This window comes from Taudactylus pleione, unplaced genomic scaffold (assembly GCF_031769625.1).
Source record: "Taudactylus pleione unplaced genomic scaffold, aTauple2 ptg000015l, whole genome shotgun sequence".
NCBI classification, from domain to species: domain Eukaryota; kingdom Metazoa; phylum Chordata; class Amphibia; order Anura; family Myobatrachidae; genus Taudactylus; species Taudactylus pleione.
In genome coordinates, this window is record NW_028284417.1 from 28,659,573 (window position 1) to 28,731,661 (window position 72,089).

Below are 72,089 nucleotides of genomic sequence, written 5' to 3' on the forward strand. Positions count from 1 at the left end.
CTAAAATCTGATGCCAAAAAGTCATGAATTTAAAAATGTATTTTACAATTTTACACCTAAGTAAACTCTGGAGCAATCAGTGTTTTTCAGAGATGACATAAATAATTAAATCCACCAGAGGAAGCTATGCACTGTTGAAGAAACATGCTTGAGACTGAGAGTCAGGGACAGTGACAGGCGACTCAATAGGACAGAATAATGCAGTCAGGGTAAAGGATAGGAGGGGGTGAAGACCTCTCAGACAGGAAGGAGAGAGTGATCCCTGGGGCATCAACACTGAGCAGCACAGGCAGCCGTACAGAGGACTCCCGATCAGCAAGGGGGTGGGACTCCGACAGACTGTGTGAAGAGCCGCTCAGGCTTGGCAGCTCTTCTTCTCTGCTTCTCTGTAATAGGCTGCCGCTGCCTATACAGTGTGCCAGGCACAGCGGCAGCCGGCAGCAGCAAGAACTTACTCAGCAGCAGCTGCAGGGAGAGCGCCTCTCCAGCCTGGCGCCTTCCTACAGTGCAGGATCTGCTGAGCAGGTTGCGCCGGCCCTGTTCCTACCCATCCATTCATGGAAATAGAAGTGTTGGATGGGAATCTATAGACTTAACCAAGGCAACACAAAAATAGCTTTTTTAAAAACAACCCTCTGTTTGTGCTCAAGCCCATATGGCCATAAACCTGGAAATCGCATAAGAATGCATTGTTTTAATTTTTTAGGGGAATTTTTATTTAGCATCTCAAAGTGGGATAATGGAACAAAGTCAAGGTGAGACACATGGTGCAAGTGTTGCAGGGGAGCACTAACCAACTCTTGTTGCAGGTGCTATGAATGCTCAATGGATATAGAGTCCTTGTCTTTTCTACCTCAAGTGCCATGCTTTTCCCCCTGGGGTGCCCAATAACACTGTACAACAAATTGATACTTTTAATTTGTTTCCTTTCTAAAAATAGTCATACATTACCAGTGGCGTAACTAGGGGGGGTCGGGCAGGGTGCGTGCCCTGGGCCCGTTCCCTCCCCCTGAGCGCTTGCCCAATAGCACTAGGAGGCGGGCTCAGGCTGTGCATAACACACGCATCGCCGCCAGCACTGGCGGCGATGCATGTGTTAAACAGCAGCCAATGAGAGTCAGATAGACTCTCATTGACTGCTGCAGCACCCACTGCAAGAGCCGGGCTTCTGTCTGGCTCCTGCAGTGGGTAATGGGACAGATGTCATGACATCATGATGTCTCTCCCATAATGCTGAGTGTGCCAGCCCGGAGGGACTGGTGGGCGGCGGCAGCGGCGGGAGCGGTGTCGCGGTCCAGAGCAGCAGCATGGATTCAGGTAAGTATATTTTTATATATATATTTTTTAAACATGTCTGCACTACTGGGGGCACAATGGGGGAGGGGGGTGGCTACTACTGGGGGTACTTCTACTGGGAGTGGGGGCACAACGGGGGAGGGGAGGCTACTACTGGGGGCTCCATTATTGGGAGGACCTCTACTGGGGGGGACTGCTACTGGGGGCACTGCACAAGGGAGAACACTACATGGGGCACTGCATTTGGGGGGCCACTACTGGGGGTACTGAGTAAGGGAAACTAATTGGGGGCTGTATAAGAGGGACCACTACTGGGGATATTGTATAAGGGGCACTACTATGGGCCTGCATAAGAGGGACCACAACTGCATACTGGGGGTACTGTATAAGGGGTACTACTGGGGTTAAGGTGCATATGGATAGGAATGTTCAGTGTGAAAATAAAAGGGTGTGTCATGTTGACACACCCCATTTTTAAGTGACCACGCCCATTTCTTTTGCACACTTCAGGGGGGGGGCTCCCTTTTCAAATTTGCCCTGGGCTCCAAATACCTTAGTTACGCCACTGTACATTACTAATTTGAGGTCAAGAAAAACTAAAATGATTTCGGAATGTTTTTACTAGCTCTATTTTTTGAGCTACACTACTTGCACTATACTGTATGTACATTGGTAGTATAGTCATAGTGAAAAGCTATTTTAAAATAATCTCATTTTCTTGATAGAAAATAAATAACAGTTGTTTTAATCCAATCAATCACAAATAAGAACACAAAATGAAACAAACATGCAGCATACGAAACAAACATACAGCATACAAAAGTACTATGTAATATAGCGGCCTACTCATGGGGGTGCTTTCTCTTTGCTTCTCGCTTGTACTCCTCTTCTGGGGCATCTCTTGTCACTGTCCAACAGTAGTGATTCACCTACCCTGATATCTCTGTTCCATTGCTGAAATGTCTTGGTGGATTATGGGCCTGATTCAGACCCACTCGCGAGCGGCTGTCCGCTCGCAAGTGGGTCGATGTTCTGGACTGAGCATGCGCACGACGGAGGGAGCTCCGTCGTGCGCATGCGCCAGACGCGACGAGCGAAGGAAAGTCCTTCGCTCGTTGTGTCTGATCAAAGGGGGCGTGCTGTCGATGTTGATTGACAGCACGCCCCCTTTGGTAGGCGTGCCAGGGGCGTGCCTCCCTGACGGGGGCGTTCCCACGGGAACGCCTCCCGTCAGAAGCCGGCCCACTGACATCACTAGTGATGTCAGTGGGAGTGATTTTGGCTCTGATAGAGCCAAAATCACTCCGGAGCTTGCGGTTGAAAACCTCAACCGCAGGCTCCGGCTCGCAGGTTCGATGGTCGCGATGGTCAAGACCATCGCGGCCATCAAACTGCACCCTCGTATAGCCTGTGGGTGGTGACCCACAGCTATACGAGCGTCCAGGAGGACGCTCCATTTTCATGGAGGCCGGCCCTCATTCAGAGCGTGCGCTCTGCTCAGAGCGTACGGCTCTGAATGAGGGCCTATGCTTGTTTCTCAGTGCACCACAGTTATCTTGTGTGGGTAATCCCGTGACTTGTATATATTTGAATAGGGGAGGGGACAAATGACTGATTCATTTAATTGGGTCATTAGGCCCTGCCCCCTCTGCGCTTAACGCAGATTACTGGTAAGATTCTCTCCATTCTGCCCACTTCACTAGGAATACCCCTACATTGTCATAAATGGGCTATATCTCGGAACTCGGAGCTAACTGAGAGTTTTAAATGTCATATTCATTCATTGCATGCTGAAATCAATTAGAAGTAACTATTTTCACATCAGAAACATTTTCATTATTGTGCAGTGTAATCTAACAATGTTAAAAAATCATCTAAATTTTACTAAGAATACAAAAATAGCTGTAACAGGTTGCTGCTCCCCTCACTGTGTGCATGGTTGCTGCTCTCCCACCAGACTGTTGCATGGCTTCTGCTCTCTTCCCCTCCCCCACCCCCAGATTGTTGCATGGCTGCTGCTCTCTCCCCCCCCAACTGTGTACATAGCTGGTGTACCCTCCTGACTGTGTGAATGCTCCCCACCCAGACTGTTGTTTTTTCCTCCCAGACTGTTGCATGGCTACTGCTCCCCCCCCTTACTCCCCCATCAGTCACAGGAGTCTGGACTGATGGAGGGCAGAACAGCCCATCACCCATCCGGTCAGCACTTAAAGCATCATGGGAACTGCCTGGGTGGAGCTGCAAACTAGAAGGCTGCAGCTGCAATATACAGGGGTTCTCTTACCGGCCATTGGCCATGGCTACAGTGCAAGCTATGGGAGACCATGGGTAAGGGGCGGTGCTGCTGAATGTATGGTTTGAAGTAGAGGGAAGAGTCCACAATAACTCCAAGACAGTGCACTTTGGGGCTAGAGGAGATAGTTGTGCCATCAATTGATAATGAAATTGATAATAAGTGAGCCAGGAGCGTCTTAAGAGAGGAGGGGCACCGTGTGCACTCCCCGTGTGGGATCCCCGCCTCTCTTCCCGGTGGCCAGCAGCCGACTGACGTGGCTGGCCAACCACCGGAGCATTAGTAGACTCCGGGCACTAGAGTGTGCCCAGAGTCTACTGCGCATGCTCAGAACACCGGAAAACTGGCCGTGGCCATCTTCCGGTGTTCTGAGCAGCTCTGACATCCGCCGCGGGACCACGGGCAGGTAAGTTTAAAATAATATGAGTGCAGGGTGTACACACTGCACCCATTATAGATATGCCACTGAAGTGAGGTGATGTGGGTAGTAGGAATCAAAACTAACAGTAAAGTATCATTATAAGGGAAAATAATGTTTTGTTTGTAAAGGCTTTTGCATTATTGGGATTGCAACTTATTTCCTCCTGTGAACCCTGAAGTTCACAGATTCAAAGCAAATTGTGCTTATCACATACAGGCATGCTCTGACTTCTCCATAGAACATACCCTGATATCTGCATATTAGAAATAAATTCTGTGATGTATTAATTTTTTCTGGTTCAGTTTCTATCAGAATGCTGGGAAAATCATCACAGCTGCAGATCTCACAAGCTGCTCATTCATCCTGCATTAACATTCCTGTACAGGCCACTTACATTAAAGGCTTGTGGTACAAATTAAGATAGTGATAGCAAAATAGCAATGACAAATGTAACACAACTTCTTCCATTCTCCAATTTCATAGTGTGGATGTGACTGCTTAAGACTTACAAATTGTAGTAGGAAAGAAAGATACTAGGGGTCTATTCATCATCACTTAATTTATACAAAGCATGTGAAAATTAACACTTTCACCTACTTTGTATAAATTATCAGGGCCATTCATCAAGTTCCAAAAAAGCATTTTTTTCTGAACTTGTTGGTATTACTGTACACCATCCTGAGATGGCGTACAATCCCCAATAATACACAGCAACCTGTGAAGATTTACACGGCAGCCACTAAAGCCAGCAAAGGGATATATTCAGATCCCCCCTGCTGTAACTGAAATGCAGTGCTCCAGGGCACAACAGCCCTGTGTACATCCCACACTGCCTCATGCTCCAACTCACCTGTCACATTCTTCCTCCCATCTAGGCTCCACGGTGCTGCTATGTTTAGGAAGAGGAGACAGTTGAGAGGAAGCGGGGGGAGTGGGGGACCAGGGGGAAGGGAGGGTGGACAGAGTGCACCCCAGTGAAAGGATGTGGGGGATGGGACACAGGAGCAGGGGAGTGATGGGAAGGACATAGCGCACACCATGGACAATGGGGAAATGATGCAGAGTGAGGAAAGATTACACAGAGGATGCCATGGGGGGCCCCGGGGTGCACACTGGTGTAAGGATTCTGGGACATGATCCAGCAACAGGGGGAGCAGTGATGGGGAGGACAGAGCAGACACCAGGGAAAGGATGCAGTGGGAGGAGAGATTACAGAGAGGACACCGGGGGACACAGAACAGACACTGGAGAAATAAGTCAGGGGGAGGAATAGTAATACAGAGGGCAGCAGGTTAGCAGAGGGCACAAATGTCAGCAGCTGCAGGGTGGGGGCTGTAATTGTGGGCAGGGGGGTGGCACAGATACCTGTGGTGGCGGGGAAAGACATAGGGACATGGCAGGTGTAGGTGGAAAAGTATCACTTTTCTGAAAAGCTGACCACAAGAAAATGCAGCTTTTCAGAAGTGATACTTTAGTTAATGTGGCATGATGAACGCTTCTGAACAGTTTTTTAAACTCACAGCGAGTTTAAAACATAATTATCACAAGTGATACTAATGTAATGATGAATAGACTCCTAGAGGTCAACAATCTAACTGATTCAGTAATTCCATCATCATTATCTTCATCATTAATTATAATTCATAGTAATGCTAGGAAAACAAATTAAATAAGCTGATTTTTTTTAAATTTCAAACAGAGGGTCCATATACAAGTTGGGTATGAAATACTGACAAGTGGAATGCCAGCTGTCGTCAATACACTGACAGCGGCATCCTGATGCTGACATTTCTGACAGGGGATTGGTAAGTAGTGTTCCCCTGTCCTATTTACCTCCTAACCCTAACGGGGTTTGTCTTGTCGGTCTTCTCATGCTGATCGGGATTCCGGCACCGGGATTTCAGCAGTCGGCATCCCAGCCGTCGGTAAACCACATCCCGCCATATACATAGTCATCCAATATCTTCTTGGGAATACATATAGCAGTTTGACAATTATTATATCGACACTACATTTGTCAGAGTCAGGTGAGAGTGAAATGAGTTTTAGGCTGTATTCAGACTCCTCTATTGAGAGAAGAAAGAAGCACTCATCCTCTTAACAGGCATATGGGTGGTCTTATAGTCTACTGAACTGCTTACACCATACGGATGAGCTGTTATTAATCTTGGAGTTGAAAAAATACATTCTAAAGTTTGAAAAAAAAATCTAAAATACATTCTAAAATCTGATGCCAAAAAGTCATGAATATAAAAATGTATTTTACAATTTTACACCTAAGTAAACTCTGGAGCAATCAGTGTTTTTCAGAGATGACATAAATAATTAAATCCAACAGAGGAAGCTACATACTGTTGAAGAAACATGCTTGAGACTGAGAGTGCTCCAGCTTTTCTAACAGTTTTCTTTTACTTTTATACTTTTTTCACACTATTTTATACCTGTACATTATTCCAAGTACTTTTTATCACTTATGCATTTTAAGTCAATAAACCTTAACATTCCTTTTTAATATATATTTCTCTCATGTTATTCTCTTAATCTGTGTATCATTCCACCACCTGCTGATACCAGTGTTGTACTGTATTAACAATAAGTGCTGGTTGTGCAGTGCACATGGGTCCTCGAACCACAGACACGGCGCCGAGAGGGTGGGGAAGCAGGTACAGTCTACCCGGGCCCAGGCTTGCTAGAGAGGCCCGGCAGGGCCCGGGTCCAGTGTCGCCCCCCTCCCTCACAGCAGCTCAGGACACAGCTTGTGCTGGGCTGCAGTGCGAGACTGCAGTCTCCTATGGCTGTGGGGGGGAGCGATCACACTGATCGTGCCCCCCCTGCTTAGCGCTGGGCTGGGGGGGCATACAGCCGCTATGCGGAGCTGCTAAAGTGATTTGTTTATTTATTTTTTAGCAAGGGGGCGTGGCCACGCCACCCGTGATTAGGCCACGCCCCCTCCTTTACCGGGGCCCGGCCGGGGTCTCTACAGCCCTGACCATAGGGACCCTGTGCCACTTACCCTGTACATACCATTCTCCACTGCTGCTGCTGGTCTGAAGAAACATGCAGCAGAGTAGACACATAATTATGTCATACAGCTATAGAAATGCTGTGGCTTTCCATGCTGCAACTCTCCTCCTAGATGATCAGGGCTTGCTTGATCTGTTTACTTTGTTAACATTTTATGCTTTTATGATGTAAGATGCTATTTATTTTGTTGTATCTGCAATTGTATTCTCATGGTAGAGTGCTAGTAACTAAGTGGTGTAATAACTGGTCTAATGTTAGGATGACTTAGCATGATGTTGGAAATGCTTAGTAGTGTGTGTGCTATGTTGTGAATGGGGTTGTCCCAAAAGTGAAGTGTGCTGCTATTGTGAATTAGACCCAAGGACTCTTATGCTGGGTACACACTTGTTGGTATATTGTTTGTTCAATCAAGGAACGATATATATATCGCAAGTGCATTGACATGTGTATAACTATATACCCGATATGTCTGTGAACAACATCATTCATAGACATATCAGGTCTGCCCTGCAGCACATCTGATGTAATATATATGAAAGATACAGTATATCGGTGCATCTACATGTGTGTATGGGTGACCCGCCGACCGTCTGTACACTTGCTGCAGGGACCGCTGACACTGACATCTCAATTAGGCTAGCAAATTTAAATGCCCGTCCAGTTTTGATGTCAGCCCAGACATATCAAGTGGTTGATTGGGAAGTGTGTATGTATAGCTTACCAATCGTACGCTCTGACGGTGGATTGTTCTGCTGACCGTTCGTCATCTCAGTATGTACCCAGCACATACTTGCCTACTTTTGAAATATAATTTCAGGTAGATTGTGAAACCAACACCTATAAGCGCGCATTAAAGTTTGCGTATAGTACTACATCTGAGAAGCGTTTCATAAAACTGATTTACATACAAATGTAAATGAGCCCAAAAGCAGTTAGTAAGATCAAATTGGAAATGAAAGCACACTGATACTGATCAGCAAATAAATGTAGCCATAGGGATCATTGGGGGCGATTCAGACCTTGACGCAATGCTGCGTTCGCACGCAGCCGCCAGGGGGCCGGGTATGCAAATCCCGCGATCGCACAGCAGCAAGACATAAGGACACTCTCTATGTCTTAGCGTGCGGTGGCAATGTCCTCGCAAGCCAGTGTAATGATGCCTACTTGCCCTTCGTTACTCACGTCATCTGCAGGAAGTGTATATTACAATCGGTAACATCGGGAACCATCGGAGGCATACGCAGTGCTTTTGGTAGACCTACCCTACCGCAAGCACTGTGAGTGCTTCAGTCAAAAAAAAAAGTCAGGTGACGTGTATAATGACGCAGCCTTGTAATTAAGGATGCCCATAAAACGCAGTTTTGCCGCTCAGACATGCCTGCATTTGCACCACCACTCCACCGTTTTCCAGGACCTTCTCTTGTCACCGCCCACAAACGGCGCATTCTATCAGTCAAACTAGCGGGCCTTCTGTGTTATCCGAGCGATCGCTTCCCAATTGCTATGACTGGCTCACACATGCCCATTTTGCCGCATATGCATGTGCAGTCGGGCGACAATCGCCCATAGCGTGTGAGCGCAGCATTGCGTCTGGGTCTGAATCGGACCCATTGTGCCTTAGAACCAATGCAGCTAAATTATACTAATGATCCCATTTGAATGTATATATCTCTGTTTTTTTGCATATAACAGCTTCATAATGGAGGCAAGATGCAATCAGGGAGATTGCTGCTATTTCAGGCAGTCTCCCTGACAGTCAGGGAGAGTAGGCAAGTATGACCCAGCATTAGAGCATCTCTTTACTTAATATAATTAAGGTTAATATATATCATAATTAATGCAATAGATAGATGATATATATAAATATATGCAAGTACACACTGTAATGTACAAATAAAATAAAGTTTATTTAGAAATAATATTACAAATATGAACAGATCCATTATGATAAAATATTATAAATTCTATTTATATACACTTACTAATACCAGAATACAGCAAAAAAAAAATGACAGTACAAACAACATTTATCAAATGTGGGCTTACTTTCTTCAATAAACTTACAGGGTATGGATATATAGTAATTAGAGATGATTTCTCCGGGAACCGGACCCACCCAAATTTCGGGGATCTGGGGGGATCCGAGACACAGCTCGGATCTCCCTGCCTGCCCTGGAACCCTAATCGAGGCAAAACCTTGCAATCCCGCTGTCGGATCACAAGGTTTTGCCTCGAGTGGGCTCAATGTTTATTGGCTGAGAGAGCCGTCTGTAACGGCTCTCAGCCAATAAATGTTAAGCCCATTGAATATGGACACAGGAAGTTAGGAAGATGCCGCCCATCCCCCTTGCCTGACACTGCTGGCACCCCCCGCTGCTGACTCCCATTGGCAGCATCCCCCGCTGCCAACACCCCCGCTGCAGACACTGCAGGCAGTCTGTATTGAAGACACCACCAGCACCAATGCACTGCCGACAACATCAGGACCCCCACACTGAGAACACCACTGGCACCCCCGCTCTGATGACACCCTGCACTGAGGACACTGCCAGCAGCTCTGCACTGCTGTCCCATGTACTGAGGACACCATCAGCAACCCCACACTGCCAACACTGCCAGCACTCCTACACTGAGGACACCACCGGAACCCAAGTCCACATTCAAAACACGAGGAGCTACAGATCCAAAACCAAAACCAAAATACAGGGGTCGGCGCACATCTTTAATAGTAAAATAAAATAGTGGCTGTTCAGGTCAACTTAATGGTCCTTCACAGGTGCTTGAAAAGAGAGGGGTTTACACTAGTCTAGAAACAAAGAACCCCCAGCACACTGCAAAAGACCAGCAATAAGATTTAAATACTACATGATAATAGAAATCCAGAGATTGTTGTTGCATATATTTGCAAAAATATGTTTAAGCACTGGGCTGCATCAAGGCGTCTTTGTACCGGTATCCTTAACGCTACATTATAATAGCACCCACTTTGGGTCATATAATTGCATACTGTTATGCCACATGATAATAGCACATACATTAATATATCTAAGTTGAGAGCCAACTCACCTGGAGGCACCCCAGAATCCTCCAAATAGCACTACAGAAACCAGCACACCCACCTAATGCTGGTCCATTCCATACCTCTCAGAACAGTAATATAAAATAGTGGCTGCTCAGTTCAACTTAATAGTCTTTCACAGGTGTTTGAAAAGGGAGAGGTTAAATCTAAACAGGAAAAAATAAAAAATGTTCCCCCCAGCCCACTGCAAATGTCCAGCAATAAGATTTGAATATTACATGATATTGAAATCCAGAGATCTTTGTTGCATATATTTGCAAAGATATGTTTAAGCACCAGGTCGAATCAAGGCATCTCTGTACCGGTGCCCCAAACGCTACATTATATTATAGCACCCACTTTGGGTCATATAATTGCATACTGTTATGCCTCATGATAATAACATATACATTAATATATCTAAGCTGAGAGCAAACTCTCCTGGAGGTACCCCAGAATCCTCCAAATAGCACTACAAAAACCAGCACACCCTCCAAATTCTGGTCTCATTGATGGTCCTTTACAGGTACTTCCTTTTCAAGCATCTGCTGTACTTGTATAATTCAAGCCATATGACTTTATATTTACTTGTCTGAGGTAAAGAAACAAAAAAGAAACTGTAACTGGTATTAGAACTAGTGTTATCAGCAATTTTTTTTACTATCCTGTGCTCTATTCCATAATTTACTCATGTGCATATATTCTTAGCAAGTATATCACATACTGTAAACAAACTACACAGGTACTGTACATATGGATTGTTAATAATAATAATAATAATAATAATAATAATAATAATAATAATAATAATAATAATAAATCCTTTTAGCAGACAATTCCTCTGGGAACATAGTCCTACTTATTTTCCTATAGGTGCTAGTCTCAATTTTTATTTGCAATTTTGCTGTAATTGCTAACTAAATTGTATTTCTTACTTATTGAAGTTTATATAAACAAACAAGGCTCGCATGCTTCCAAAAACCTTTTTAAGTCTCATAGAAAGTTTTTATAGATAATAAACCACTGGCTTACAAAGAGAAATGCTTTAAATGTCAAATGAAAGCAAATATCATATGAATGTGTAGAAGCCATTTCAATTTTAGCTGGTACAGTCTGTTTAAATAAGATGTAATGATAAAACGAAAACTAACGCAAGGGGTTAAATGCATATCTCAGGGAACTGATTACCATAAAACTGTTTATCGAGTGAAATAGGAATTTACAAAATAGAGCTAATCTGTTTAAGATGGTGGTTTATGTCCTAGAGGCTTCTAAATGTATTCAGACAACAAAATGCAATTAAATCACACAAGGCAGGTGAAATAGCATTTCAACAGATTGTTACCTAACTGTGGGTAAACAGGGAGGTTTTACAAATCCTATAATTTGTTTAAAACTTTTTTTATTACATTGATGCAATTTGTATCCTGCCAGTAAGAAATTTAAGTTTGTGATATGTTTTTGCTTCAGCTAAAAATACATTGGCTTAATGCAGTTATTATACAAAAAAACTGTAGCATCGGCATTGGAGGGTCAAGATAAGAAAATTAAAGTGCACAATGAAATTATATTTTTCGTTAATTGGCTATGCAAAAATATTATCTAAGGACTATACTTAACATCTGTTCTAGAAATGCTTATTATTAAAGTCATTTTAGGACGTAGTGCAGAATTTGACCAAAGTTGGGCATATGTGATCTGACAGAGCCTGGGCAGGGAAAAAATGCATATATTCACTGTGCACAGAGTTATAGGTGTCTTGTAGGGTACTCACCACCATGTGTACTCTTGGTTTGCTAGGAGTAATCACTGTCAGTGCTAACTTGCACCTCTATATACTTGGTGCAAATGATACAGCTGGGAACGTGGATATCTATGATTACGTCCAACTGTACAAAACCTTCAGTTGCAATAACATGCCATCACTGAACTTTGCCTAAGTGAGAATCACCGATTACAGTCCAGTTACAGCTCTTTAGTTGTATATGTAGAAATGTGTGAAATTCATACAATTCTCAATTGTCTGTACTCACGTACACTCAGTTTTGGTGCATATGTAGTGTGAAAACATGGAAAATGTATTCCACAAATCGGCACACATTCATCAGTCCCTTTATCTGTTTCATCCCTTTTTATTGTGGTTTCAATATAAGGAGGAACAACTTCTTGTTTTGACCTACTATAACATTGGCCTACTCACAACTGTACATTATTGCTTAATGTATTTCTCGTTTGCTAAGTAATAGACCAAAGATGAGTGGCAATGAGCACTGAATTTTATCCTGATGGTGGTCAGTAAGGAATTATGACAAGTGAAAACAAAATAATAATAATAATTTTATTTATATAGCGCTTTTCTCCTAAAGGACTCAAAGTGCTTTACATTTACAGTACAAAATACAAAATAAGCTTAAACAAGGGACATTAGTGAAATGCTTGGGTGAATAGGTGAGTCTTGAGTCTATTTTTGAAGGATTCTAGAGTGGAGGCCTCTCGAACTGTGCGGGGAAGTGAGTTCCATAAGGTTGGAGCCACAAAACTGAAAGCTCGACCCCCAGACGAATTCCGTGAGATTCTAGGTACTGTTAATAGTCCTTTGAAAGAAATGAAAGAAACCCTTATTCTTCTAACATTCATTCTGTACAACTTTCATCTGCTGAAACTGGATTGCACATTTAAGACATTTTTAATATATATATAAAGCTGAAGAGTGATAAAAATGATGTATTCTAATAACAGTTGGTATGACCTCTGATTCCTCCTACCTATGTCAGTGATGTCACTTCCAGACAGTTCCAGCATAACACACATCTACATTCTACAAACACTTCTGTTATTTCCCATACTTATTTATAACATTTCACCTCATGATGGAAACACAGACACTCCTTGAAGTCACCCAATATTAACATCACAGCATGTTTGTAAAACTGAAAAAGGAGCATAGGCCACATACAGAATAAAAATTACTCTGTAGAAGAGAGAAAATTAGTAATCCTAAAAAGAACAATAGTAAAGGTGAAAGGAAAAGGGCAATGCTAGGAATAATCTATATAATAAAATCAAGTGCTGATAAGAGAAATAGACATATAAGGATGAAGAGATCGATGGAGTAAGAGGAGTAGAGGGAAGAAGAGAGGGAGGGCATAGGGGAAGGGGTTCTTAACTATACTGTAAAGTTAGCAAAATTCCTCCAATGTATTCACAATCTCTAAATAGCCATTACAATGGATCTAATGGCAGAGAAAGCACTGTTTTACATTCATTCCTACGTAATGATTCCATTGTGTATGAAACAGCCCTCAATCTAGATTATTCTGGCCTAACATTATATGCATATATTAATGTGATTTAATAATATATCCTGGAATTGTGTGGGTCCTGAAAAAATTGTAAAAGTCCCCTCACTCTGCTTGGGTAAAAGGGGAGGGGGTAATAAATAAAAAGTGCTATCAGGTGAGGGTTACCTGGTTTGTGATGGTGATCACCAGTTAGAAGCAAGGCACTTCAGTCAGGGGCATATTAACTGTGGAGTGGGCCCGTGTGCAGTCTCCATCCTATGCCCTCTCTTCTCCGCCCAGCTACTGAAAGCACACTGAGTGCAGCAGACGCTAATGTTCTGTTGGAGTCTACTACGCATGCACAGGTCAGCGAGAAAATGGCATGTTTAAGTGCTGATAGACTGCTTGTTATTGTGAAGTTGCCTCTGAAAAAAACAATATTATCTGTATGGACCTATAATGTTTAAAATACAACACACTCAATGCATATACACGGACACAAAATGTTTATAGCGCTTTCTGTGACACTTCTCTGGTTTGTGTTAAAAAGGTACCCTGTCAACTGGTAGTGTAAAAAGTTCAATAGTAGCAGTGAAAAAATGCTTGCCCTACCTTTCTGTATAGGCGGTGTTCTCCTTTGGAAATTTTCTGTCCTGTAGAGTAGCTGTTGCCAGATCTGTCAGCTGAGATATAGCCAGCTGATAATGGATCTGTTTACTGTGTGAGGCTTCCGTCCGTCCGTCTGCTGCTTGTATAGTTACCAAGACAGCATCCTTTCCTCAGATGTTACTAGAGAGCCGCTGTGTGACTCACACTCCGGAGGTTGCTGTCTCATGCTTCTTCAATGACGTCAGTGGGGTGTCCGTAAGCCCCAATGCGTTTCGTCACAACTGACCTTTTCAAGGTGCCTGAGTCATGAGTTCTGTCTCCTTTTATTCTTGAGGAGATAATTGAATTGGCTGATGTATTTAATTGGTGCTAATTGCCTCTCTATCCCACTTAGCTTATATGCCGTTGCGTTAGTAGCTTCAGTTTAAAAAAAAATGGGTTATAAAAATAGGGTATGTTTAATTTTAATTAGGATACAATAATGAAAATAAAATGTAAAAATTCAAGTTTAATGTTTAAAAATAGCAATAAAAAATTAGCAATAAAGTTATTAAAGTTAATCAGTGTAAAAAGCTCTCCATCTGCAGCCATTTTCCCAGTGATCTCCTCACTTTGCCTGTGCAAAATGCCAGGAAAATGGCCCCGGCGGCCATTTTCCAGGCTATTTGTAGAGCAATGGTGCTGCCGACTCGTAATTCCGGAGAGGTCGTGTTTAATAAATGGGTGCAGGGAGAGCAGTGTAGGCCTCCCTGGACCCAGGGGCCCGTGTGCACCACACACCCTGCACCCATTATAGATACGCCCCTGACCTCAGTAGTAAGAGTGAATTTAAGATATAAATGTGTAATGCACCTTTAGATGAAAATCATTGCCTTTCCTTGATTTTATCTAGTAAGTATTGTACTGCATCTACTGTATATAAAAGGGCATGGATGTAATTAGCTTTATGTAAAAGGAGAAGAGAAGCAAATAGTAGGAAAAAATATTGCTAAACAACCCATTGAGTTTAATTACAAAATATATTATAGCACATAGTTTCTCAAACTCGGTCCTCGGGATCCCAAACAGTGTATGTTTTCCAGGTCTCCTCACAGCATCACAAGTGAAATAATTAGCTCCACCTGTGGAACTTTTAAAATGTGTCAGTGAGTAATGAATACACCTGTGCACCTGCTGGGTGACCTGGAAAACGTGATCTGTGTGGGGTCCTGAGGACCGAGTTTGAGAATCTCTACTGTAGCAGACACATTAACAGCACTAAAATAAAACTAGTTAGACATATGTTTCACTGTCTAATTTGCACTTGACATACAGTATAGTAGTTGTTATATATCAGAGATCAGAATCACTTTACGAATTTTTACATTACTGCATTCAAATCTATAACTATAACTATGCATAGGGAGTTAGTGAGCAGACAGGGGGAGTTTTTTCAAACCTCCAAAAGAGATATCTAGCACAGTCTGTAAAACAACAAGTTAGAAGCTGATTGATTGATTTGGCAACTTTTGCACTTTATCTCTTCCAAAGATTTGATACATCTCCTCCAAATTGTAATGATAAGAAACACTGCTCTTAATGTCACTAGTTCTGATTGAATTCACAGCCTTCATTTGTATGGATATTTATTTAGCCCATAAAATTTCCACTGCCACTAGTAAAACATATAGGAAGCTAACTATAATTCAATAACCTAAGCAATCTGGAGGTGGACAACCATTTTAATGAATAAAGACTTGTTACTTTTTTAGGGGTGACAAGTAATGCCTGTATTATTCCCAAATAATAGCATGACTATGAGGTTCAGGGAACATTATGGCGCCTTTGATGTTCTATGATATATTTGACATTTCTTAAATATTTGAAAACAATAAAATCACAATTGCTGCATCTTTAAAATGTGTTTGAAATTGATTCACTGCACAATATAAATCAAGCAATCTTTTTCCTTTTTATAGAGGTTTGGCAATTTTTAACAGTCATGAAACATTTATGCTCCGGAGTTCTTCCAAGAATGTGGTCACCTATGTAGGACAAAAAAGTAATTTGATGAGACTCGAATGCTTGGAAGTCAGCCAGGAAAGTGCTCAAATAAGACTAAACATATCATTTTAACCCTGAGGCTTTTTACAGAAGAATAAATACATCTTATTTTAAGGGAAGAGTTAGAGTGAAGAGATAAACCTAATAATGCTATGGATTGCAGCATTTTTAGAATTTAAGATAAATGATAGTAGGACTTAATAAAACACTTACGTTATTCATATGATAAAACATATTCCAAGTTTTTAGATGTACTCCAAAAATTCTGGTTATATGTAAGAAATGGCTTCCCCACACCAACTAGGTTTGTCAAATAATTGCTTTTTGATTTTAGGCATGGTTCCTAAAGCTAGAGTTCTCATACTAAACAGTGGCTTATTGCTGGAGTAGTTTATAAAGCAGTCACGGCCAAGTGATCAGTAGTGATTAGTGCCATGTATATACCTGCTAATTTGCAGTGAACAATGATGAATATTTGTGAGGGGTTAGGTATGAAATCCCGGCTATCGGGATGCTGACAGCCAGGATCCCGACACCCATAGGAAGTAACGTAAGTATTTTTCTAACCCCTACCCTAACTCTAACGGACCCTCCCTGGTGCCATACCCTAACCTCCCCCCCTAGTGCCTATACCTAACCCCCCTCCCCATACCCTAATCTTAACACCCCCTTCTTGGTACCTAAACCTAACCTCCCCCCTAGTGCCTAAACCTAACCTCCTCCCCATACCCTAATCCTAACATTCCCTACCTGGTGCCTAACCCTAACCCTCCCCCTAATGCCTAACCCTAACCCTCCCCCTAATGCCTAACCCTAACCCCGCTACCTAACCCTAACCTCCCCCTAACACCTGATACTTACCTTCAGGATGCCGTTGGTTGGGATACTAGTGCCAGGATTCTGACCTGTCGGGATTTCGGCGCTGGTATTCACACCGTCGGCATCCCGCACGCTGGGATGCCGACTACATCCCCCCCCCTGCAATTACTAACTTCCAGAAGTGAAGAACTAGCACAGTGCCTGTTATCATCAAATGCTCAGAGAGGTGAACTAGTACTGCATGTGTGCGTGTGGTCCCCAACTGTCTGATACCAGAAATTAGCACTGTACCTACATCCGCCAACTTTCTGAAGCCAAGAACCAAGTTGTCAATCAATTTATATGTACAATATTTCCATTAAGAGCAACAGTATTTCCTCTGCATAACGAATCAAGCTGAGATTATAAAGTAAACTCTTTTTGGAAGGGTCATCGTTATGTTCTGTTTCTTGCCATTGTTTGTCATTTGCTATATGATGATTGATGATCCCCTTAATGTTCAACACTAATCACTTTATGGACCAAATTTAATTAGCCTTGACTTTACTTAACACAATTCGCTTTTAGGTTTTAGTTTTATGTCTCTGACTCTTTGGAACTTGCTCCTGGCATAGTTTTTGAGGACTGCACTCTAGAAACTTTCAATAACAAACTTAAGACTCACTTTTTCACTATATTTAATTAATGCCCCTTTAGCTTATAAAGAAGAAATAAAAAGAAAATGCAACCCAAATGCTTAGCTCTCTTTTTGGTAGTCTATTAATACTTAAGTCAAGTTTATTCTATATCTTGTGTTTTTAAATTCAAATGTAAATCAATATGAATCAATATGAATCCTACTTGCAGAAAAAGCTAGACAAAATTATTATTATTATTATTATTATTATTATTATTATTATTATTATTATTATTATTATCATTATTATTACTGCTGATAGAGGGCCTGATTCAGAGCCGGACGCTCTGACCAGAGTGCTCGCTCTGAATCAGGGCCCTCCTCCATTAAAATGGAGCGTCCTCCTGGACGCTCGTATAGCTGTGGGTGACCACCCACAGCATATACGAGCGTCCAAAAAGATGGTCGCGATGGTCTTGACCATCGCGGCCATCGGACTTGCGACGGAGACCCTGCGGTAGGGTCTCCCTGCCACAAGCCCTGGAGTGATTTTGGCTCTATCAGAGCCAAAATCACTCCCACTGACATCACTAGTGATGTCAGTGGGGCCGGCTTCAGACGGTAGGCATTCCCATGGGAACGCCTCCGTCTGGCAGGCATGCCCCCGGCACGCCTACCAAAGGGGGCGTGCTGTCAGTCACCATCGACAGCATGCCCCCTTTGGTGCATGACCCGAGGGACAGCTTGGCTGTCGCAGTCCGGGTCTCGTGCATGCGCACGACGGAGCTCCCTCTGTCGTGCGCATGCGCAGTGGGGAACATCGACCCACTTGCAAGCATACTGCCACTTGCGAGTGGGTCTGAATGACTCCCAGAGTCACTGATTGCTATTCAATAAAAAAACTGATTTAAGTTGATAAGGCATTTTCTCCCCATCTCCCCATGTAGAATTACACACAACTTTGCTGCAAGTGAAGCTTTGTAGTAGGCTTTTGCAATGGTATGATTTTAGGGAGTGCTCTTAATGAATATAGGGGGCAATTCAGACCTGGACGCTAAGCTGCGCTCTCTCACAGCCAAAAGAGGCCGGGTATGCAAATTCCACAATCGCACTGTCCGGTGTAAGGACGCCCTCTATGTCTTAGAGAGCAAGAGCAGAGCAAACGCACACCAGTCTAAAGACACCCACTTTTCTTTCTTAACACACATCATCTGCAGGAAGTGTATGATTAATCAGGACCATCGAGAGCCATCGAAGCAGCACTGCGATCACTGCAGGCTGAAATACAACCAACAACCAAGTGACGTGTACAATGATGCTTCCATGCTAATTATGCACACCCATAAAACTCTGGGTCTCATTCAGACCTGCTCGCGAGCGCAGGATGCTCGCAAGCGGGTCGATGGTACCCAAATGTGCATGCGCACGATGGAGGCTGCTCCGTCGTGCGCATGTGCGAGACCTGGTGAGCGACGGGGAAGCCGACATTTGGGGTCTCGCACCAAAGGGGACGTGCTGTCGATGGTGAGTGACAGCACGCCCCCTTTGGTATGGGAACGCCCCATGGGAACGCCTACCGTCTGGGTCCGGCCCCACTGACATCACTAGTGATCACTAGTGATGTCAGTGGGAGTGATTTTGGCTCTGATAGAGCCAAAATCACTCCAGGGCTTGCTGCAGCAAGACCCTACCGCAGGGTCTCGTCGCAAGCCCGATGGTCGCGATGGTCTTGACCATCGCGACCATCATCATGGACGCTCGCATAAGCTGTGGGTGGTAACCCACAGCTATGCGAGCGTCCAGGAGGACGCACCAAAAAAAAACAAAAAACGCCCTGATTCAGAGCAGGCGCTCGTTCAGAGCGTCCAGCTCTGAATCAGGCCCTCTGTTTTGACGCCCAGACACACCTGCATTTGCAGCACCACTCCCCTGTTGCCACCCACAAACGGCACATTCTGTCACCTAAAGTAGCATCCAGTCTGTGTACTACGAGTGCACGATTCCCAGACGCAGTGACTGGTTCGTGCATGCTTATTTTGCCACATACGCATGCACAGACGGGCGACAATCGCCCATAGCATGCATCCACGGCTTAGTTTACGGGTCTGAATCAGGCCCATAGTCCTCAAAGTGCACCTTAATGTAACCCGTGATCTCCATTTATGGAACCAATATTAAATTTGGAATCTCTTGCTATGAATGCAAGTTTTTAATGGTTTTCATCTCTGTCTACCTAACTCTTTACATAAATATTGTATACAATCTTTGAAAGAAGGAATTCAGCACTTAGATGTACTGTTGTTGAAATGTTGTACAATAATTTGTGTTTTTTATACTCTGTGTTGGAAGTTAGCTAATGCATTAGTGGCAACTCCTGTCTTGTTGTAGGAGGGGAGGCTGACCGGGCAGTGACAGTTCAGATTGGTTGCATTACTTACCATGCATGCATTGTGCATATATGTACAAATATAGCGGGGTAGAAAAACACAACCTGAATATTAGGTGATGCATTGGCTGCAGCCCCTAGAAGCCAGTTAGGGTTAACAAAAAGGCATGGGAGTGACTTCCATTTGGAAGTGCACTATGATAATTGCAGTCCAGACTGGAAGTCCCAGCAGTCCATAACACCTCCCCTGGGACTGCCAGTCCACTGTGTGGTGTGGTTAGCAGAATGGGCTTCTGATCTAATGACTGAAGCCAGCACAGACTGGTGGCTCACTGGTAGTAGTGGATTATACTGGGTGGGCTGCAGCCCCTAGGTAAAATCCACCACTGGGCTTAAGTATAGACACTTGTTCTTCCTGACACATTTGGAGTAAATGTTTGTGATATATAGCTGGATGCATCTTGAGCTATATTTGATGACATATACAGTATGAGGTTAGTTGTAGGTGACTTGTTTCCTGTGTACAGTTGGTGTACAGACTGCACAGACTGGTGACTCACTATGGGTGCACAGACTGGTGACTCACCATGGGTGCACAGACGGGTGACTCACTATGGGTGCACAGACGGGTGACTAACTATGGGTGCACAGACTGGGGACTCACTGTGAGTGGTGGATTATACTGGATGGGCTGCAGTCCTGCAGACCCTAGGTAAAATCCACCACTGGGTTTAAGTATAAACACTTGTTCTTCCTGAAATACACTTGGAGCAAATGCTATATAGCTGGATGCATCTTGATATATGTTCGATGGAACATACATTATGCATGTAAATAAGAATGTTTGTAGGTGAGTTGTTTTTTATGTACAGTTGGTGTACAGACTGCACAGATTGGAGGCACATTAGGGGTGCACAGACTGGAGGCTCACTGGTAGTGGTGGACTATACTGGCTGGGCAGCAATCCTGCAGTCCCTAGGTAAAATCTGCCACTGGGCTTAAATATAAACACTTGTTCCTCTTGACATTCACTTGGCGCAATTGTTAATTATGTATACTGTAGCTGGCCGAATCTTGAGATCTGTCCGTTGGAACATACAGCATACTTGTGAATGAGAATGTTTATACGAGAGTTCTTTCCTGTTTGCAGCTGGTGTAAAAATGTTTTCAACTCTACAGGAGGCAACTTAAAAATGCTCATGGTTCTTAAAGGCATTAAAAATTCTGTTTGCATACTGTAAACTACTACCATACCAGTATACACGAAAAACAGATTTATGTGGATGTGGTTTCAGTATTTGAAATGGGTGTGGTAAATTTTGTCTATGGTGAAAATGTTGACATTTATTAGTTTGACATAACTATGTCAACATGGTCGTTATGTTGACATTCAATGTCAACATGTTTGAAATGTTGACAATTTGTCTTTAGTGTTGTTCTATCTTTAATCCTAATGCTAACCATAATGCTAACCCTAATGCTTACCATAACCCTAAACCACATTCAATGTTTTCACAATGTTTCATATGTTGCCATATCAATATTTGTCAGGAGTCAATATTTATAATATTTTAACTAGGGATGAGCGGGTTCGGATTTCCAAAATCCGAACCCCCCTGAGCCCCCCCGATCTGAGACGGGATCCGAGTCAGGCTCGGGTTTTCCCACCTTACTTGGATCTGAAATCGAGGCAAAATGTCATCATCCCACTGTTGGATTCTCGCGGGTTTTGGATTCTATAAAAGCTCCTGCGATTGCCGCCATGTTTCTTTATGGAAGTGGAGTGTGCACAGGGAGGGAGCTGGGATTTGTGTCTTGGTTGCTGCTGACTGACACTGACCATAGGGGCACGCTGACCATAGGGGCTGGCTGGCTACTGTTCTCCAGTGCTGTGCTGCTATCTGTCAAGGGCTGCTGTGGAGTGTGCCCAGGGAGGGAGCTGGCATTTGTTGGTTGCTGCTGATGCTGACCATAGGGGCTGGCTGGCTACTGTCATCCAGTGCTGTGCTGCTGTCTGTCAAGGGCTGCTACCCCCCAAAAAAATAAAAGAACAAACTTGTCACTGTCATCGGCATAGCTGTCGCTGTCACTGTCATAAAAAACACCTGTCATTGTCATCGGTGTAGCTGTCACAGACACTGTCATCGGTGTAGCTGTTGCTGTCACTGTCACCAACGTAGCTGTCGCTGTCACTGTCATCGACAAAGCTGTCACTGTCATAAAAAAAACACCTGTCACTGTCTTCGGTGTAGCTGTCACTGTCACTGTCATAGGCATAGGTGCGCAGGGGTCCTGTGCTGTTGTCTGCCAAGGAGGACTGCTGCCTTGAAAAAAAAATATTTGTACAGGGGTGATTAACTCCATTAAAATAATGGAGGACAAAAAATTGGAGGATAAAATAGGGAAAGATCAAGAGCCACTTCCTCCTAGTGCTGAAGCTGCTGCCACTAGTCATGACATAGACGATGATATGCCATCAATGTCATCTGCCAAGGCAGATGCCCAATGTCATAGTAGAGGGCATGTAAAATCCAAAAAGCCAAAGTTCAGTAAAATGACCTTAAAAAATAAATTTAAATAATCTGAGGAGAAACGTAAATTTGCCAATATGCCATTTATGATACGGAGTGGCAAGGTACAGCTAATGTCCTTCCCTATGTTCATGACTAGTGGTTCAGCTTCACATGACGATGGAAGCCCTCCTCCTCCAAGAAATATGAAAAGAGTTAAGCTGGCAAAAGCACAGCAAAGAACTGTGCTTTCTAAGAAGATATCACAAATCCCCAAGGAGAGTCCAAGTGTGGCGACGGTTGTGATGCCTGACCTTCCCAACACAGGACGGGAAGAGGTGGCTCCTTCCACCATTTGCACTGTCTCTGCAAGTGCTGGAAGGAGCACCAATAGTTCAGTTGCTGATATTCAAATTGAAGATGTCACTGTTGAAGTACAACAGGATGAGAATATTGGTGTAACTGGCGCTGAGGAGGAAGTTGGTGAGGAGGATGTTGATGGTGATGTGGTTTGTTTAAATCAGGCAATGGGGGAGACAGATGTTGTCCATGGGATGAAAAAGTCCATCATGGGCAGAAGACCAAACATTCAACCTCTTTAGTCTGTAAATATTTCTATCCAAATCCGGACAACAACTGTCTTGCCATATATACCGTATGTAATTGTGGAATAAGTAGGGGTAGGGACGTTAACCACCTAGGAACATCCTCACTTATACGTCAGCTGCAGCACGTTCATAAAAAGTTACTGTCAAGTTCAGAAACTGTGGCTAAGACCGTAAGCAGTCCAGGGACACCTAAATCCCATTGTTCTGTTGTATCCGAGTGCCTGCAAACCACACCATCAACTCCATCCTCGTCAATTTCCTCCTCAGTCAGGATCGGAAGCAGTCCTGCAGGCCATGTCAATGGCGTGACTGACTCTCCTATCCGGGATTCCTCTGAAGGATCCTGCATTGCTACGCCTACTGCTGCCACTGCTGCTGTTGCTGCTGGGAGTCGTTCATCATCCCAGAGAGGAAGTTGTAACACCACTACTTCTTTTACTAAGCAATTAACCCTCCAACAGTCCTTAGCGAGGAGGATGAAGTACGTCAGCAGTCATCCTGTTGCAAAGCACATAACTGAGGCCTTGACAGCTATGTTGGTGTTAGATGTGCATCCTGTATCCACCACTAGTGCAGTGGGATTTAGACAATTGATGGAAGTAGTGTGTCCCCAGTACCAAATCCCATCTAGATTCCACTTTACTAGGCAGGTGATACCGAGAATGTAGAGACATCAGAAAAAGTGCCCTCAGTGTCCTAAAAAATGCGGTTGTACCCAATGTCCACTTAGCCACGGACATGTGGACAAGTGGAAAAGGGCAGACTAAGGACTATATGACTGTAACAGCCCACCAGGTATCGCCTTATGCAGCAACAACAGCAGCATCACCAGTAGCAGCATCTCAGAAATGCCAGCTCATTCCAAAGCAGGCTACGCTGTGTATCACCAGTTTCAGTAAGAAGCACACCGCCGATAACCTCTTAGAGAAACTGAGGGAAATAATTGCCCAATGGCTTACCCCACTTAGACTCTCCTGGGGATTTGTGATATCTGACAACCCCACCAATATTGTGCGGGCATTACATATGGGAAAATTCCAGCACGTCCCATGTTTTGCTCACACAATAAATTTGGTGGTGCAGAATTTTCTGAAAAATGAAAAGGGCATGCAGGTGACTCTTTGGGTGGTCCGAAAAATTTCTGCCCACTTTTGCCATTCAGCAACTGCGTGCCAAAGAATGGAGTGCCAGCAAACACTCTTGAAATTGCCCTGCCATCACCTGAAGCAAGAGGTTGTGAAGCAGTGGAACTAAACCCTCTATATGCTTCAGAGGATGGAGGAGCAGCAAAAGGCCATTCAAGCCTATACATCCACCTATGACATAGGCAAAGGAAGCGGTATGCACCTGACTGAAACACAGTGAAAAATTATTTACGTGTTGTGCAAGGTTCTCCAGCCCTTCGAACTTGCCACACGTGAAGTCAGTTCAGATACTGCCAGCTTGAGTCAAGTCTTTCCCCTCATCAGGCTTTTGCAGAAGCAGCTGGAGAAAGTGAAGGAGGAGCTAAGATGGAGTGATTACGCTCAGTATGTGGGACTTGTGGATGAAGTCCTTCATTTGCTTTGCCAGGATTCAAGGGTGATCAATCTGTTGAAATCAGACCACTACATTTTGGCCACCGTGCTCGATCCTAGGTTTAAAGCCTACGTGGTGTCTCTCTTTCTGGTGGACACAAGCCTGCAGAGGTGAAAAGACGTGCTGGTGAAAACACTGTCGGCTGAAACGGAACGTGACACGTTACTAGCTCCTTCTTCATTTTCTCCCGCAACTTGGTGGAGGATTGCATCGGTGACAGCATCCAAGTAGGCATGTCAGACAGTCCATACCTGTACTGGCAGGAAAAAGAGGCAATTTGGAGTCCCCTGTACAAATTGGCTCTATTTGACCTAAGTTGCCCCCCCTCCAGTGTGTACTCCGAAAGAGTTTTTAGTGCAGCCGGGAACCTTGTCAGCGAAAGATGTAGGAGGTTGCTTCCACAAAATGTGGAGAAGATGATGTTCATCAAAATGAATTATCAATTCTTCCAGGGAGACCAGCCTCCAGAAAGTACAGAGGGACCTGTGGTGGTGGATTCAAGCAGGGACAAATTAATACTCTGTAAGGATGAGGACAACACTGAAGAGGGTGAGGAATTGGTGGATGAGGAGGATGAGGATGACATCTTACCTCTGTAGAGCCAGTTTGTGCAGGGACAGATTAATTGCAAGCTTGTTTTCTGGGGGCCCAAACGAACCAATCATTTCAGCCACAGTCGAGTGGCCTACCCTGGTGCTGAAATTATTGTTTTTCAAAGTGTACATGTCCTGTTTTTTCAACATAAGGGTTGGTGGGAGGGCCCAAGGACAATTCCATCTTGCATCTCTTTTTTTTCTTTGCAGTATGTACTCTTTGGAGCCTAGTTTTTCAAACTGCCATCCTGTCTGCCACTGCAGTGCCACTCCTATATGGGCCACGTGTTTGTGCTGCCCACTTGTGTCACTTAGCATAGTCATCCAGCTACCTCGGTGCAACCTTTTTGCCTAAAAACAATATTGTGAGGTGTTCAGAATAGACTGGAAGTGAGTGGAAATTAATGTTATTGAAGTTAATAATAGCATAAATAAACCCAAATTCTGTGATTTTAGCTGTTTTTATGCTTTTTTCCAAAAAAATACAGATCCAAAACACAAAATTCAGAACTCAAAACACGGAAGGGTGGTATTGGCAAAACCAATCCAGATCCAAAACACGAAGAAATATCCAGATCCAAAACCAAAATACAAAACACGAAAAGTCGCCGGTGTACACCCCTAATTTTAATCATGTCAACATAATAACTTAACATTCTGGTGTCAGCATGGTGAATGTCGACTTAATGACTGCATACCTTCTAACCTCCAAAATAGTCCTGTTGGATTTAAGTGACTCGTTATGCTTACAGTATATCAAGGACAAATATCTGTATATCTAAATAACTTTAATTTTGTAATCCTTTACAGTATTTTGCATACACATGTATTTTTAGAAATGTTTGCTTGATAGAATGGCTGATTGTTCCTTTAAGAGCTGCATTTTTCATTTTTGCAAATGCAAACATAATTAAATTCAGCAATAATTGTAGATAATTGAAGGCTTTCTGCTATCCACTGGGCAGTTATATGAAATTTGACAAACATATTGTTGCCCATATTTTATTACAATGAATTAGCAACTCTATTAAGAACTACCTTAGCATAGACAATACTGTATGTTATTTGCTTTGCTATATAATTTGGGCTTGAATATTATTTAATATTTTAGATAAAATTGTGTATTTACCTATTTTCTATGTGTTTGGCTCTTAGACCCACTGACAGCTAAATATAGAATATACAGGGGGATAATTATCTAAATTATAGGACTGAAAATATCTGGAGACACATTTTCTAGCTCTGAATTATAAAGGGGAACAGGTGCAGAGTGATTCCTGAATTCTAAGGTGTTCATTCTACCATTTTATTATTCATTTTATAATCTGCATGGATGTTAATTTAGAAGACGAAATGGTACATATTCTGTAATATCACATCAACATAGCTAAAACAGGGAGTTGCTAGCAAACAGATATGATGACATGTATATTTATGAAGTCATTTTCTGAGCAAGAATGCTGAAATCTGACATGTTGCATGGGTTATTTAATAAAAATATGGATGGAATATGTCAATGTTTTAGTTTCAGAACAGCTTAAAATTTGCATTTGGTTTGAAAATCTTAAATAGATCTTTCATATATATTGAATATACATCTGTATATATTTGCAACTATTTAACATTCTAGTAGTAGACGAACTGCAATACACTAAGACTTATTTACGAAAATGACTTAATGCTACACTTGTGCATATAATCATAGTAGCCAATCATGTTTTTATATCTGCCTTGTACAAGGCAAAAAAAATAAAATGGCTGTTAAGGTTTCTTTGAAATGTGCATAATCAAGTCATGTTAGTAAATATTTCTTAGTTTCAGAATTGGTAATGACCCACGTATCTGTCTACAATATATGGACTGATTCACTACCGATCACAACTGCGATTGCAATAGCGATTACGCACGCACACATATCATCTGCAATAGTATGCTAATCCATTGCGATCAATATGCCATTGCAGCACAACATAAAGACGCCCACTTTACCTTACACACATCCGTAATCCTAAGCAAGACTGCGAATCCATCGGTACTATCGAGTACCATCGCAGCCTCACGCACACTTACACAAGCTCTGACCTTACTCAGGAATTGCTAACTTCATCACAAGCTATGAGTGCTCAGGCTGCATATGGCATCACAGTGGGTGATTTATGCACTCCCATGTAACAGCATTCAAATGTAATATTTAGCAAGACTGCGAAACCATCGGTACTATCGAGTACCATCGCTGCCTCACGCACACTTGCACAAGCCCTGACCTTATTTAGAAATTGCTAACTTCCACGCACGCTATGAGACCTCACACTGCATATGACATCGCAATGGATAATTTATGCACTCCCCTGCAATGGCGTGTGAACGCACTGGCACGCCTGCATTTCTCCGACCAGCTCCCCATCACCACCCACAAATGGCACTTTCTGTCAATCACTCTGCATAGTCACTGCGATCGCAGCCACGATCACAGTGGCTGGTACGCACACTGCAAAGCATACGCATACTCAGTACGCAACAATTGGCTGATTGCATGCGTATCAGAGCTGTGATCGGTAATGAATCAGGCCCATGGTACTATGTATTGCGTGATGTTTGCAACCATTCACATTGCTGGTTATTTCAGTTGTGCCCAACTTTATAGTTAACAGTTTAAATTATTGAGAATATTTTTATTCTCACTTTACACAGAAAAATAATCCCACCTAAAAATCCATGAAGAATTATGTCAGTAATTTTATCTATACAGTATACATTTAGTTATTATATATTTTATAGATAAGTAGTTGCTACAGTTTATTTTTCCTTTATAAATATAAGTGGAATGTACCAGAATAAAATACTTCCAAACCAAGTTAGACATGGTAAAAAGCAAGGGTTATATTACAGTCACTAACTCTCTATTGTAGGTAATTGCTCCCTACAAGTTTGGTAACTCAGTATCTGGAAAAGGAGACATTCTCACACCCATACATGGAGTTTACCAATAGACGACTGCCTAGTAATGGAGAATGGGAAGAAGGCAGACAAAAAAATATTCTGTGTCTGCTCTTTTTCGCCTGTACTTGGGGATCAGCTGCATCTCAGAGGAAAGTTATCACTTTCAGTTAAGTTAGTTGAATAAGGTGATTAACACTTTGGGCCTTATATATCAACGTGTTTTATCATTCACAATGAGTGATAAAACCTGTGTATGATAAATGGTGCTCATGCCAATCAGCTCCCAACTGTCATCTGTTTGAAAATGCCAGTTGGGAGCTGATTGGGAGCTGATTTGGCTGGAGCACCATTTATCATATGCAACAAGTTTTATCACTCATTGTGTATGATAAAACACATTGATAAATTAGGTCTTTTATCTTCGCAGGGTTTTCTCCTCCCTGTCCAGAGGCCACATTTCAATGTTAGTGCTTGACACATTCCAATATTAATATTATTGTTTTTATGCAGTTCTCACACAAATTATACTTTGCATTAAATTGTATGTTCTGAAAATGATAATAGTCCTTTTGCTTATTCTAATACATAAAAAAATTGAACCAAGTGGCCAAAAAAGTATTTGTTTTATATGAACCAAAATCAAATATGATTTTTCTGTATAAAAAACACCACTTTGTGGTTTTTGTTTCAACATTATTTCACCTTCCCAAAACAGCAAAAAGCAGACCTCTATATGTAGTTTACACCAAATATATCTACACTTGAAAATGATAATGCATAATTTTTACTAGAGATGACCGTGTCCAGTTCTCTGAGTACCAGACCCACCTGAACATACCTGATCCAACGGGATCGGGGATTCCCGCCAGACTCGGTTCCCAAAATGAAGAAAAATGTCATTAATCCCGGCATTCCCGGATACTTGCGGGTTTTGGATTGCATATAAGTCCCTTCCAGCGGTGATTGGCGCCATTTGCTTTACTCCAGCTGTGCTGTACTCTGCTGTGTGGCTGAGCTGTGGGCTGTGCTGAGTCCATCCAGGGGCAGTGCTGAGACCATCCAGGGGCTGTGCTGAGTCCATCCAGGGGCTGTGCTGTCCGTCCAGGGGTTGTGCTGTCCATACAGGGGCTGTTCTGAGTCCATCATGGGGCTGTGCTGAGTACATCATGGGGCTGTGCTGTCCATCCAGGGGCTGTGCTTTGTCCATCCAGGCACAAGTACTGTGATGCCACAGGCCATACCCTTAGTGTGTTTTAGTAGTTTATTAAACTGCCATACTATCTGCCACTGTAGTGCCACTATTGTTTCCCAGATGTGCCTAGTTGGAAGCTGAACTGCCACATGTCTGTGATGCCCACTGCTGTCCCTTAGCTTGGTCAGCAAGCTAGCTCGGTGCAACCTTTAAGGCCTAAACTGGATGAAATCAATATTGTGAGCTGTGAGGTGGTCAGAACTGACTGGAAATTAATGGTATTGAGGATAATAATACTGCAGGAACAAAAACAGGCCCAAATTATGTGATTTTAGCTGTTTTATGATTTTTTATACAGATTCAAAACCAAAGCACGCAAGGGCGGTTTTGTCAAAACCAAATCCAGATCCAAATCATGAAGGAGATACAGTTCCAAAACCCAAATCAAGAGCACATCTCTGATTTTTAAGTCTCAGTTACACTTACTATATGTAGGAACAATATGGTAGCCCAAATAGCTCTACCATTTTTAAAAGTAAACAAATTACCACATTAGGGATAGCTTTTTTCACAATATGGGAGAGATCTTGGCTTTAGGCCCACCAACCCCAACTGTAGAAAATGTATTTTTTTGTGTACTGTTTCAATTATTGTCTGTTGATTGTCACACCTGAGGGTTGGTTTGGGTAGGAACACGCGTGGGAGGCTGAAGGGGAGATCAAAGATGTGTGAAGGAACTTGGGTGGCTTGAACCAGGACTTCCTCATGTAATGATGTGAGAAGACAAAGATATGGCAGTGGATGATGGGTCTGAAGGCGAGGACAGAAATGGAATGTCTTTTTTAAACAGCAGGTTAGGATGAGAACTGGAGGTGATAATACTGAATTAATGAGCAGAATCAGATTGGGACCGATGAAGCTGGATTGAGAGCTGGATCGGTTTAAGACCAATGTTGATGATTTGAAGAACTTGAATACGATGTTGATGAGTTGATTAACTTGATCGGTTGGAACCGATGTTGATAATTGGGGAACTTTATTGAAGAGTTCGATGTTGGAAGCATCAGGTGAGAACGATGGTTGGAGGTATGGACTAGAACCGATGGTGGCTGTAAGAACAAGTCTCATTGGTAAAACGAGACTGTTGTGCAAGATGATATAGCAGACTTGTAAAACCTAGAAACTGGATATAACGGTCTGGGACCGTTCAGATACATTTCATCATCATCATCATCATCATTGGTCTCAAACCACTCCAGGATCTCAATTCATCATCATAAGTCTCAAACCAATTCAGAACTTCAAAATATCCTCATCGGTCTCCAACTGCTCCAGAACTCCAGTTCATCATTATTGGTCACTCTGGCCCTACTCAACAATCAGCATCATTGGTCCTAACCTCATTCTGCTCATCTCTACATTAGCATTATCTCCAGTTCTCATTCCTAAAAAAAAACATTGCATTCCTGTCCTCACCTTTGGGCCCATCATTCTCCACTTCAGCCTCCCATGCCTGTTCCAACCCTCAGCTATGACCATAGGGGGGTGGCCCTATAAATTGTGCATAGACTCCCTGCACCCACCTCCCATACACAAACACCACTGCATTCTCAGGTTTCATTTTGATTTGCTTTAAACTGTTTCCAGGTAGCAGGGCTGCCATCAGAGATTATGAGGGTAAAGCTATGGATAATGTGGGTCGAGCTACAATAGGGGTGGGGCATCAAAGGTAGGAATATGGGGGTTATTATAACATCGGTCTATCATATAAATTATATTATACCCTAGCCCTGCCTCAGCTACCTTAGTATGATCCTCAGTATGATACATAAATACCTTCAAGGCAGAGCCACCTCTATAACATACACACACATATACCCCAGCCACCTCTCTCTTACACACATATACCCAGTCCTGCCCCAGCCACCTCACTCTCACACACATATACAGGGCCGGATCCAGGGTTCGGAGCACCCTGTGCCAGCACCTGAAAGTGCGCTCTGACATCGCAAAGCCGCGCGTGACCAAAAATGTCATGCTCCTATGTGACGTTATTTGGAGGCGTGGCCACATGGCATGCCTCCAAATAACATAAGGATAGGGGAGCCTCACTAGCTGGGCTTCCCCCAGCCCCTCTCCCATCACTGAATGGATGCCGCATGCATGTGCACACCATCCATTCAGACTCCGGGATCCGGCACAGCTGCTGCGCTGGGGGTCCCCAACCTCCTGATTTCACCACCCACAGACCACTTTGGCCCACGGGTGGAACAGCAAGACAGTACTGTCCCACTGAAATCGGTATGTTGGGGAGGGGTGCGCCCTCTATGGGTGGCGCCCCTGTGCGACTTCCCTTTCACAAATATATATACCTTTACCTTAGCCTTGCCTCACCACTGTAAGCCACAGTTTCACACTATTCTAGTTGGACTGACGATCATGCAGACATAATGTTACCTTCTGTGTTATTTATGTCAATGCTTCCTTGTGTTCCTATGTATTTCAGCCATATTGTTAGTTACTTTGTCTCCTCGATAGCAGTCGCCATTTTGCTGAAGACATTTCTATATAGATTCTCCTTCACAGCTGCAGAGGTGGGCCCTCTCTCTGTCCTGACCTGGGACTGCAGTCCTGGCAGTTCCCCCCTGATGGTGGCCCTGCCAGGCAGTACTACAGGAAAGATATTTCATGGTTCCCTGATTTATTTCTCGCCATGAAATTCTTCCTGGTTTAGGCTCCTATTTTAGCAAACTCTGCTCTTCTAAGATGAAAAATATGTAAATTGTCCTGTTAGGTATTGTTGAAGAAGATGCTCACCCCTGATATGTATTTTAGGCATGGCATGATTATAGGCAGTGATGGTCCATGCAATGGACCTGTAATATTTGCATGATTAGATGATGGTAATAGTTATAACTCCTATGTCACCAGGACAAGTTACAGTATGATCAGGATACTGTAAAAGTGGACAGATATGTGATATTAAAATCTGAATGTCTTCTCTCTCCTTAAAATGAATAACAACATCCTTGTAAAAGTGTTAGTGGCTAAATGTTGTCATTGTATAGATTATTCATCCAGACCAGGCTTGCAAATTATTGCCCTGGTCCACTACATTAAGGGGAGATTAGTTGAAAAAAATAAGGTGTTACAAGTCGCTGAGTGCATTATGGACGTGATGGAATACACCAATTCTGAAACTGTCATGTTAACACATTTAATTATTAAGACTGCGAGTTGAATGAGTCCCTGTGCTAGTCTTAAGACACCAGGAGCAAAGGCTAAATGCAGTTGTGGCAGACACCTACATCACACAACACACTAGTGAGGAAGGATCTACAAAATAAATCACACAAGGGATATCAGGGATGGATTAGAAGGGCCAGCATTGAGCTTTGCAGTGATAGATTGGATGGTAACATAAGTCTTTCTCCAGTCTACACAGTGCTAGATATTTAGGCCTTCAGAGCATTTCCTACTCTGATCCTCAGATTTGTGTGTAAACATAGTTTACCAGGTGTGAATTAGGTACTGTTAGAACTCAATGAACAAATGCTAAGTATGAAGCCTAATTATGTATGCAGTGATTGTAAACAGTAATTTATGGAGTTAGAGGGTAAGCTACTTATTTTAAAAAGCCACGTAAAAAAAGAAGCTGGATGATTAACAAAATGTTAATTGCCATATGTGGTATGTAATTGAAAATGTGATAATTGCCTTATAATTTCAGACATTAGTGCATCATTTACTCCCTGTACAACTGTGTGGGTTTTTCTTTAGGGAAGATTAAAACTTGCTGTAAATTAACAGTTCTACATTTGCAGACACAATTAATGTTTCTTAGCTTAAACTCACCTCAAACAAACACTCTGCTTCAAGGTTCATTTTAATCTAAATACAAAAAGACTTACTTAAATGGTTGCGCTGCAAAGAAGGCAAAAATAAAATGAAGGTGATGAAGTTTTACTCATGATAATTACATTGTAACTCTAATGCTTTTGGGCCTTTCTAAGACCTGTCAATAAAATCATTAGATTTACTGTAAAGTTTGAGAATGGCTTCAGAGCTGGTATCTAAGAGCCGATGGCACACACAATTTAAATTACATGGATAATCTTTATATAGCTTTACCTCATACAATGTTATCTTGGCAGTACTGCTGCATGAAGTTATATTACAAAAAAAATGTTTTTAAAGGTTTACAACACATCAGGGCAATGGAGAATTGAATGCAAGTCAGCCACCACTGCTCCTGCAATTTGTGCATAGAACTAAATGTATATATTTGTCCACATGCATAGATGTTGTTGTCTGCTGCTGGACCACCCCTATCTGTTTCCTTGGCTTGATACCAGTAATACCCCTTTTACACTAGAGTTAAAACCTGGGTTATTGCAGGGTTAACCCGGGTAGCTCCTTGGTGTAAAAGGGGACAGGGTTGGATCCCTGGGTCGAGTGACCCGGCAATCAAAACCCAGGTAATTTACAGGGCTTAACACGGGAATGACCTGTGAAACCCTGCAGTGTAAACGGCGCGATACGGGTCACGATGACCTGGAGCGCGCCGCATGCCAGCCAATCAGTGATATCATCTACAAGCATCCACTTCCACTCCGGAAGAGGCGGGTCACTGCAGACCCGGCACTGGTGTGAATGGTGCCGACTCAGGAATATCCTGGGTTGGTGCCGACTAAATTCTGGGTCTTATCTGGTTTGGAACCCTGTTCCAACCTCCGGGTCAGACCTGGAACTTAGGTATAAAAGTGGTATTAGTAATTTGCACCAGCCCTATTCTCGTTGCAAATTATATGTCAGGTGCATGTAAGTTTCCTGACAACTCTGCATAGTCCGCACTTGCATATTCTCTGTCCAGGAGCATGTGCAATGTGAATTCATGCAAGATATGCTCCACAAATGAGTGTATGTAGGACGTTGCATTAGCCCCATGCAAAACTTTTTATTCCAATAAATATTTGTCAATGTAAAACTATACAACTTAAAATAAATCTTTTGCACTTCTTTTTAAGTAATGGGGGCATATATATTAAATTAAGAGTTTTTAGAAGTGGAGATGTTGCCCATAGCAACCAATCAGATTCTACTTAACATTTAACTAGCACCTTCTAGAACATAATAGCTAGAATCTGATTGGTTGCTATGGGCAACATCTCCACTTCTAAAAACTCTCACTTTAGTAAATGTACCCCTTGAAATAAGTTTTGGAAGCTTAATTACAAAATAATCACAACATTGCCAAAAGAGAAAGAGCTAAATGTCTAGGTCAGTGGTTCCCAATTTGTGCGCCATGGCACCCTGGGGTGCTTTGGGACACTTGCAGGGGTTCCTCAGGTTGGTGGTCCAGCACCAAATCAAATTATTTATGGTCAATGTAATGTAAATATGTGGACAAACAGAAGCGCAAACCTGTCCACCACCACATAACTGAGCCTAGGATGACAGGTAAGCACAGTTTACTTCACTTTACAACTTCACTAAAAAATTTTCTGAATTTGTGAATAACAAACTTTTTACTTAGGGGTGCCGTGAAAACAATGCTGATACACTAGTGTGCCATGGTTCAAAAACATTTGAGAACCACTGGTCTAGGTGTACTCCCTGGGTCTTATAGAAAAATCTGAATGTGACATTGTTCCACAGCAGCATGATAGATCAGATTACTATTTCCACAGCTGGAAGAGTATTAAATGCTAACTACATCCATTTCTGTGATCATTCTACTGTGTCTAACTACACCCAGACGTTGAGATTTTAAACAGTAAAAATACCTTCTTTTTTTCATTCAGGTAAGACAATAATAAGTGTATGCTTTTTTCCTGCCCATTACTATTGCTACAATGTAATGTCTTGTTTCTTCTGAGCCTTTATCTAAATGTTACATAACTGCATTACAATTAGGGAAAATATTTCAGAAGTTCACATTATGGCTGATTTGCACACAAAGTGTCTGCGGGCAGCTGTGGAAGTCAGATTTTCTACCTTATATTAATGCAATAATCTGTAGGACAAATGCAGGTGTTTGTGTATCTGCAAGCAGGAAGTCATGCAACCCTTGATTTTGCGCCTGTTGCCGCATTTGCATTGCAGCCTCTACGAGTTGCCACCCTAAAACCCCCACAGAAATACAGATCTGGCCAAGTTATGTCTAATACAGAATAGGACAGAGATATGCAAAAATTGTGTAAACTTACATCTGCGCTATATGCAAGCACTTGCCGTTTGCGTCTGTGCACATAGATTGTAAGCTTGCGAGCAGGGCCCTCTTACCCTTATGTATGTCTTTTATGTATGTATGTCTTTTACAACCCAGTATAATGTTAATGTTGATTCAAATTGTAAAGCGCGATGGAATTTGCTGAGCTTTATAAGAAACTGTTAATAAATAAATAAATAAATAATAAATAGATACCTCCAGCACAGAATCAGCAGCCTTATATTTAAAAATATATACTGTTTGCATGTGCCCTGACAACTCTATATCTAACCAGAGTAAAGGAAGAAAACATGAAACTAGTAAAAAAAAATGGTATCATCACATATTCCACTGACAAGACTGAAGATGAATGAAATATACCGTAGGCACTTCTTGAATGAAATAGTTCAGAAGGTTATTGATCTAGTACAACAATGCTCTGTAAAGCCAAGGAGATGTAAACATGTCACAGAGAGCAAATACACAATATAGAGGAAGGCGACAAAGAAAAAGATGAGGTTTGTTTTTTTTGATATTTGCATTGATTGCATCCAAAGAATACATTACATGTACCTTTATCTGGTTTTGTTAATACACTTGTTACAAGTAGAACATTTTACTACATATATATAGATGCATCTGTCTTTATGAAACATATAAAATTAACATTACTGAAAAGAAATAAAAAATAAAAGATAACTTTAATAACACTACAAAGGAAAGTCTCCCCTGTTTATTCTTGATAGCGTGGTACCTGCCATGTCGAGTTGATGGCCTTAACATACAGTAGGCAATATTTTGCATTTATGTTTCACTTATTGAACTCCAGTAAAAATTCAGGTTTCAGCAAATATTTTTGTTATGTGAGTTTTTGCAACTTGAGACTTACAACTAAAACAGATTTAAGTGCATTTTTACTTTGAGCCAAAAATTCTATTTCATTAAATGTAATAATATTTCACAAAATTTGCAGATGCCAAAAGTTCAGCTTCATAAATCTCTCTGTTTCAACAAAATGGAAGATACAGCAGTTCAAACAGAGTGAGGGCTGCTTAAGCGTGAAGTGATAATAAGCCCCCGTTGGGCGTGGTTCAGAGGTGTATACACTGCTAGTGTCAGACATTTTGCTAATGTACATGCATCTAAGTTTCACCATAGTGAGCATTCCTGGGTGGTGACAGGGATGTGTTTTAGCTCACGCACAGAGATGGTCCATCTTATGTGTGTGTTATGAGAGTGTCGCAGGCAGGAGTGGTTGTGCACACAGATGCTAAACCAGTCACATAGGAGGCCGTACTTGAATGGAGAAACTGCACCTGTCATATGGCTGGTGCAAGTTTTGTTGGTGTGACCAATGTTGCTTCTAAGGACGCACACCAAATGGTATCACTGCATTTATGGATGCTGAAAGTGGGTGTATCAATCCTTGCACATTCATACACTAGGGTAGGACACTTTATCAGTATTTATAGAAAGTTGCAGGTGAGCGACTGCCAATAGACACAGCTGCAGGTGCTACTGCTCAGAATCAGTCCCTTATGGTGTGCACACACGTAGCGATCAGCCAGCGATACAATATCGCTGGCTGATCATCCTGCACCCTCCCTGGTTGACCGTCATGCACGGCCGATGGACAATTTCGCTATCGTCCATACGTGCCTGCGCATCACTGGTCAATGGTGAGCTGGTAGGGACCATTTAAATGACCGATTTGATAACATTATCGCTCAAATCGGTCATTTAAATCGCTATGTGTGTATGCACCATTAGTGTATGGTGTTTCATTTCTGGGAACGTGGCGATATGATTGACAGACACATTTTTTTAAAATTAGTTGGAAAACAGTTGAAAAGTGTTAAGTGAAGCACAATTGTATATTTCTTCATGCTATCATGTGCCACTTTTGTGCCATTTGATGTTGAGACTGCAGAGCTCTCTCATTCGATATTCAAAATCATTTGCTGATACAGGAATTGATTGAGTTGCTATCTCTTTAATGGAATGTAGTTTTTTTAATTCACTTAACAAAAGAAAGAAAGTTGTGACATATATAAAAATAATCATCCTTATGTGGTCTTGTTCCAGGAGCCACATTGGTCAAGGTCAGATTCCTCTACACTTCGGGCCTCTTTGTTTGGCTCCCTTGTATCTGTCCCTTACCAAACAAAATCCAGAGGTGTGATAATACTTTTTTAACATAATTGACCTTTTGTGATGGTGGATCAGCTTATGGACCTTCAAGGACATTCTATGATTTTGGAAGTGGACATATTTCAAATTAGCTAGACATTGGTAAATATATATGCCCTCAATGTATATGCAACAGCAATTGTCCAAAATCCAGAGATTTTGCCGTACAAGTCAAATAAGTGTAGGATATGGGACAGGGAATCTTTAGAGTAACATAGAGAAGAAGGTAATCAGCACATGATGTAACCTTTACCTCATTTTGAATAAGGATCTCTATTGCAGTAGTCGCAGCAGGAGTCTATCACCAAATTGAATAATAATCATGAAATTGGGCAATTCTGGCACATGCCACATCCCAAAATTAATTTATCACCCCTGTGTTCACTCATGAGAATTGCGGTTCAGTGGGAGCAGTAAAAGTACCTAATCGGTCTGATACAGTCATGGTTAAAATTCCTAAATGTAGACTGCATATAGATAAGAGCACATTACAGAGCCAAAGGTTTTGTTTGTTTCCAGAATAAGGAATATAACATCCATGTGGGATTTGTGAGAGGAGACCACACCCATTGCGTGTGCACTGCAGATACCACAAACAGAATGGTGTCCCTGCACAAAGCCAAACTTATGGCTTGTGAGCCTTTTAGGCAAAATAAGTTGGAGACTGACAGCCCTTATCTCCAAAAGTATTTAAAAATTGCAATTAAGCAATTTGATAGGGCAATAAGAGTTTCATATTTGGCTTAGGGAGTAGAATGATGTGGGATGTATTTAAAACAGAAAAATGGGGTCTACTGCTGAAATGTCCTATTTAATTCCAAAACAGTGGGTACTAAATTATGTTGAGGGCGTTTTTAGTACTCTCCTGGAACTACAAACTCCTTTAACATCTTAGTTGAAGAAGTTTGTAGTTTTCACAGACCAAATGTTGCTGCTTTGTAGCACTTCATATACAGATTCAGACTCATTTGCACACAGATGCACAATGTAGCACATCAAATTGATCAGTGTAATCTAGCAGAGTAGTTTTGTCGCTTCCAGTTGTTTGATTTGTGCAAATAAGATGCACATTTTGAGTGTAAAGGCGTTGTTGAGTCACCCGAGACCTGGTGTACTATGAGAGGCTGTTTGGTGTGATTGAAGCCACAGTGTATGAGGACACATCTGTATCTCTTAAAGTCTTTTCATGAAACTGATCTGTCACTTAATTGTAGGTTTCTCCTTGAACTGTTAACCTCTATGTGTCTAAACTGTTATGCTATACAGACAGACTTATTTAACTGCCTGTGGAGCTGCCCTCTTGTCTTTAATTTTTGGTTACAATTAATGCTAAGACCTATTTGATATATTTTGTTTTGGTTCATCTTGTACAACGAATAACCAAAGGTTGTTGAAAACTAATGTTGGCTTTCAGCAGCCAAGAAAACACTTCTCATCTTGTCATTGGGACACTATATGCCTCAACTGTTCCATCTTTATAAACACAAATTAATCCATTTATTTTGAATGCAGTGGGCTGAGTGTTTTTTTCCCGACATTGAAGTAGTGATACAGAAGAGCACTTAGGTTTTTTTTTTTTCATTTTTTTTAAGTGGTCCCATCAAATTTGGGGTACATGAAAATGGGTACTAGCAGTCCCTAAAGTCATTTTTTTAAATTCTGCAAAAATGCACCTGCCGCTAATAGCCTATTCTAGAAAGCACATGCCGCATATTTGCTGAATACCCCTGAAGCTATTTCCCTATCTTTAAACACTGGGCCTGATTCAGACCCGCTCGCGAGCGCTGAGCACTCGCAAGCGGGTCGATGGTGCCCTAGTGCGCATGCACATGACGGAGGGAGCTCCGTTGTGCACATGCGCGAGACCCGTCGCTATGGGTCTCGCACCAAAGGGGGCGTGCTGTCGATGGTGAGTGACAGCACGCCCCCTTTGGTGGGCGTGCCGGGGGCGTTGTGGCCCAGACGGAGGTGTTCTCATCTGGGGCCAGCCCCACTGACATCACTAGTGATGTCAGTGGGAGTGCTTTTGGCTCTGATAGAGCCAAAAGCACTCCTGGGCTTGCGGCAGCGAGACCCTAACGCAGGGTCTTGTCGCAAGCCCGATGACATCATGAGTGATGTCAGTGGGAGAAATTTTGACTCTGTTAGAGCCGAAATCTCTCTGGGGCTTGCTGCAACCAGACCCTACCACAAGCCCGGTGGTCGCGATGGTCTTGACCATCGCAATCATCTTTTTGGCCGCTCGCATAAGCTGTGGGTGGTCACCCACAGCAATTTGAGCGGCCAGGAGGCCGCTCCAATTTTAGGTAGGAGGGCCCTGATTCGGAGCGAGCGCTCTTGTCAGAGCGTCCGGCTCTGAATCAGGCCCACTGTTTCCACTTTTTTTTTTTTCACCCCAAATTTTTTATTTATTTTTCTGGGGTGTCCCTATTTTTTTTTTTTTTACTTTTTTTGAAACAGTTTATTTTGAAATAACATTCCCAGGGGTGCAGGCTATTTTTTTAAGCCTGCACCCCTAAACCCCAATTCTGCACTTTTTTTCACCATGTAAAACATGGTGAAAACTTATCCCCTCTTTTTTTCAAAGATTTTCGAACCTGCGAAAAGTCTTTGAAATTGAATACGGGGATAATGGAAACATGCGAAAATGACATCATTGGCGATAATTTATCGCCAATTTCGACTTTTTGAAGCCTAATTGAATACCCCTTTATCTACTAACATATTTTCTGATCTTTCTTGAATGTCTTTAACTAGTTTATTTCTCTTTTATTTAAAATTATATCCCTATAGAATAAATAACTCTTTAATCAGCTTGAGACATGCCTGAAAGCTCAGTCATCATCCACAGTTTACCTGGGATCTGATGTAGCCTACTTTAAGAGAAATCTCATTTAGATTAAGATCAGTACACCCTATAATTAAAGGTAATGCTCTTTCAGTTAAACCTAAGGTTTTCAAAATTTAAATGCTGACATGGTTTTGTGCATCAAAACAAAAGGGTCCTGTTTTATTTACCACTTATCTTCAAATTATGCTAACTTAAAAATGGTTCTAGAGTTAATGACAATGTAAGAATAGTTAGTTAATGTAAGCAGACTATTGAGAGGTAGAAGTCGCAAAGTCGCATCCTTCAATTTAAACATGCTTGGGATTGGCATGTGAATATCTTTACAAAGAACTAAGGATCAAATAGGGCCAAATGGTTCTCTTCTGCCATCAAATTCTATGTTTTTATGTTTCTATGTAACCAAGTACTTTTAAATGTGCACAACTTTTTAGCGTTCTACAATAAGAAAAAAACATAAAAGCCATCAGCATGGTGCAAACAGCAAAAATGTTAAATCAAAATCACAGTTATGGTGCATACACACGGTCAGACTTGTTAGATCAACGTTGAACGATTTGAACGATTTGACCAACGATTTCATGAACGATGAACGATTTCTGACAGTATTAAAATTAATGAAATTGTCCAAATCTGTCTGCAAACACAGTCGATGTCAGATATCCTTATCTGACATGCAGGAACAGGCATCGTTGGTCGATGCATGCCCTACATGTCAAAGATATGAACAATTTAATGATATTTATAATCGTTATCATTCATATCTGATAGCAAATCTGACCATGTGTATGCACCATTACTACCACTGTAGGACAACCCTCTAGTTTCAGTGTAACTTTCAGTTTCTTCCCTAATAAACTGCCTAGGCAACCTATATTCATGTCTTAAATGTTTTTTTCTATTTTATTTAAAGGCTTCATCATTATTTCCCTTAGAAATATTTTTACTACATACATTGGGGTGCAATTTCATCTACAAATACACTTTCCTGCAGAAGTGCAACTGGAAGGTGTACTGTTTGCCCATTGTTAATATATGGTCAAGACTGGACCCCCAGACCACACAGGTGGCAGATATTTCAAGTCCTGTTGCAGGTTGGTAAAGGCTGTGTGTCCTTCCACAAAGTTAGGAAAGCCTTGTAAAATGCCTTCAGTAGCCCTTTATCCCATTTAAATAATGACATTCAGTAAAGGGAACTAAACTAAATGCTCAGTAACAACTTATCTGAACTAAGCCATATTTAATTTTTAAGATTGATGTATGACATTGAACATTGGGCCTGATTCAGATCCGAACGCTCTGACCAGAGCGCTCGCTCTGAATCAGGGCCCTCCTCCATGAAAATGGAGCGGCCTCCTGGCCGCTCGCATAGCTGTGGGTGACCACCCACAACATATGCGAGCATCCATGACGCCCACTTTACCTTACACACATCCATAATGTTTACCAAGACTGTGAAACTATTGGTACAATTGAATACCATCGCAGCCTCACACACACTTGCACAAGCTCTAACCTTACTCAGAAATTGCTAAGTTCATTGCACACTATCAGGCCTTAGGCTGCGTAGGGCATCACAGTGGCTAATTTATGCATGCCCCTGTTACGGCGTTCAAACGAACTGGCACCAGGGCCGTTTCTAGGGGTGGGGGCGACCAGTGCAATCTCACAGGGTGCTCCACCTCTGACTCTCAGCTATCTGGCAATAATAACACATAGTTGGAACGGCCACTGCACAGCAGCAACTCTCACAGCTCCCGATCCCTGTATGTCCCGTCCCTGTCCATCGCATGACGCGGCTGCGTCGTGACGTCACAACATCTCATTGAGCAGCTGCACAGAGGATCCCGGCCTGGGAGCCAGATGAGAGTGGGACTGGGAGAGACGTCACCGGTGGCTGTGCATGGGGCTCACTCACTGTCTGTCTGCCTGCCTCACTGCCTGCTTGCCCACCTGTCCATACCATCCTTCCACCCGCATGCCCACCCATACACTGAAGCTCTGCTCAGCCCCAGCAGCCAGCTGATAAGACAGAAGATAAGTGTACTTTTCTGTGAGGTGCAATGTGCTTTCTTCTGTGGGGGGCAATGTGGTATATTCTGTGGGGGGCAATGTGGTATATTCTGTGGGGGGCAATGTGGTATATTCTGTGGGGAGCAATGTGGTATATTCTGTTGGGGAGCAATATGGTTTCTTCTGTGGAGAGCAATGTGCTTTTTTTTTTCCTGTGGTGGGGACTGATGGTGTGCCTTAGAACAGAAATCTGCATTCTTAATGTGTTGTACTTGTTGGGGGGGGGGGCATATTTGTCTGTTCGCACTGGGAGCCTCAGCCCCTAGAAACGACCCTGACTGGCACGCCTCCATTTCGTCGACCACCCCTAATCACAACCCACAAACAGCACTTCTTGTCAATCTCTCTGCGATGGGTCTGCGTAGTCACTGCGATCACAGTCCCGATCGCAGTAGCCGCTCGCGCACACGCACTGCAATGCATTCGCGGTATGCAGCAATCGACCGAGTGCATGCATATTATCATCTGCGATCCAAGCTGAATTAGGCCCATAGTCCACAATCCCTCACTTATACCCTGGTTTATGCTGGTACTATTAAACTGATACCACTAAAACCACTTCCGAGAACCAAAACAGTTTTCCATTATGTTGTAATGATATTTGTCATGCATCAATATGTAAATCATAAATTATTTGCTTCTATTTCAGATGCAGAATATTTCATACAAGGGAACTACTAGAGCAATAGTTGTTAAAATAGATCATTGATTCAAGCAGTAATTTCTACACAGTAACAAAAAAATCCATATGGTTACTATAACTTACATCCCTGTCTTAAATATACTGTAAATGTCCCTAACTGAGCGTAAATTTGTTTTCACCTGTGTGAAAATTATATTTGCTCTGTTTTCTGTAACTTCAACACATATAGGAGCTCACTTAGAGATGGTTATATTGGGATTATAGTAGAGTTGGACATATGCATATTTTTTTGCATAAAATAATAATTTCCATACTACACCTGCTCAAAAAAATTCTTAATTTTGCATCTGTTTGTTGGGTCAGTTTGTTCCATGGCAACATTTACAGGGTTTTGTACATATTGCCATGCTATCCATGAAGCTCCTGCTGAGATCAAGCAGTGACTTTACTACTTTCTCTTCCTATAGATGACTATGTAAAGGGTAGGACAAATTTTCCAAGTTACTGTAAGCTTGAGTTTTGCTTGCACATAGGTACAGTTGAGTGAGCTATGGTAGGTAGGTAGATAGGACAATATTATGAATGACAAATCACTCAAGAAGTCTTCTTATTGGCGACAGCCTTGTGCATTCAACTGATAAATTACTTTATTCTAAAGAAATTAAGAAAAATTTTAGACTGATTCAGAGTTGCACCAATGTGCAAGCCCTAATAAAAAATTATGTGGGCTCTATTTGTGGTCAGAATTATTCCTGTGCAATGAAGATCTAATCTTTTCCTTATATAATAATTAGAGATATGTTCAGAACCCGTGATTTGGCTTTGGTACTGAATCTTCTTCGTGTTTTGGTTTTGGCAAAACCATCTTCAAGTGTTTAGGTTCTGTTTTATTTTGGATTTCTTTAAAAATGTATAAAAATAGTTAAAATCATGCAACGTGGAGTTGTTTTAGTTCCTATAGTATTATTATCATAAATATTATTAATTTCCAGTCATTTCCAGTCCACCTCACTGCACTTGAAATCACGAGGGAGGGACTTAAATGCAATCTAAAATACACTTGATCCATTTTTTAGATCTGAATTCCAAACTTGTGAGAAGACCTTAGTCGGGACTCGGTTTGATTTGGAACCCCAAAGTTCGTGTGTGTTCAGATTTCAGAAAAACTGAACTGCTTATCTCTAGAAATAATGAAAATTTGATGTATATGGCACGCACATTGTTAGTCTATATAATTTCTCCTACTATTTTTAAAGATAATATGCCAAATCCAGTGCTGGAGAAACACGCACAAACCTATAACTGTAAGTCACATTGCCTTTTGTTTCCCAGCAGTCAGGCTCACTTTATAGGTAGGCTGCTGGTAGGAGCCTGTATTTTATCTTGTGATAGTGTTGTAAATTGTGTTGTGATTTATGTTGTAAGCAAATGTTAGCATTGGTTGACTCAGGGGTACATACACACATATCCAGGAGTTATGTTCCACACTAGGGAGTCAGTTGTAGGACCTGTGTGATATAATATGGTCTGACTGGGTGGAAGATAGTGAAGTTTCGATGGTGGGCTGTTTTGTTCTCTTTTACATGCTGAGACACAGTGATTCGACCATTAGTGATAATGCATTCCTCTGTAAGAAGTGTTTGTGTTGCATACTTATCTGTTTGTGTGTGAGTCCCCTTTGTTGTTGTAATCAATGTTGCCATTTTTTGGACTTTATTCTCTTGTGTTTTTATTATTGAAAATGTTATTAATTTTACCAAGAAACCTCCTGGTTTATATGACCAAGACCAGACACTACTAACTTATTACAAAATATACATTCATTTTTGGCAAGTGAAAAGTATCCAGAAATTGACATTAACCATAGCACAGTGCCAGATGAGTTCCCCCTTTAAAGGTAAAAGGGGTGTGTCTATCAATCTGAATCTGTGCTGATGTGCAGTTTGTAAACAATAACGCCGGGAGCGGTTTCTCCATTTAAAACAATATTGTCAAAGACTTTAGACCCACAATCTACCAAATAATGCACTCTCTGTCCTAAAAGAACATGCCAGTATTGTATAACACAATGCAGAATGTGACACCTACCATTTGCATGCCACAGCAGAAATCAAGATTTCTCAACCCAGGTTTTGCCAATCTTCAGCTGTCCAGTTTTTGTGAGTCTGTGCCTAATGTACCCTCAGTTTTTTGTTCTTAACTGACAGAAGTGGAACCAGAAATTCTATTCTACTACTGTAGCCCATCCACTTAAAGGTTTGCCATAATGTGCTCTTCTACATACCACAGTTGTAACTCATGGTTATTGGACATACTGATGCCTTCCAGCATGAACCAGTCTTCCCTTTCTACTTTGACATCTTTTATTAAAAAGGAAATTTTGTCCACACAACTGATGTTCACTGAATGTTTTTGTTTTGCACACCATAAAGTAATTCTGGACTTTGGTCTCCATGGCTTGCGCTCATTAAGTGTATCCATACTGCAAAGAAAGACAGATTTGCATACAGTTTGATTTAAAGGTCTCTGCTACTAAATACTGAAGTAGCGAATATTACTTAGTAAAATAGATCTCATCGAAAATGATGAATCTCTTCTTTCAGGCTGGCCTTTATCACATATGAAACTTCTAACAAACTTTTTTTCCTCAACTCTGTAAATCACTAAAATCTGTACAAACTCCAAAGATACAGAAATAATTTACTTATCTTTATGTAAATGGTACATTTTCTAGGTTTAAATTTCAGGGTTGACTTTTATTTAATGAGGTACATATGGCTATTAGACCCCAGCACTGTGCTCTGGTCTGGAAACCTGTTAATCTGCTCTGTTGGATGCTGAACCAGATCACAGTATCAGCATTGTAGAAGCTTGCTAGGTGCCCTGTGCCAGGCCTGCCCCCTGAGCCCATGACATCATGCAGAGAGGGGCGGGGCCGCTGGCACCTGGAAGTGCAGCACTGGCTGGAGCATCCAGAGGATATTTGGAGCTGCTGCACAGACTGCAAGATGTATGTCTGGTGAATCTTCCAGCAGCGGTACTGGCTGAAGGGTGTTGTTCCAGGCAGCAAAGGTGCCACCCCCAGGGCCCTCTGGTGACAGCACATGTCACACACAACTAGTTATGGCCCTGCTCACTATTGTGATATGTTAACTTCTATGACAATTGATTTTTCTATACTAACAATGTGGACTGTGAAAGAAATGTCTGTTTTGATTGCAGTTAATTGAGTATAGACAAAACATAGAGCATAGTAATCAGAAGATCACTATAGGCGTGCTTACAATGGGTTAATCTTCTGTGCAGGGAAACTTGCAATGGGTAGATTAAAAAAATCCCTTATATATATTTTTACATAGTAATCCCATAGATCAAGGTTATAGAAAATGAATTACAGCAGCAATACAATGAAATCATGTGGCAGGTGTTTATTCCTTGATTAGTTTCTGCAGACTACAGTACTATTAATGATGAATTCTGCAATTTTTCAGCAGTGTTGTGTGATTACCATGGCAACTATAGTCACATGACACATTATGTAGTGGCCCAAAAAGCTTTGACATGCCTCTGCTTCATCATGGTATCCTCCCCTATAGTCTTTCATCACAAGACATGCTGAGAGCTGTGACAATGTGGCAGCCATACTTACCCTCCTGACAGGTATTTAAGGGAGTCAATGAGTTATAGGAGCATAGGGCCTAATTCAGAGATGTACATAAACCAGATTTTTACATACATCTCCAATATTTCTAGATCAACGAAGGACTAGAAGCCGCACAGCGCATGTGGCTGCAATGTCGCTCACTGTGCCCCATACACCACAGCATTATTGACATGATGCTGGCATTTGGGGGAAGTGACGGGGTAATGCCAGCTAGCATTACAGAAAAATGGGCATGCCCATAGAACACAGCTTCACTGGCTTGAGCTGTGTGAATTTCCTAGGCATCCTGAGTAACCTTGAGGGTTACTTAGATGGATGATGTTCACGATGCTTATTTAACTTGGTAGGGTTTGTAGCTACATATGAATTCTATGAACACATTATTTATTAGGGATGTAGTCAGGATACCGGCGGCCTGGGATATCCCGGCCACTGAAATCCCAACACTAAAGATAGGCATTGAAATCCCAACGCCTATCATTAGCCCCACGACAAAATCCCGACACCCGGCATACCGAACGAAGGTAAGCCGGGTGTCTTAGGCTCAAGCCATGGGGGGGAGTGTTATCTTTAGGAACCCCCGGGGGGACATAGGGTTAGGCACCTCCCTGGGAGGGTAAGGGTTAGGCTAGGGGAAGGGGGCTTAGGCTTAGGCACCCCCGGGGAGGAGGCTAGGGTTAGGCACCCCCCGGGAGGGTTAGGTTTAGGGTGCAGGAAGTGGGGGTTAGGTTTAGGCACCAACAGGGGGAGGTTAGTGTTAGGCATTAAGGGGGAGGTTAGGGTTAGGTACCACTAAGGGAGGGTTAGGGTAGAGAGAGGGGAGGGTTAGGGTACCTACCACCCCATCGGGATTTTGAACCATTGGTCTTCTGCTGTCGGTATTTTAACTGGCGGCTATTCAGCCTCCAGCATTACATAACGATTCAATTTATTTACTAATAAGAGCAGTAAATCCATATTTTTTTTTTCTGAATAACATTTTGGAAGATGAAAACTAATAAGCTCAGGACTGACCTCATTGCTCGGAAGTAGGGGCAGGGTGAATTATTTTTAATAGGGATGTAAAAGTTTCAGTTGTGGTCCCATAGACATGGGAAAGGATCAGCCACTAGGGCCATGGTGGTAACAACTTTACAATAACCTGCTGTATATTTCCTGTTAAAGTATCTATAGAAAATGTAACTTTATATTTCATCACCACAGTTTACCAACATATAATAGATGAGGAACGTATAACTTGCGGACAAAGGCCCTCATTCAGAGCCGTACGCTCTGAGCAGAGCGCACGCTCTGAATGAGGGCCGGGCTCCATGAAAATGGAGCGTCCTCCAGGATGCTCGTATAGCTGTGGGTCACCACCCACAGGCTATACGAGCGTGCATTTTGATGGCCGCAATGGTCGTGACCATCGCGACCATCGAAATTGCGAGCCGGAGCCTGCGGTTGAGGTTTTCAACCGCAAGCTCCGGAGTGATTTTGGCTCTATCAGAGCCAAAATCACTTCCACTGACATCACTAGTGATGTCAGTGGGCCGGCTTTTGACGGGAGGCGTTCCCGTGGGAACGCCCCCGTCAGGGAGGCACGCCCCCGGAACGCCTACCAAAGGGGGCGTGCTGTCAATCAACATTGACGGCACGCCCCCTTTGATCGGACACAACGAGCGAAGGACTTTCCTTCGCTCGTCGCGTCTGGCGCATGCGCACGACGGAGCTCCCTCCGTCGTGCGCATGCTCAGTCCATAACGTCGACCCACTTGCGAGCGGACAGCCGCTCGCGAGTGGGTCTGAATCAGGCCCAAAGTTATTATTGACAACAATTTACAATGTTTTACCTTTATGGTTTATGTTGTTCCATAATGTTAGTACTCATCTTAGATTCTTTCCATTTTAACTAGACCTTGTTGGCCCAATATTTAGTGTTCCTATTTTTGAACATATATTTAATTTACTTTGGGGTAGGGTTTCTGTGCAGGAAAGAAAAATAAGGCTGATGATCTAAAAAGAAACTTTGTAGAAGTTTCATTTTGATTTTCTTTGTATCGGTAATTACATGAAACAATTATAATCTGACACTTAGACAAATAGTTCTCTGAGGCAAGCAGAGATAATAATAAAGCTGAGATTTCCTATGGATTTTAGTCTTATGGATGTTTAATTGTTCTGACAGCTTTTATCTTAACAGTTCTAATAACTAGCAATGGAAAGCTAAAGGTATGGTTTCACATAACTGCATTCATTTTATCTGTAATCAAATAAGAAAATGATCAGCACTGTGCTCTAATCTATCTTCAAAGAAAATTGTTGGCAACTTTAAAGAATCAAAATGAAGAAAGTTACTGCAGTAGTTGGGGAAAAGAAACAGTTTGGCAAAATAACTAAAGAAGTTCAGTGTGTGAATTAAAATGTAACTATCAATCAGGGGTGTATCAATGATGGGTGCAGGGTGTGTGGTGCACATGGCCTTCTATATTATAGGGTGCCCTATGCTAGAGACCATATACCCATAATAGGCCCACTGTGTGCTGAGCATTGCATCCCCTATATCTGCTGCCAGGGCTCATCTTTCGGGTGATATATTTGGAAAGATGGCACAAGCACAGGAGATCGCAAAAAACTTTCTGAAATTATCACCTGAATGACGGCCGCTGGCAGAACGTATAGAGTGGTACCCATTGCATGGGGCCCTCCTGGCCATTAATATGCTACTGATATTAATGTATGTTTTGAATCTATATCTATTTGTATTTCACATTAAGTATGCTAGTCATTCATTAGTCATTCATTTAAAGAATTATAATTTCAGTATGCTCTAAAAAAGTATTTTGTGTATACGAACAGTATATATACATCTATATACATATACACATATACATAAACCCAGCAGAGAGGCGTGTTTAAGAAAACCACAAATGCTTGAAGCTGAGATCTTCATGTGTCTTAAAAGCTAGTGATCACAAACAATATTAACATATATTTATATTTACCACTTGTCTGGCACTAATGCATGAGATGCGACCACTGCCAAGTGCTTCCCATGCGTTAGTGCTGTTTCTCTGGATTCCCCCTTCTGCAAAGGAGGAAATCCATTCTGCACATGTGCAGAATATATATTCTCTACCTGCTCCAACCCCCTGGGAGTGAAATTGTTGTCTATGACCACCAACATTACTCTTGAAATTGTTCCCCAGAATGCCATGCGATCGGCTCTGTGGGGCACATGCGCCTAAACAAATATGCTGATCTATGTGTGTAATCATCAGTCTCCCTGCCCTACACTCCTCTTTGCTCTATAAAAGGTGAGAGAATGAGGCTATGCCACATTGGGTTTGGGGGGGGATTTCTGCCACACAAATGATTTTAGGCTGGGGGTGGGAATATATTAAAAATATAGAATTACTTTTATAATGACTCATGGGGAGGGGGCCCTCTGACTCTGGTGGTGAAGGTGGGAGCTCTGCCACTAAAATCTATCTGCCACTGGGGAGCAATTTCTGATGGGGGGTGGGAAGTAATATTACAATTGGGACCTATGGAAATGGGGGGTAAGGTTGGATTGCAAACTACACCTAGATATGTATATATATATATATATATATATATATATATATATTATTAACTATTTAAATTGATTTTTTAAAATACCTTTTAAACTTTTCTAAATATAAAAATAATTTCTGAGTGGTTTTGAGGCAAATTTTTTGTCAGTTACATGTTTAAAAAAAATACATATTGTTATATACAGTTTAGACAATACACGGTTCAACATGTATTTGAAAATAAGTCTGGGATCACAAGTTACAAATCATTCAATTAATTTTTCATATGATACCTTTGTGTAGCTGAATTCTGACATAATGCAAAAAGAAAATAGGAATACCGTACAGGTGTGTCCTGCTACATCTTTGCTCATAGCACTGCTTTCTGACTTCCCTGCTGCAGCATGTCAATACATGTTATGGTGTGGCGTACTGTATGTCACAAAACACTGCATGCCATGCAGTACACAGTTTCACTGCTGGGTGGTGAATGCTCCATGGATGAAAACTACAGTACTGAATACACAACTGTAGCAGTAGACGGTGATCCGTGAGAGGCTATAAACAGTCACTCCTCCAGGTGCTTTAAATTATCACTTTATGTCAAGACTAAACTGCTGTAGACATTATACTTATCATGAGCCATCCGTTCTGTACTGTCGCTACACATTGACCCACACTATCAACATCCCTTCATCTCCATGTTATGACACACAGCTTTATTAGACTATAAACCACTATTGACATTATATTGTACATGTTGGTGTAAAGATGCACTCTAGATATGACATGTACAATAGGTGTCACATCTGCTATGGCTGGCTTGTGTGGGCGAGTGGGCAAGGCATGCGCTTTCCAAAACTTGCACCTCGGGTTCGAAGCCCGGAAAAGGACAATATAATTTTGTAAAACAGTAAGTTTTATTAATTTTTTAAAATATACTATACAGGTTTAAATAAAGGATTAAATAACTTGGTGTGTGAGTCCTATGTTTTATAAGAATACATATCTACGTTTGTGTGAAGATTCATGTGCAGCATTTCATAAAGACAGAGGAAGTCAAGTTCAATATTATTAAGGAACTGTACTCTGCTGAACTTAATACATTGTTCCGAACTTGACACCACCTTTCATTTCTATGTTATGCCACCCAGCTGTATTTTACTCTAAACTGCTATATACGTTCAGGGGTATTCAATATGGGTGCGATAACATCGTTTTTGCGTTAATATCGCAATTATGACATCATTATTGCAGGTTTTACTTTTACACCCTATTCAATTTCAAAGACTTATCGCAGTTTTGACAAGTCTTTGATAAAAAACGGTGATAAGTTTTCACCATTGAATAGGTGTCGAGTAAAAGTGCAGAATTGGGGTTTAGGGGTGCAGGCTTAAAAAATCTAGCCTGCACCCCTGAGAATGACATTTAAAAAAGAACTGTGTCAAAAAAAGTAAAAAAAAAAATAGGGACACCCCAAAAAATTAATTTAAAAATTGGGGTGCAAAAAAAAAATGGGAAAAAATTGTTAAACAATAGGGAAATAGGTTCAGGGCTATTCTGCAAGTATGCGGCAGGTGTTTTGAAGAATAGAATTATAGCGGCAGGTGCACAAATGCAGAATTTTTAAAAACTTACTTTAGGGACACCAAAATATGCTAGTACCCATTTTCATGTACCCCAAATTTGATAGGGCCACTTAAAAAAATGAAAAAAATAACCTAAGTGCTCTACTGCATCACTTCTTCAATGTCGGGAAAAAAACATCTGCTGCGGCTATTTAAATCCCCGACTTTCAATTAAAGGCGAAAACGGGGGTACCCATAGTGTTCCCCCATGTTTTTAGAACTTTAGGGGGGTCTTACAATTATTTTAAGGAAAAATTCGCAACTTTACGCAAATCCAACTTCGGAATTTCCCGTTTTCGTTAATTTTATATTGAATACGGGGATAAGCGGGAGCGCGCACCAGACTTAACGCAGAAAAAAACTCTGATATGAAACGTTAACTTCGACAGTGAAGTTAACGTTTCATATTGAATACCCCTCATTGTATTGTACTCATTACGGGCCATCTGTACTGTATACTGTCACTACATGGTATAAAGATGCCGAGCTTAAAGAGTCACGGGCAGTTTTTCATAAAGAGAGATCATTTCAGGTTCAATACTTTTAAAGTACTCTGCTCAACATTTTGCATTGTTCCACACTTTCCTTATCCCTTCATCTCCATATTATGACATCCAGCTTCATTAGACTATAAACCTCTAGTGACATTGTGAAAGTGTATAATACAATGTCACTAGTGGTTTAGAATGTAATGCAGTTGGATGACATACAGTAATTTAGAGATGAAGGGGGGAGTGCGGAGCAATATGTACAATTGTTTTAAGAGTATTTAACTGAAATAATCTGTTTTTATGATAAACTTCCTGTGCATCTTCTTACATCAGGACAGTTTAGTGTGCAGTATAAATGGCCTTGTAATGTGTACAATACAAAGTCTATAGCGGTTTAGCGTAAAATGCAGCTGGATGGCATACAGTAGCATAGAAATGACAGTTGGTGGCAAGTTGGGAGCAATGTATTGAGTTGCAGTAGGCTGTGTTCCTTAAGAATATTGAACTTGAATTGCTCTGTCTTTATTTAATACTGGGCAATACTGGGCATGCATCTTCGGGCCAATACTGATATGTAACTCACACACCAAATGATTCAATCCTTTATTTAATCTTATATTGAAGATTAATAAAAAAAACCTGTTGTACAAAATGACATAGTCCCTTTCTGGGCCTCAAACCCGAGGATCTGGCTCTGTAAGGTGCTGACCTTACCCACTTACCCACACACACCAGCTGTATCAGCGGTCACACCTATTGTGTATGTGATGTTAACTGTGCGACTTTACATCAGGTACAGTGTACAATACAGTAGAATGTAATCCAGCTGCATGATAAGTAACTTAGAGATGAAGTTAGGGGGAAAGTGTGGATCAATACATAAAGTTGAGCAGATGGTTTTAAGAATATTGAACTTGAGAGTGATCTGTTTTTAGGATAAACTTCCCGTATATCTTTTTACATCATGTAAGGACAGTTTACTGTGCTGTATGGATGGCCCTGTAACATGTACAATAAAATGTCTATAGTGGTTTATGCAGCTGTGTGGCATAGCATAGAAATGACAGTTGGGAAGTTGGGAGAGTTCCTTAAGAATACTTTAACATGAATTGCTCTATCTTTTATACTGGGTGGGCGTCTTCTGGCCAACACAGTAACTCACACACCAAATGATTTAATTATTTATTTATTTATGATAAAAGGCAATTCAGTACTACTGTATAGTGTAGTCAATGACAGGTTCCATAAGCCAATCAACAAAAGCTTTGTCAACTATTTGACGCATGTGCTGTACAGTTTAGGAAAGGCGACATCTGGTGGAAAGAATATTGTATTGCACATTCTGGCTTTTCCCGCACTTCAGTATGTTATGTCGTGCCTTACTGCATCATGATGCGATTTACAATGCTTAGCATGGTGCAAAACATAGCATATGGAGCAAAGATGTAGTAGGACACATCTGTATGAGTAAAATGTGTAAAAGATCATAGAGAAACACCTGAAACTGGCCGCATGTTGAAGAATGTTTACTATTTGTGTTACTAACTCTCTCTCTCTCTATCTGTCTCTGTCTCTCTCTCTCTCTCTCTCTCTCTCTCTCTATATATATATATATATATATATCTCCAATATGTGACATATACAACATCAAAAACCCCTAAGATGTGAGAAAAGGAAAGTATAAAAAAAAGTATAAACCAATAATAATATGAATGAGAATATCCGAAGTAGGGGAAGGGAAAAATAGAAAACAGGAAAAGGACTGTACTAGTTTAGGCTTTACACATTAGAAGACTTCTTCCATGTTTATCCCCATACAACAAATATATACAAATGTCAATGCCAGGTCCTCGGTGAGACTGAGAAAGGAACGCTTCATGAAGGATGGACCATGTTGAGAGTAACGATTCCCTTTTCAAAAATAATACATGAAAAGAATGTTGTTTTTTATTTTATATTGCAGACCAGCCAGAGAATGTCCTAATTCCATGAAATGACTAACTACTGGTAGGCCCATCTCTTTAATCTCAAGAGCAGCACCGACGGTTGACCCAAGCAATTCCATCATTTTTTGAACATATGTAAGGTCATGTCAATATACAGTAGTACAAACTGCATGGGGATATAATGGCATGACAATTAATTTAGTAGTACATTTTACAATGTATTAACATTAATGTGTTCTACTAATTTCTTAGTTAACTGTAGTATATGCCCATGTGAATTGTACTACATTGGCATGACCACTTATTTCAGAAATAAAGGACCTTTTTCTCTCCTTCATCCCTCCCTCCCTTTCATCCTTTCATCTCTACCTTTCCTTTCACACTTCCCTCTCTACCTCCCTCTTTGTTACATATTGTAATGGGGGTGATGGGTTGTTCCAGGCATTTGTACCTCTGTGTGTTGGAAAATTAATGTAAAAGTGGTAATTTAATTAATATAATATCAAAATAAATTACCTTCATGTTATTTTTGGTTTATTGCAATAATCCCTTTAAATGAGAGATGTCAGCATGTCTAACATGTGTAAAAAGTAAAAATGTATTGACAATTACCTTATAATTTTTTTTTCACTGACACATCATTTTATTATACCAAATGTCTAATAAGTGTAACAGTAAAAAGTATACAGCAAAAAAAGATTAGGAAAGTAAAAAAAAAAAGTTTACAAGTTTCAAAATGATTAATATTTCAATATGGTCGGTCATGTAGATTAGATGTGCAATTTTTACTAGTTGCAATTTTTTTTATTTCTTATGGATGAAACATTTTTTTTTACAATGTGAATAATCAGCTTTTACAGACAATAGTGCTGTCCATAAATGTGCAGATGCACTATGTTTTCAGGTTTGTTTTGTAAATATATATAAAACAAAATGTATCCCACTGCTAGGGAGGTGGGGCAGACCTAGTCCAGGTGGAGTACCATGGGTAAGAGTTACAGAGTAGGGAGTATGAGGTGCTAATCATGGGGCAATACAGAGCAGACTGGGTCCCTTTACTAGAATATAAATATATATATTGTGATAACTTGGGGTAATTATCTCGGTAGTGGGTGGTTTGGTGCAGTGTTTAGGTGCCTTAATGAGGGTCCACACACACAGCTTCCATGTAAATAAATGGAATAGTGCTTTACTTTTCAGCATGGAAATCAGGAAACAAAAGTGAACAGAAAATAATAAACAGCCTAGCCCCTCTTTAGGGTGGCTAACTCACTTCTTGACCCCTGACTATAATGGTGCAGCTAGTCTGCCAATAAAGTCTCTGCCTGCATCTCTGCAGGTCTATCACAAGCTCCAGCCTGGCTTGGCTGCCACAGCTATACAAAACACAGTCAGTCTTGGTGGCCTTCCCCTTCTCCTCCAGGTATAGGCTCTGGCTTCCCCAGCCTGCAGCTTAGCTGCTTCAATGTCACACAGTTGGGGAGAGGTTTGTGGCCTCCCCTACCTCCTGCAGTTCCAAACTCAGGCCTCCTGACCACCAATGGCTTGGCCTAGCTTCCCTGGGCTCTCTGGCTTCCACAGTTCCACTTAGACTGTCTCCAATGTCAGCCTGCCTGGTCTGCCTTCTCATCAGCCCACACCGGAGCTCTATCCACAAGGCAGCATTTACACATATTCCCACAATCTTTTTCTCCTTTGTGTGGGCAGATCTAACCTGCCCCACACAGAATCTTCTGCACACCAGCACCATTTCTGGTGATAATACCACAATATATATATATATATATATATATATATATATCCCTAGCACAGGTGGCACTCATAGAGACTTTGTGAAATTATAATTGAATAGGCAGACACACAGGTGTGGATTATTTACATTTGGTGTTCCTGACTAAATCATGTTTATCATGAAACATTGAAACTGACACTTGTGTGTCTGCCTATTCATTTAACGTTTCACAAAGTCTCTAGGAGTGCCACCTGTGCTGGGGAGATGTTTGATACTTTTGGGACTGGCACCCAGAGCTGTTGAATTGCCAGCCATTTTCACTCTATTTAAATATATATATATATATCTATATACAAACATGTAGAGGGGCACTCAAGAATCTGATGGTTGTAATAGCCGTGGTGCCTTCCTAAAATGAGTATATCCAGTGAATGTCCATAACCAAAGGACCAGGCGGCACTCCAACGGACTTATCAAATGTACAAAGGTGGTTTATTAAGCCGACGTTTCAAAGCCACAAAGGCTTTTTCCTCAGGGTGAGGTCAAACAACGAGCATTTGTGTGTTTTGTGAAGTCGCCGGGAGTGCCGCCCATTGCTGCATATATTTTTTCCTACCCAACACATGGATAAATAATTTAGGAAGGCACCAGGTGCACATTATATCTTTAACCCTTTGGCGTGCCGGCCATAATTGCGGTGTATATATATATATATATATATATATATATATACAAAATATATGCAACTACGTTGTGCTATATTGAGCAAAATTGTATAGTGCAAATGAAGGTCCAGGTTTCCAAGTATTGTCCTTTTTTTGTTGTGCAGCTTCTCTTAAAAGACCTCTTCCTAAAGGTCATTGTTTCTGTACATGGATAAAAAAAAAAAAGAATAGTAGGCACACAATGGTGATGTATGTTTAAAACCCAATTCTTTACAGAAAACAATTAAGAACCACTCACATATAAAATTGTGATATATGGAAATATCCCAAACAGCGCATAAAGAAATAGAACCTCTGGTGATCCCACATCAGATGGCACCCCTGGGGTCCTCTCCAATCCAACAGTGCTTCCTGGACTGATGATGTCACAGCGTACATGAGTACAATAAAATAATAGGCATGCTTCTGGCTCTTGAAGGGATAAGTACTGGCTGCGATGGGAGTTGACACACCCACTGATTAAGTCCTTTGAGATGAAACATGTTTAGGCTTGGCTTATGATGGAGATGCTGTGACGTCATCAGTCAAGGAAGTGCTGGTGGATTGGAGAGGACGCCATGGGTGCCTGCTGATGTGGGATGACCAGAGGTCATATTTCTTTATGCGCTGTTTGTGATATTTCAATATATCACAATATTATATGTGAGTGGTTTTTAAGTGTTTTCAGTACAAAATTGGGTTTAAACATACTTCACCATTGTGCGCCTCCTACTCTTTATATATATATATATATATATATATACTGCACAATCCAACGTTTGAGATTTATTCATCAAGAAGGATGATATAACTGTTGGACAGGACTAGGAAAAACAAAAAATATAGGGCCTGATTCAGACCCACTTGCGAGCAGCTGTCCGCTCGCAAGTGGGTCGATGGTGTGCTCTGCGCATGCGCATGATGGAGGGAGCTCCGTCGTGCGCATGCGCGAGACGCGACGAGCGAAGGACTTTCCATCGCTCGTTGTGTCTGATCAAAGGGGGCGTGCTGTCGATGTTGATTGACAGCACGCCCCCTTTGGTGGGCGTGCTGGGGGCGTGCCTGCCAGACGGAGGCGTTCCCAAGGGAACGTCTACAGTCAGAAGCCGGCCCCACTAACATCACTAGTGATGTCAGTGGGAGTGATTTTGGCTCTGATAGGGCCAAAATCACTCCTGGCCTTGCGGTTGAAAAACTCAACCGCAGGCTTCTGCTCGCACTGGTGATGGTCGCGATGGTCTTGACCATCGCGACCATCACCAGTGCGAGCAGAAGCCTGCACGCTCGTATAGGCTGTGGGTGGTGACCCACAGCAATACGAGCGTCCAGGAGGACGCTCCATAATTATGGAGGTGGGCCCTGATTCAGAGCGAGCGCTCTGGTCAGAGCGTCCGGCTCTGAATCAGGGCCATAATCTTTCCACAAAATTTATTTCATCTAAGGAACTAGACTGTCTTCAGTACTACCTCAACCAGGGATGAGCAAAATGAATTGATCTCCATGCTCAGAGGTTATAAATTCAGTGAAATGGAAATGTACAACTACTGTGCAGAGCAAAAGCAGAACTTTCAGATTGCATGGAACTTTGCACCTCACTAAATTGCTCTGTTCCACGACAAAGTTCTGTAATGGCAAGAATTCACAGCAACTGCTCTACACAGAGCATATAACATTGTATTTACTCCGATAGTAGAAATGCTATATCTCTGGCAAAACCATTACGGTTTCTGGAGGAATGTCAGAATATTTAGCCATGTGTATATAGCTACTAAATATAGTAATGTACAACCAGGTTCCTCTGGAGTAGCATTTGGCCCGTAACTGGGGTAACAGCAAAGGGAATTATGTCATATACAATCTGAAAATATACACATATGAATAAACTGCACAACTGTGGGCAAACTGACAGAATATATCATGACATAGTAAAATACTGTTTTTATCACTGTCTTTAGTATAATGACTCTATTATGGCTTTATTCTTATTTTATTTTACGATTTGTTGATGCTGCAGTGTTTTAATTAAATAATTTAGCAGTAATAAATAACAGTTTTATTGCACAATTTTCCATGTAGATGGTTTAACATTTTGTGCTGGAAATCTTTCTGTGTTAAATTGATATTTAATCACAGAATGTATTTAGACTAATCACATTAGAGAACAGTCATTAAAGGTTTGCTCAAATGCTCAAAATGGAAACCGTACAATATTGGTTTGATTGAAAACACATTTCTATAATTTGGAACAATACGACAGAAAATAAAAATGTGTGTTCATAAACTTATGAAAAATAATGAATCCTGTAAATATTGAAAGATCTGCTGGGAAAATGATAATGTAACATTCATAAAGCAAACTCTAATTGTTTGAATATCTTTTTTTGCTGATTATGCCAAGGAAGCGCTATTACTGTTGTGGGATTTTTCCAATTAGTATGTTATAAGAAACTGCTCCAGTTCCCTTTTTAGAATCCTCCAGTGGTAGAGAAGGAATTAGTATCAACTCTGAAATTTGAAACGTCTTAATATTATTTCATATATGCAGCACTGAGCTCACTGCACAATTATTTTGGAAGACTACCAAAGCATCCTTATTTCTTGGAAAAGGCAATTTCCTCCACTTAGGTCTCATGGGTCTTTCTTGCTAACTCCAAGTCTTCTATCTGCACTTACGGACCCCACTTCTTTATCAAAAAGAAAAAAAAGGATGCTAAGATGAGGAATCGAAAAATGACTTTATAATCCTTCCACGTTTGAAGTGCTACTAGCTTAAAACTTATTTTCCCATTGATATAGACTGATTGCAATATGGCTCTTAGAGATAGGGTGAAAGGGTACATGGGCATGAGGACACATACAAATGGATACAAAATTTTTTGTAACAAAGGTAACCACAAATTATTGAAACTGAACATTATTTATAGCAATTGTATTTCAAGTAACTAGCACTAACATTCTAATCTCCTGGAAACAACTTAATTACTTTTACATGCAACAACTTCAACATCCAGTATTATTAGAATGTGGAAAGTTAAACCCAGGCAGGACATGATGCATTTAATCAGTAAAGGAATATAAAAATGTATGTATTAATTAGAGATGTGCGCAGACTCCCATGTTTTGGTTCTAATTCGTCATTGTGTTTTGGTTTTGACAAAACCAAACTCATGTGTTTTACTTTTGGTTTTGGTTCTGGATTTTTTTTTTAATTAAAAACCAGCTACATTCATGTAATATGGGCCTGTTTTTGTTCCTACAGTATTATTAACCTTAATAACAGTACAGAACTTGATCTAGAAGTCCAGCATACTTAGCGAAATTGCTTAATTTCAACTCCTCTAGTTTCTCTAGCTGCTTTTCCAAATGCTTAATTACAGGAATCACTTTAAAATATAAAGTATTCTTCACTGTTCTGGACTAAGGGCCTGATCCATTACTGATCGCAACTGCAATTACACATGCAATTGGCCAATTGTTGCGTACTGCACATGCATATGCATCGCAGTGCATGTTTGAACTGGCCACTGCAATTGGGACTGTGATTGCAGTGACCACGCAGACCCATCACAGAGTGATTGACAGGAAGTACCATTTGTGTGAGGTGATGGGGTGGCTTGCAAAATGCAGGCATGCTAGGTCATTTGAATGCCATTGCATGTGCGTGCATACATTATCCACTGTGATGCCATACGCAGCTTGAGTAATCATAGCGTGCGATGAAGTTAGCAATCCCTAGTAAGGTTAGAGTTTATGTAAGTGTGCATGAGGCTGTGATGGTACTCATTAGTACCGATGGTTTCACAGTCTTGCTAAACATTATGGATGTGTGTAAGATAAAATGGACATCCTAATGTTATGCTGGTACAGCATAGCGATCACAATGGATTATCATACTATCGCAGTGAGACTGCATGCAATCGCAGTTGCGATCCATAATGAATCAGGCCCTAAGGTACATTCCCCCACTTCTCCCTATGTCATGGTTGTGTAGTTTTGGATGACTTGTTGCTGTTCGTCCATTTGTTTAAGTATATAAAGGGTAGAAATACACCTGGTCACAGACTCTTGCTTCAGTTGGTGTCATCACAAATTGAACTGTTCTTGCAGCCGCTGCAATCTTCTACATGTGGTTGCTGAATGTCAAAAATGTCCATAAAGTTTTCTGGCCACAGACAGCATCTCCTGCATTCCCTTGTAATTTATTTTTACATTTTTGAACCACCAAGTTTATTCTGTGGGCAAAACGGGACATTCAAAGTCACCCAGATGTTACACGCATTATTGGAAATGACAAATCTGATGAGAGTCCTAGTGGAGTAAACCACTTTGCTATGACATCTCTGAGTTTTTCTAACAGATTTACACTGGTATGACTCTTAGTGAAGCTGGTGATACAGAGAGTAGTCTGCCTGTGAATAAGCAAACATTGTGTGTTAGATACTGCTGCTGCTGAAGGTGATATACCCACCCAGTGGGTTATCACAGTCATGTAATCTTTTGTTTGACAAGTAACACTTGTCCACATATGTGTGGTTAAGTGGATAGAGGGTACAATGACATTTTGTAGGCCAAGAACTAGCTCTTTTTTTAAATCCTGGTACAGGCAAGGAATGCTGTTCTTGTAACATAGAATTGAGATGGAATTTGGGGGCACAGGACCTCAATTAACTGTCTAACAACACATGCATTTGTGGTTGATATTGGATGCAGATCTAATGCTAGCATAGTCTCATAGTCAATTGTTGTTTGAAACTACTAGTCTTCTAGGGAGGAGGTTCCAAAAATGTACCTATCTCTACTTTGGCTTCAAAAACTGTAAAGATGGCTTGAGAAATGTTGTCAGGATTTGGGTAAAAATATTTCCACACAAAAAACAAAACTTTTTTGGTCTTTTGTCCAGGCATGAAATGGTCTTTTATTTATCACTGGCAAGAACTGCTGCCTCTGGTGGCTGACTTACACAAATATCATAATCATCATCATCCTCATTAATGTCAGATGCACAAATATACCCCTCATCCTGTTGCACTTCCACAGTAGCATCTTCAATTTTTAAGTCATCATCTTTACTTTTACTGTTGCTAATATTCACATTTGCATAGGGTGCAGAAATGGTAGAAGGAGGCTTCGCTATGAGGACAGTGGAGCCTATTCTGACCTGCTCGCAAGATGCGGCCATTCACTGGCAAAAAGGGACTGGATATTTAAACTAAATGCTCACACTACGTGGCATAAGGGCGCCCTCTATGTCTTAGCGAGCTACGGCACTGAGCGCTCGCAAGTGTATTAAGACACCACCTTTCCCCTCACAACACATATCATCTCCTGGAATTGTTTGATTAATCGGTAACATCGAGAGCCATCGGAGCTGCTTGCAGCCCTTGAGGTAGCCTTACCCCACCACAAGCACTGCAATCAGTGCTTGCTGAAACACATGCAGGTGACATGTACAATGAGGCCACTTTGCTAAATATGCACACCCTTTAAACAGCATTTTATTGGCTTGACACACCTGCGTTCACAACACCACACCCCCGTTTACAAGCACCTTCCCCTGTTACCACCCACAAATGGCACTGTCACTCAAAGTAGCGTTCAGTCTGTGTGCAACAAGCACACAATTCCCCATCGCTGAGACTGGCTTGCACATGCACACTGTGAATTATATGCATGCACACTGAGCAACAATTGCCCAGCAGAGAACGATTGCTCCTTAGCGACCAGGTCTGAATCAGGTCCAGTGTCAAAAATGTCAGACTAATACATAGCACTCATGGACACACTTAGGGGAAGATTTAATTAGCCGCGGGGTTGTCCCCGTGGCTAGTTGCCATGCTGGTCCAATTCAATTTGCGGGGCTTCCTCGAGCGGGAGCCCCCAAGATCCCACGTGCAAGTCTCTGCAGTCGGACTTTATCTCGCACCTCATGTAGGTGCGAGGTCAAATCCATGTCAAAATGACCAAATCAGCCTCTCGCATGAGGAAATATAACACTGATTTTGCAGTTTACGCTAAATCAGTGTGTTTCTGCGCACAAGTCCCAATTTTATGGTGCAGGAAAAAGGCTATTTAATTCAATAGCTTTTCCTCATGCCGCAGGAATTTAGGCCAGCAATTAGTTGTGTGGTAAATCCCGTGGCTAATTGAATCTGCCCCCTAGACTCTCCTTAGGGATTTGTGAAGATTGTGAACACACAGTTTGTTTTTCAGCTTTTTAAACGTCACACATGTAGACTTAGAATGAGTGTTGCATGTGAGATTTCAGAAGATGCCTGACTGTGTTTGGCCCTGGCTTCTGCAATATGCATTCTAGTGCATGAAACATAAGTAGCAGGACCACCACTTGCAAAGAAAGGCTATGACCTGAGCCTTTCCTTTCCACTGTTTTTAGTGTACAGAACGCTGGCAATTTTACACTTTTCGGCAGTAAATTTTCCTTTTCTTATTAGAAGTGATGTATTTCTAACACAATAAAATATTAGTTAGATTTCAGCTGCCCTTTCTTAAACTTTATTTCTCCTAGACCATCTTTATTAGATGTTGAAGTACAATCATGACTGCTGGCAGCAGCAACAGCAGCACTAGTACTGGGTTGCTGCTCCTGCTCTTCTATCGACTGATTCATATCGACTCACAGTGCCCCTCGTATGACCTTACAATTTTTAAAACACAAGTTTTAATGTAAATTTTTGTAACTGTGCCTGAATGCCTTGAATGCACAACAAACTGCCTGACAGCGGCTCTAGTACAAGCCGGATGGCACTTTTTTTTACACGCAAGTTTTATATTAACATTTTTTTAACTGTGCCTAAACACACAACAAACTGCTTCATAGCACAGTATAAGCCGAGTGGCACCCTAATAATTACGTTATATTTTTTATATTAAACATGACACAAACACATTTTTTTTGCTCTCACTTCCTTTCTTTTCTTCTAGAATATCTTTTTACACATTTATTTGTGTGCTTTTTTAGCCTCTCAGACCATCCTTTTTCAAATATCAAGCTCATCATCCCTTACTAGTACACCCCCCACCTTATCAATTTTATGATATTCCAACACCATGTTTTGTTTCTAACAATAATTTACAATAAGGTTTCCTTAATTCACACCTCACTTTTTATAATCCTATTTATGCACTATTTATCTGTTAGTCTCCATACTCATTTACTTTACACATTACTTTTTATATTTTATATAGTTGCCTGATTCAGCAAGGATCACTATTCTGCTAATACGCACACAACACAGTTGCTAATATCAGCGGTGATATGGAAATCATTGCATTCACATTGGGGGCCGATTCAGACCCGGTTGCAAGGCTGCGTTAGCATGCAGCCTGCCAAAGTTTTCAATCTACGCATGTTTACAAGATGCAATGTGCGTGCGCAAACCAGTCACTGTGATCGGGAAGCGATCGCACCCAGTACATAGACGCTCCACAGGACGTGCCATTTGTGGGTGGTGACAGGGATTGGTTGATGGTAACGGGGTTGTGGTGGTGCGAATGCAGGCGTGTCTGTGCATTGGAACGCAATTTCAGGGGCGTGCATAATTAAGACTTATTGTCAGCATACACATCACATGGCGGAATTAAACACAGCAGCACTCGCAGTGCTTGCGGTAGGGTATGGTCAGCCACAAGTGGTACATATGTGTTCAATGTCAGCTGATGTTACCTATTGTTTAATACACTTCCTGGAGATGACGAATGTTACTAAGGGAAATTGGGCATCTTGTGTCAGGCCGGGCTGGTCTAATTTCATACCGCAGTCGCATGGCAAAACATAGTGGGCGTGCTAATGTCTTGCTAGCATTAGCGGGATTTGCATACTTTGACTGTAGATGGCTGCATGTGAATGCAGCCTTGTGACCAGGTCTAAATCAGGCCCTGTGATCGCAGCCTAACATAAGGACACCCACTTCCCCTTACTCACATCCTTATACTTTAGCAACATAGCAAAATAATTGTTAACATTGAGTAACATCGGACCCATACGCACACTTGCACAAGCCCTGACCTTACTCAGAAATTGCTAACTTCCACACATGCTATGAGACCTCAGACTGCGCATGGCATCACAATGACTAATTTGTGCACACCCCTGAAATGGAATCCGAACGCACTGGCATGCTTGTGTTTCCCCGACCACACCACCCTTTACTCCCCACAAGTGACACTTCCTGTCAATCACTCTGCAATGGGTCTGCATAGCTGCTGCGATTGCAGTCCCCATCGCAGTGGCCGCTTCACGCATGCATACTGCAGTGCAAACACGTGCGCAGTGCGAAACAATCAGCAGATTGTGTGCGTATTCGCAGTTGCGTATGGTAGTGAATCAGGCCCAATGCACATGCACTTTTATTTTTATAAGATGTTCTTTCGATTAACGACCCTGTCTCCATTATACATACATATGGTGATTCATTTTCTCATAATCATAGTAACTGTTTCTTCTTTTTAATTATCTTCTTCTTCTTAATTACCTGCTTCCATCATAATCATTGCAACTATACTACCACCTTCCATCTATGTAAAAGACTCTTATTCCATGATTGCTATTCCTGACTTGGATATTGGGGCTTATTCAGACCCGCTTGCTAGTTGCGGCCGCTCGCTCCCAGCGTATTTAAATTTTGCAAAGTGACATCAAGTCAGCCGCTCACTCGGCAAGGCAAAAGCACGCCCATTATGTCTTGGCAAGCGATCACTGTGTGTTATAGATGCCCACCAGCCTGTCTTTAGCTGCCCTCTTGCGTAAGTCATCTCTAGGAAGTATATTCAACCATCGGTACATCGAGTTACATCGGATCTGGCAGCAGCGCTTGCAGTTGACTGTAACTTACCGCAAGCACTGCGAGCACTTCAGTGTAATTTTCAACCAGGTGACGTGTACTATGACACTGCCTGTTAATTATGCACGTCCCATAAACGGCATGAAAACACTCTGGCACGCCTGTGTCCCTAACTCTTCTCCCCCGTTCATACTGGCCTGCCCCTGTTACCACTCACAAACGGCCTCTCCTGTCACTCACTCCACTGGGCTGTCTTTGCAGGGTGAGCGAGCAAAATCCGATCGCTCGTACTAGTTTGCGCACGTGCATTGCGAACTACACACATGCGTACATTAGCGAACATCGTCTGCAATAAGCTGCCGCTTACTAGCGAGCAGGTCTGAATGAGCTCCATAGTGTTAACCAATATTTTCCCTTACATACTTTCTAATGGCCTGAAATTCTTCCCAGTATCCTAAATTATGCAATTAGTATATTTAGACCATTTATTAACAAGTTTGTTTTTCACCCGCTCTCCCCTATTTTTTATAACCTATCTCTGTATTTCCCCATTTCTTCATAAGGTTAATTTATACACTATTATTTCCATTAGAATTTTCCACTTATGTCTATTACATATTTTATAATATTCATTTTCCTTTTTTTCTTTTATAGCAATTCTTTTTTTTTCTCATTTCATTTGCATATATATGTTTTCCCATTAATCATATCCATATTACTATTTTTATTCATATTCTGGAAGTTCATTTTTCAACCCAACATCTTTCTTTAAATGCAGATTTAGATTTTTTTACACATCCATCTTACCTTCCTTAACATCCATCATGCTAACAAACTGCACTCTATACCTTCACAGACCTACATATAATTACTGAAAATCGATCCCATTATTTGCACGTGTTCCATATGAGGACCAATTACTTATATGATTACGTTTTTTTAGTACTAAGGATTACAATTAATATATTATTGTTTAGGGAACACTCTTTTTTTGAGGTCCTCGATTAGTGCTTTCATATCTATCATTGTTTCAATGTATGTCTTATTGCATACCTAAAATCTGTGGATATATTTAAATATGGTTAGACTATTATTTTACATTTAGTTATGACAGCTTACTTATTATTAGAATTATAAGTTTTATTTAGTACAAACCTTATACAGATGCATCCAGGTTCATTGTGGCTGATTGCGCCACAAACATGCTTGTGCACCGCGCCACGGGATTCCCCGTGCCTCCATACACTATGGTATGCTATGGTGCGATCGCATAGTGCACCATTAATTTCTATGGAGGCATGCTTATGTGCGCAGTTCGTGTCTCCAAACGCGGAGCATGTCTCACGATATGCATAGTGCAATTAGCTGCGCCATGGACAACAATTGAGCTGGGCATATCTGTATGAGTGTAGTGTTCAATTTAATGTCACCTGACCATGATATTGTCCCACATACTGTATAACCATGATAACGTTTTTGCTTACTACATAGTACTAGTAAGAGATCTTAGTTTGGCAGGGCTAATAATTTAATTTAGCTATGATTGTGCATTCGTATTCAAATAATGTTTTAAATGAAGTTTGGATTTCATATTTAACTATTTACCATTGGTCCGTGAATCTAAATGCCCTATTAGCCAGCCAATAAGTCCATCACCTCTATAGAAGAGGTGATTAGTTCCTTGATAATACTTAAGATGAGACCAATAGGAGAGTAGGCTAGGCTAAACTGGTGAACAAGCCCATTCCTTCATGGGTGAAACACAAGTCCAGTACAGTGGCACCTGCCGGCGCCGACGGTAACTCCCTTACAGCCTTACGCTGATCATTCCTTCATTAGTGACATATACAGTACATGTACAGTATTTCTCATCTATTCTCCCTCATAGTCACTCACTCATTAGGTCCGGCAGTGGAAACCTGCAATGCTTTGAGCAACAGGATCCACACCGGCTAAAATTTAATGAACTGCAGAAGTGACCTATCTTCTTTCTAATTGTAATCTCAGCATCACATACCCTAACATAATCTGTTCACTGCATTATTGCACATAGACAATGTAAGGGTTTTTCTCTGAAGAGATACAACTATTTTCTTTTTACTATCAGTCACTGACACACATGTGAGCAGTGGCGTAAATTCATCCCAGATGCCCAGAGGCAAGTTATAATTTGGTGCCCCCCCCGTTCACAGCCGGTGACACTGTAATGTAGCAATCCGCATGCAGACGAAGGCATCAGCTGATGGTCTGACACGGAACTCTCCACTAGTGTATGGTGGCTTCTCAGGTGTCGGGAAGGGATGCTATGTATTGGGCGGACATGACGGTACACTCTGGGTACATAGTTACAGCCCTAAGTGGGGTGAATATGTTGTGGACAATGGAGGAGGTGCCCCTTCAGAGCTGGATCCCAGCGGCAGGTGCCTCCACTGTCTCCCATAGTTCTGCTCCTGCATTTGAGAGTATAGAGACATCTGCATTAGAAACTGTAATTTTGCTTCATTATTTTTTCTAACCCACAGCAATTGCCTTATATGATTAAGTGGTTATTTTATTGCAAGAGTGTTTATACTGTAACTATACAGAAATTGTAGAATCTGTTACACTTTTGGATTAAGTTTGTGTCACTCTTGTGTGACTATTTGATTAAATGGTTATTTTGTTGCCAAAGTGTTTATGGGGGGATGTAGTCAGCATCACGGCGTGATCGGGGCTGCTCATGTGATGTGTCTGAATGTGGTCTCAAACAGTGCCTTGGTGTGAGTGCCAGCAGAGAAATATTGCAATCCTGGCGTGGGTATATCTCCAACACATTTCGACCCGCATAGAGTCTTCCTCTGGGAGTGGTGTTTGGTTAGTAGTCAGTTAATGAGGTTTAAATAGGCGGTTAGTCTCTGCGAAACCATCTGGTTGGTCCCTAATCACGTCTTCTAATTGGTTGCTCCCCAGCCATTCAATCGTTTCAGGAGCTGTTTTTCATGATGCACTGAATGTTGCCATGTAGGCAGTGTCAGGTGTGGATGTTTAGGTTAAATGATCCAATCAATTAGTGTTATCCAGTACAGCTGTACCTGCTGTGTTTAGTTCCCTAGGCTGATTAATGGTATATAGCTGTTAGTCACTATTTGAATCGTAGGATTGTGTGTCTGTGGCAAACTGAATTTAAATGTAGTGGTACTACACCTCTAGCGATATTTACAGAGGGCAACTATTTCCAGAGGGTAATTAATGTTGCCCTATAGTTGTCTAAAATCATAATTGTTAATAGACTAAGGAGTGCACAAAACTGGAGGCTACAAAATGGAATGAATCGAATATTGGATTTAAATTAAAAATACAATAAAAATAGGAGCCTTAACCAGTGGTCTTAAAAAGATCATCATAAATAGTATATTCTGAGGTGAAAACTTGTGATTAACCACAAATTATAGACCTCACCTCATTGTCTATGTTTAGACCTTTGGGTACTAGTGTGTCCATCATGATTATGGCTCTCAGTTCTTCTCTATTTATACTGTATGTTTTATATGGTTGCCCACCCTCCAGTTGGGTAGTACTAATCTTAATGCAGCAAACTCTAATCTCGAGGGATCAGAATTATGGAACTGTTTAAAATGTAGGGATATTGGGTGTTCTTCACATCCAGCTTTGATGTTCCTTATATGCTCCCCTAGTCTCTGTTTCAATAGGCAGATGGTGCAGCCTATATATTGCTTCTTCAAGGGGCATTCGATGATGTAAATGACCCCCTTGCTATGGCAGGTCATGTTTTCCTTAATTCTCCACTCAAATTGATTGGAGGTTGATGTAAAAGTGCTTATGGGTTTTGTGCCTCTTTTTTTGGTTGTGGTGCAGGTTGTCCACTGTCCATAGAAGTAGAACCCTCCTTTACTTGCTTCTTTCTTACTATTCCATAATTGGGTAAGGGTTGTTTGTGTATATTTTATTGGAGCTAGGTGATTGTTTACCAATTGGTCTTTAGATCGGGGGCTTTACGGAATAATACCTTAGGGGCATCCGGTAAAACTACTGCTAGAGTGTCATCTTGGAGTAATATTGGCCAATGTTTTTTGATGACCTGTTTGACATGTGTGGCTTGGCTGCTATAGTCTGTGACAAAATAGATATTATTAAGGTGTTCTGTTGAATTGGTCTTATCTTTATATTGCAGAAGGGTATCTCTGTCCGTCAGTTTGAAGCTATCAAATGCTTGATCTATTTTGGTGGTCTCATAATGTTTTACCTGTAATTGGGCCTTCAGTTTGTTCCCTTGTTCTATGTAGTCTCCATCTCTGGAGCAGTTTCATTTGATTCTCTGAAACTGGCTTATTGGAATACTATTAAGCCAGTCCGGATGGTGCCAGTGGTTGCCAGGATGAAGCTATTTACATCTACGGCCTTATGGTGAGCATTCGTATGAATTTGATTGTCGGTAATCAGTATGTTAACATCAAGGAATGTCACCTGTGTTTTGCTGAAATGAGTAGTGAACTCGAGATTCTGAACATTACTATTGATGTAGTGTATAAAGTTCTATAATGATCCTTCATCTCCTCGCCAAATAAAAAACACGTCATCTATAAACCTGGTCCAGAGGAGGAGGTTTGTGTCAAGCTCATGATTAGCCCAAATATACTGATCTTCCCAGTGGCTCATGAAGAGGTTTGCATAACTCGGCGCAAACCTCGTCCCCATTGCAGTCCCAGTAACCTGCAGATAGAACTCGCTGTCAAACCATAAGTAGTTATTTGTTAATATACTGTATACATTATGCTGTTTATGATAAAATCACTCTGGTCAGGGGTCATTAATGGGTCGTTGTCGAGAAAGTGTTTAGCCCTCATGGTACCTAATGAATGGTTGATGACAGAGTACAATGAGGTGACGTCACTCGTGCCGAGCCAGTAATCTTCCTGCCAAGTGATGTCTTTTAATTTAAGCAAAATATTGATCGCATCCTTTAAATATGATTTCTGTGATTTGACATAGGGTTGTAGAAATGTGTCTACATATCAGGAAAGGTTGGATGACAATGATTGAATGCCCAAAATAATGGGTCTACCTTGTGGGTTTGTGGGGTTTTGTGTACCTTGGGCAGGTGGTAGAACACTGGAATAATGGGGTATGGTGTGTCTAGGAATTCAAATTCTTTGGTGGTTAGAATTCCTTTAGTTAACCCTTCTTTCAGTAGTGTTCTAATATGTATCTGGTACTCTTTTGTGGGGTCCTGACTAAGATGTTTGTAGGTGGTAGTGTCATGGAGTAATCGAATTGCCTCTTTCATGTATATATCTTTGCACATGATCACTATACCTCCCCCCTTGTCTGCCGGTTTGATTATTATTTCCTTATTGTTCTTTAAGTCTTCTAATGCTGCAAGCTCCTTTTTGGTCATATTCATTTGGCTATGTTTGAGTCGCTGGTCACTGAGTTTACAAAGATCTTTTTCCAACATGCTTGTGAATGTGGAAAAGTGATGTCCTGACATATGTGTAGGATAGAATTGTGATTGTGGTTTATGGTCAATGTGTTGATAAATGTCATCTGTGGGTTTGTGTTGCACTGGTGGTGTTCTCTGAAAACATTTCTTCAAAGTTAGTTTCCTGGTAAATCTGTGTATATATATATATAGGTATGTATTGAACTTGTCCAGTTTAGTGGTGGGGCAAACTTGAGGCCTTTGTCAAGTACCGAGATATGTTCCTTAGTTAAGTATCAGGGTGTAGGTGGATGTTAGCATTTGGTAGCGGGGTTAAGGTTAGGCATTAGGGGGAGGGTTAGGGTTAGCCACCAGGGAGGAAGTGTTAGGATTAGGGTGTGGGGAGGGGGAGGTTAGGTTTAGGCACCGGGGAGGGGGTAGTTTTAGGCACTGAGGAGGCACTAGGGTTAGGTTAGGGTAGGAAAAATAATTACCAGTTGTTCTTATGGGTGTCGGGATTCTGGCTGTCAGGATTTCTGAACAGTGGCATCACGACAACTGGGTTTTCATACCCAACCCATTTATAGCTGTACAGAAACCACACAACAATCATTCTGTGTGACTTTTGTATAGTTTTTCAGTTAACCTAATCCTCCCCCTGCAGATAGCCGTGGGAGGGGAGGGTTAGGTTAGGGGCTCACAGGGGAGGCCTTAGGGTTAGACACCCCCTGGGATGGTTAGGTTTAGGCTAGGGGAAGGGAGAGTTAGGCACCCCCGGGGGGGAGGTTAGGGTTTGGCACCCCCCCAGGAGACTGTGGGGAAGGGGGGTGGGAAAAGGGGGTTTAGGTTTAGGCACTTGCAAGGGGTTTGAGTTAGGCACTTAGGGGGAGGTTAAGGTTAGGCACCCCCTAAAGGAGGGTTTGGGTTAGGGGGGTTAGG